This window comes from Hordeum vulgare, chromosome 2H (assembly GCF_904849725.1).
Source record: "Hordeum vulgare subsp. vulgare chromosome 2H, MorexV3_pseudomolecules_assembly, whole genome shotgun sequence".
NCBI classification, from domain to species: Eukaryota; Viridiplantae; Streptophyta; class Magnoliopsida; order Poales; family Poaceae; genus Hordeum; species Hordeum vulgare.
The window spans coordinates 482512770-482584858 of NC_058519.1; the positions used below are offsets into that span (position 1 = coordinate 482512770).

A 72089-nucleotide genomic window follows, 5' to 3' on the forward strand; every position below is an offset into this window, starting at 1 on the left:
GGCTCCGCCCGAGCTCCGCAGAAACGCGATCTAGAGGTAAAACCGTGGAGATATGTGGTCGGGCTGCCGTGGCAAAGTTCGTCTCAAATCAGCCCTAAAACCCCACTATATATAGGAGGAGGAGGGGGAGACTTGCCTTGGGGTCCAAGGACTCCCAAGGGAGTCGGCCGAGCCAAGGGGGAAGGTCTCCCCCTCCCAAACCGAAATCCACTTGGTTTGGAAGGTGGAGTCCTTCTTCCCTTTCCCACCTCCTTCTTTTTTTTCCTTTCCTCTTTGATTTTCTTTCCTATGCGCATAGGCCTCTCTTGGGCTGTCTCACCAGCCCACTAAGGGCTGGTGCGGCACCCCAAACACCCATGGGCTTCACCGGGGTGGGTGCCCCCCCCCCGGTGAACTCCCGGAACCCATTCGTCATTCCCGGTAACTCCGAAAACCTTCCGGTAATCAAATGAGGTCATCCTATATATCAATCTTCGTTTCCGGACCATTCCGGAAACCCTCGTGACGTCCGTGATCTCATCCGGGACTCCGAACAACATTCGGTAACCAACCATATAACTCAAATACGCATAAAACAACGTCGAACCTTAAGTGTGCAGACCCTGCGGGTTCGAGAACTATGTAGACATGACCCGAGAGACTCCTCGGTCAATATCCAATAGCGGGACCTGGATGCCCATATTGGATCCTACATATTCTACGAAGATCTTATCGTTTGAACCTCAGTGCCAAGGATTCATATAATCCCGTATGTCATTCCCTTTGTCCTTCGGTATGTTACTTGCCCGAGATTCGATCGTCAGTATCCGCATACCTATTTCAATCTCGTTTACCGGCAAGTCTCTTTACTCGTTCCGTAATACAAGATCCCGTAACTTACACTAAGTCACATTGCTTGCAAGGCTTGTGTGTGATGTTGTATTACCGAGTGGGCCCCAAGATACCTCTCCATCACACGGAGTGACAAATCCCAGTCTCGATCCATACTAACTCAACGAACACCTTCGGAGATACCTGTAGAGCATCTTTATAGTCACCCAGTTATGTTGCGACGTTTGATACACACAAAGCATTCCTCCGGTGTCCGTGAGTTATATGATCTCATGGTCATAGGAACAAATACTTGACACGCAGAAAACAGTAGCAACAAAATGACACGATCAACATGCTACGTCTATTAGTTTGGGTCTAGTCCATCACATGATTCTCCTAATGATGTGATCCCGTTATCAAGTGACAACACTTGCCTATGGCCAGGAAACCTTGACCATCTTTGATCAACGAGCTAGTCAACTAGAGGCTTGCTAGGGACAGTGTTTTGTCTATGTATCCACACAAGTATTGTGTTTCCAATCAATACAATTATAGCATGGATAATAAACGATTATCATGAACTAAGAAATATAATAATAACTAATTTATTATTGCCTCTAGGGCATATTTCCAACATATTTCCAACACGCCCCTCATAGTCGACGCCCTCCACGCGTCAAAACGATCCATGGCATGCTCGAGCCACGTCGTTACCCGGCTCTCAGGAAGCCCCTCTGCCTATTGGGGCCAAAGGGCCTGAACAACGCTCTGGCCCGCCCTCAGGAGCCGATACCAAATGGCTCGAAGGTAGTCCACCCGGATCTCGCATGCATGTGCGATCTCCTCCGTCGACCAGTCGGCATCCTGAACCGCCTCGCAGCTGGCTCGGCGCTTCTCTTCCTGGTGGGCCTCCACAGCGCGCTCCGCCTGCGCGTGTGTTCCTAGGAAGCGAGCTGGCCCACAGAAAGAAGATAATAAAAAAGGGGGAGGCCGACAAGGCACGACAAGCAAAGGCAATGATGCTTACCAGCAAAGGCAATGTCAAACCCGCGAAGAAGGCCAAGTGTGTTGGCCACCTCCCGATCTGCTCTCTCATTGAGCTCCAGGGCTCGACAGATCTCTTCCCCAAGCCAAGCCACCTCGGCCCGGAGGGTCGCCGCCGCCTAGTCACTGGTAACCGACGCCTGTTGTGCCGCCTCCTTTGCAGCCTTCTCCGCATGGAGCGCACCAGCAAGACGCTCCAGCTCTGTCCTCAGCGTTGTTGTGGTCGCCCGTTCGGCCCTCAGGTCCTTCTCCAACCGGACACGCTCCCCAGCGACCTCGTCGCGCTTGCCACGGACATCAGAGAGTGACTGACGCAGCTCCTCCACCTCGGCCGTGGGAATGGGCGCCGCTGCACAGGAGTCAAGTAAGAAGCCGACTAGACTACAACAACATGAAGCAAATAAGATTTGGCTCAACTACAACAAAGCCGTGCAGCTCGCCCGAATCTCGGGGAGTACACCCAGTGGGTGCGCTTGCACGCACCCACCAATGCAAAAAAGCTTACCCTGGGCCGCCTCCAGCTCCGTCCTCCAAGTCGCAAGGTCCACATAGGCCTTGAAGTAGCAGCTCTTGGTGTAGCAGCACAAATCCACCACGTCATGGAAGATCAACTCATGTTTCGCCTGCTCGGTCTGAAAAAAGAAGATTGAAAGAAGATAAGATTTGGCTCGGCTTCCACTAAGCCGTGCAGCCGGCCCTAATCTCGGGGACTACTGATGTCTACTACGCAACCTTCTCCTTGTAGACGTTGTTGGGCCTCCAAGTGGAGAGGTTTGTAGGACAGTAGCAATTTTCCCTCAAGTAGGTGACCTAATGTTTATGAATCCGCGGGAGGCGTAGGATGAAGATGGTCTCTCTCAAGCAACCCTGCAACCAAATAACAAAGAGTCTCTTGTGTCCCCAACACACCCAGTACAATGGTAAGTTGTATAGGTGCACTAGTTCGGCGAAGAGATGGTGATACAAGTGCAATATGGATAGTAGATATAGGTTTTTGTAATCTGAAAATATAAAAACAGCAAGGTAATTAATAATAAAAGTGAGCATGAACGGTATTGCAATGCGTGGAAACAAGGCCTACGGTTCATACTTTCACTAGTGAAGTTCTCTCAACAATGATAACATAATTGGATCATATAACTGGCCCTCAACATGCAACAAAGAGTAACTCCAAACTCACTAATAGCGGAGAACAAACGAAGAGATTATTGTCGGGTACGAAACCACCACAAATTTATTCTTTCTGGTCGATCTATTCAAGAGTCCGTAGTAAAATAACACGAAGCTATTATTTCCGTTCAATCTATCCTAGAGTTCGTACTACAATAACACCTTAAGACACACATCAACCAAGACCCTAATGTCACCTAGATACTCCATTGTCACCTCAAGTATCCGTGGGCATGATTATATGATATGTATCACACAATCTCAGAATCATCTATTCAACCAACACATAGAACTTCAAAGAGTGCCCCAAAGTTTCTACCGGAGAGTCAAAACGTGTGCCAACCCATATGCATAGGTTCCCGATGTCACGAAACCCGCAAGTTGATCACCAAAACATACATCAAGTACTCACATGAATATCCCATTGTCACCACAGACACGTGCAAGACATACATCAAGTGTTCTTAAAGACTCAATCCGGTAAGATAACTTCAAAGGGGAAACTTAATTCATTACAAGAAGGGAGAGGGGGAAGAACATCATAGGATCCAACTATAGTAGCAAAGCCCGCGGTACATCAAGATCATGACATCTCAAGAACACGAGAGAGAGAGATCAAACACATAGCTACTGGTACATACCCTCAACCCCGAGGGAGAACTACTCCCTCCTCGTCATGGAGATCGCCGGGATGATGAAGAAGGCCACGGAAGATGGATTCCCCCTCCGGTAGGGTGCCGGAACGGGCTCCCGATTGGTTTTTGGTGGCTACAAAGGCTTGCGGCGGTAGAACTCCCGATCTAGGTTTATTTCTAGAGGTGTGTGTATTTATAAGACCAGATGGCATCAAGAACAAGTCAGGGGCCCCACAAGGGAGTCACGAGCCCCCCAGGCGCGCCAGGGGGTGGGCACGCCTCCCTGGCTCGTGGCTTCATCGGGACTCCTCTCCGGTATCTTTTTCTTCTGGTATTTTTGATATTTTCCATAAAAAATCACGGCGAAAGTTTTATTCCATTTTGGACTCCGTTTGATATTCCTATCTGAAAAAGGTCAAAAACAAGGAAAAAACAGGAACTGGCACTGGGCTCTAGGTCAATAGGTTAGTCCCAAAAACAATATAAAATAGCATATTCACGCATATAAACATCCAAAGTTGATAATATAATAGCACGGAACGATAAAAAATTATAGATGCGTTGGAGACGTATCAAGCATCCCCAAGCTTAATTTCTGCTCGTCCTCGAGCAGGTAAATGATAAAAACAGAATTTTTGATGTGGAATGCTACCTAACATATATTGTAACATGAATATTCAGATCCTTATGATTCAAGACAAAAAGTTTAATATTGACATAGCATACTAACAAAGCAATCATGTCTTCTCGAAATAACATGGCCAAAGAAAGTTATCCCTACAATATCATATAGTCTGGCTATGCTCCATCTTCCCCACACAACGTATTTAAATCATGAACAACCCCGGTCTTAGTCAAGCACTTGTATTCACACTTTTACTTTCTCAAACCTTTTCAACTCTTACGCAATACATGAGCGTGAGCCATGGACATAGCATTATAGGTGGAATAGAATATGGTGGAGGTTGTGAGGCCAAAAGGAGGAGATGGTCACATCAACTAGGCGTATCAACGGGCTATGGAGATGCCCATCAATAGATATCAATGTGAGTGAGTAGGGATTGCCATGCAACGGATGCACTAGAGCTATAAGTGTATGAAAGCTCAAAAATAAACTAAGTGGGTGTGCATCCAGCTTGCTTGCTCATGAAGACCTATGGCAATTTGAGCAAGCCCATCATTGGAATATACAAGCCAAGTTTTATAATGAAATTCCCACTAGTATATGAAAGTGACAATATATGAGACTCCCTGTCATGAAGATCATGGTGCTACTTTGAAGCACAAGTGTGGTAAAGGATAGTAGCATTGTCCCTTCTCTCTTTTTCTCTCTTTTTTTGTTTGGGCTCTTTGGCGTATTTTTCTTTTTTTCATTTTCATTTTTTTGTGGGCTCTTTGGCCTCTTTTATTTTATTTTTGTTGTTTGGAGTCTCATCCCAACTTGTGAGGGAATCATAGCTTCCTTACTTTCCTCACATGGGACAATGCTCTAATAATGATGATCACCACACTTTTATTTACTTACAACTCGATTCTTAGAACAAAAGATATGACTCTATATGAATGCCTTCGGCGGTGTACCGGGATGTGCAATGCCTCATGTGTGACATGTATGAAAGATATGAACGTGGCTTTGCCACAAATACGATGTTAACTACATGATCATGCAAAGCAATATGGCAATGATGGTGCGCGTCATAATAAACGAAACGGTGGAAGTTGCATGGAAATATATCTTGGAATGGCTATAAAAATGCCATGATGGGTAGGTATGGTGGCTGTTTTGAGGAAGGATATATGGTGGGTGTAATGCACCGGCAAAAGTTGTGCGGTACTAGAGAGGCTAGGAATGGTGGAAGGGTGAGAGTGCGTATAATCCATGGACTCAACATTAGTCATAAAGAACTCACATACTTATTGCAAAAGTTTTATTAGTAATCGAAACAAAGTATTAGACGCATGCTCCTAGGGGAAGGATTGGTAGGAGTTAACCATCGCGTGATCCCGACCTCCACACAAAGGATGAAACTCAATAAAAACATCATGCTCTGACTTCCTAACATAGCGGTTCACCTATGTGCATGCTACGGGAATCACAAACTCTAACACAAGTATTTCTACCAATCCATAATTACTAACTAGCATGACTCTAATATCACCATCCTTATGTCTCAAAACTATATGCAAAGAATCAAACTCCTCATAGTAATCGATGCACTCCATATGAAAGTTTTTATTATATACCTCTTGGATTCCCATCATATTAGGACTAGATTCATAACCTAAGCAAATTACCATGTTGTTTAAGACTCTCAAAATAATATAAGTGAAGCATGAGAGTAAAAGAAAAACTACTCCAAAAGATATAAGTGAAAATCAATGAGTAGTTGAATAATTATTTGGCTATTTGAAGACTCTCCCATCTAAGAATTTCAGATCCTAAGTACCTTATTCAAACAAAATAAAATGACACTCCAAAGATAGCACGAATCATGTGAAGAAGCAAAAACTTAGGTTCAACCGATACTAACCGATAATTGTTGAAGAAGAAAGTTGGGATGCCAACCGGGGCATCCCCAAGCTTAGGTGCTTGAGACTTCTTGAAATGTGTATTGGGGATGACATGGGCATCACCAAGCTTGATATTTTGTGTCTCCTTAATTCCTCTCATATGATGGTCTCCAAAATCTTAAAAACTTCATCCACACAAAACTCAACAAAAACTCGTGAGATAGGTTAGTATAAATAAATGCAAAACTTTATCATCCTCTACTGTAGTAAATCACTAAGATTATTATTTAACATTGCATACTAAATTCCTCTGCATATTTAAAACTCCCATCATCAAATGGAATCATTAAACAAGCAAACATATGCAAACAATACAAACAAAACAGCAATCTGCCTAAACAGAATAGTCTGTAAGGAATGTAGCAAGATCCATACTTAATTAACTCCAAAAAATCTGAAAACATTCCATTCTGTAGGGAATTTATAAGAGCATACTGTGTCCAAATTTCAAGCTATTCCGACGTACAGAAAATTCTAGGGAATTTGTGCACTACAAGCAAACTTTCTGTTTTTGAACAGCAACTCGTATACTTGCAAATTAAGCATGGTAAAGGCTATCCTTGACATTTTTATTGAACTAAATGATGCAAAACATTAATATAAATAAAATAAAGCAAGTATCAATAAAAAAATGACGCTCCAAGCAAAACACATATCATGTGGTGAATAAAAATATAGCCCCAAGTAAAGTTACCGATGGATTGAAGACGAAAGAGGGGATGCCTTCCCGGGGCATCCCCAAGCTTAGGCTCTTTGGTGTCCTTGAATATGGTTTTGGGGTGCCTTGGGCATCCCCAATCTTAGGCTCTTGCCACTCCTTGTTCCATAGTCCATCGAAACTCTACCCAAAACTTGAAAACTTCACAACACAAAACTTAAGGAACTTCGTGAGATGGGTTAGTATGATAACGAGCAAATCAATCACTTGGGTACTGTCAAAACAAGACTCATAATTATTTTCACACAATGCCTACTGTATCTTACTATTTCCACAATTTATATTACTCAATATAATCTATGGAAACACCAAAACAAGCAAACTATGCATTGAAAACAGTATCTGTCAAAAACAGAACAGTCTGTAATGATCTGCATGATAACCATACTTCTGCACTTCCAAAATTCTTAAACAATTATGAAAATTAAGGAAATTTGTATATCAATCATCAGCAAAAAATAATCAACCTAAAAGCGCTCTCTGGATAGAAATTAGAAATGATTTCGCGAGTGCAAAGTTTTTGTCTTTTTCAGCATGATCAAACAACTATCACCCAAACTAATCATAAAGGCTTTACTTGGCACTTTATTGAAACTAAGGAAATAAAACATGATTAATATAGTAGCTTAATCATGTGAACACACAAAAACATTAAGGATGCATATTGGGTTGTCTCCCAACAAGCACTTTTCTTTAATGCCTTTCAAGCTAGGCATGATGATTTCAATGATGCTCACATAAAAGATAAGGATTGAAACATAATGGAAGTATCATGGAGCATATGACTAGCACATTTAAGTCTAACCCACTTCCTATGCATAGGGATTTTTTGATCAAACAATTTATTGGAGCAAGAATCAACTAGCATAGGAAGATAAAACAAGCATGACTTCAAAAGTTTCAACACATGGAGAGGAAGCTTGATATTATTGCAATATGTAGAACCATATGATCCCCTCTCATAATAATTTTCAGTAGCATCATGAATGAATTCAACAATGTAACCAGCACCTAAAGCATTCTTTTCATGATCTACAAGCATAGAAATTTTACTACTCTCCACATAAGGAAATTTATTGTCATCAATAGTAGTGGGAGTATCGTAAAAGACTTGAACACTACGAATAATTTCCACATTAAAAGAGTAATGTTCAGTAAGAGGGTACTCATAATTGTGACAAGTTTTATTATCATTCTTATTTATAGCATAAGTATCATCACAATAATCATCATATATAGGGGGTATGCTTTGATCATAATAATTTTGATCAATCAAAGTGGGGGAACTAAAAAGATCATCTTCATCAAACATAGCATCCCCAAGCTTGTGGCTTTGCATATCATTAGCATCATGGGTATTCAAAGAATTCATACTAACAACATTGCAATCATGCTCATCATTCACATATTTTATGCCAAGCATTCTATGTAATTCTTCTTTTAGCACTTGAGCACAATTTTCATTTCCATCATTTTCACAAAACACAATAAAAAGATGAAGCATATGAGGCAACCTTAATTACATTTTTTTAGTTTGTAGTTTTATTTTAATAAACTAAAGTAGTGATAAAACACGAAACTAAAAGATTCGACTGCAAGATCTAAAGATATACTTTCAAGCAGTAACCTCCCCGACAATGGCGCCAGAAAAGAGCTTGATGTCTACTACGCAACCTTCTCCTTGTAGACGTTGTTGGGCCTCCAAGTGCAGAGGTTTGTAGGACAGTAGCAATTTTCCCTCAAGTAGGTGACCTAAGGTTTATCAATCCGCGGGAGGCGTAGGATGAAGATGGTCTCTCTCAAGCAACCCTGCAACCAAATAACAAAGAGTCTCTTGTGTCCCCAACACATCCAATACAATGGTAAGTTGTATAGGTGCACTAGTTCGGCGAAGAGATGGTGATACAACTGCAATATGAATAGTAGATATAGGTTTTTGTAATTTTAAAATATAAAAACAGCAAGGTACTTAATAATAAAAGCGAGCACGAACGGTATTGCAATGTGTGGAAACAAGGCCTGGGGTTCATACTTTCACTAGTGAAGTTCTCTCAACAATGATAACATAATTGGATCATATAACTAGCCCTCAAAATGCAACAAAGAGTCACTCCAAAGTCACTAATAGGTGAGAACAAACGAAGAGATTATTGTCGGATACGAAACCACCACAAAGTTAATCTTTCTGATCGATCTATTCAAGAGTCCGTAGTAAAATAACATGAAACTATTCTTTCCGTTCAATCTATCCTAGAGTTCGTACTAGAATAACACCTTAAGAAACACATCAACCAAGACCCTAATGTCACCTAGATACTCCATTGTCACCTCAAGTATCCGTGCACAAGATTATACGATATGCATCACACAATCTCAGAATCGTCTATTCAACCAACACATAGAACTTCAAAGAGTGCCCCAAAGTTTCTACCGGAGAGTCAAAACGTGTGCCAACCCATATGCATAGGTTCCCGAAGTCACGAAACCCGCAAGTTGATCACCAAAACATACATCAAGTACTCACATGAATATCCCATTGTCACCACAAATAGACACGTGCAAGACATACATCAAGTGTTCTTAAAGAATCAGTCCAATAAGATAACTTCAAAGGGGAAACTCAATTCATTACAAGAACGGAGAAGGGGAAGAACATCATAGGATCCAACTATAGTAGCAAAGCCCGCGGTACATCGAGATCATGACATCTCAAGAATACGAGAGAGACAGATCAAACACATAGCTACTAGTACATACCCTCAGCCCCGAGGGAGAACTACTCCCTCCTCGTCATGGAGATCGCCGAGATGATGAAGAAGGCCACCGGAGATGGATTCCCCCACCGGCAGGGTGCCGGAACGAGCTCCCGATTAGTTTTTGGTGGCTACAGAGGCTTGCGACAGCGGAACTCCCGATCTAGGTTTATTTCTAGAGGTTTCTGTATTTATAAGATCAGATGGCATCAAGAACAAGTCAGGTGGACCCATGAGGGATTCATGAGCCCCCCAAGCGCGCCCAGGGGGTGGGCAGGCCTCCCTCGCTCGTGGATTCCTCGGGACTCCTCTCCGGTATATTTTTCTTCTCGTATTTTTTATATTTTCCATAAAAAATCACGGCGAAAGTTTTATTCCGCTTGGACTCCGTTTGATATTCCTATCTGAAAAAGGTCAAAAACAAGGAAAAAACAAGAACTGGCACTGGGCTCTAGGTCAATAGGTTAGTCCCAAAAATAATATAAAATAGCATATTCATGCATATAAAACATCCAAAATTGATAATATAATAACATGGAATGATCAAATATTATAGATACGTTGGAGACGTATCAACTACACCCAGTGGGTGCACTGGTGCGTACCCACCATAGAGCAAACAAAAAGAATAAACTAGGCGAAAGGCTTACCTGGAATGCCTTCCCCAGCATTATGAGGTTGGCCACCGCCAATTGGGCGAAGGCAACCAGCCCGCCCTTGTATCGGGTCATCACATCCGCGGCCTTCGGCATCGCCACGACCTGTCTGGCGATCGAGGAGCTCCCCTTGGTCGTAGGCGGAGCGCCGTGCAGCTACGCCCACTCCACCGTCACCCGCGACACTGATCGGATACGGCTACCACTGATGTCGCCCGCCGCGAGTGTTGTCGAGGTCGCGTGCACCGCTGAAGTGATGATGGCTCGGCCATCACCACCAGTAGCATTGGCATCGGGCCTAGTCCGCTGCCCTGGGTCGGATGCCGAACGGGCCACCTCCTGGGGGCTGCTGCAGGTGCGTCTCCACATGCGTACGCGAGGCCCCCACGGCGGGAGCCTCGGGGGCCGTCCGCGCCACGGCATCACTTGTCGCCTCGGCCGAGGGGCCACGAGCGCCAGCTGTCACAGTCGGCATGGCCTTACCCTTCGCACGGTGTTCCCTCTCGAGCCGCGTCGTTGTTCAGCCTTGAGGGCCGATGCCACCGCCTCTGGCAACAGAATGGCATCACTGCAAAGACAGAATTAACACGCACGAGCTCAAATGCCATCATGTGTGTTCCGCCGAACAAAGAGTTGATGAGCGTCACAACCACGCGTCAAGTGCTACCAATAAAAAGGAATAACAGGGGGAACAACCCTAGTTGGCCAAGGACTTACCACTGATGCCCTATTGCCGCGGTGGAACGGCTCGAGGCCAAAGCTTCACTCTTCCTTGTCCAGCTGAAAGTTGGTGATATTGTTCGCTCGGGTGTCCATCTTGTGGAGCGGCAACTCCACCATCAATAGCTGGCTCGGGTCGTTATGGCCGCTCATGTCGAACATCCAGTGCGGCCTCGCCTGCAGCGACAGCACTCGGCGAGAGATGAAGGCTGCCACCAGGTCCGGGGCCACCAGTCCCATCGAAGCCGTGAGCTGCTGCATCTGGCCGGCGATCACCGCTAGCTCGTGGGAGCGCATGTCGAGGTCCTAGTGCTCTCTAGTCAGTGGCTTGTCTGAGAAGGGTGGGAGGTTGACCAAATCCCGCCCCAAGCCAATGTTGCGGACATAGAAGAAGGTGTGCTGCCACTTTTTGAAGGACTCCTTCCACTTCATCTTCAGAAGCGGCTGGCCGACTCGTCTATACACCACCGCGTCGTCGCAGGAGTACGACACGTCGAGGTGCATCTAGGAGCATAAATGGAACAGGTGACGGAAGAAGGACGGAAAGGGGCACAAGGCCAGGTACAACTCGCACAGCGTGATGAAGCACGCGAGATGGCCCCATATGATGCATCTGCAGCCCGTAAAACTCGAGGAACTGCCAGAGAAAGATGCTCCCCGACAGCCCGAAGCCAACGAGAAAGTGGATACCAAAGACGGCGGGCACGCCGGGGCGGGGCTCCGGCACACGCTCCTCTCCGGGTGCGCGAGCCTCGACGAGTTCCTTGGACGGAAGCTTCTGCGTCCGCCGGAGGTACTCGATGTGCCACTCGGTGTTGACAGATCCCCCCACGAGTCGGCGGGAAGCGAGATCATCTCGTCAGCCACCGCTGGTGAGCTGAAGGAGAGAAGGCGAGAGAGACGGTCCCCCAACGGATCGACCGCGGGGAAGTGTTGCGGGCACGAGGAGGAAGGAAGGAGGCGGAGAGCGACGACGCAAGAACTCAAAGGATGCGGGAGTAGGGGAGGCAATGGCAAAACCGGCCTCCCCCTTCCCCTTTTAAAGCCCTAGGGAGATGGGGGTGTGGGATCAGTTGCCTCCACGACCCCCCACTTACCCACGATCCCCGCGCATTAAACGGCACGGGGAACCCCAACCGACGGCCCGCGACTGCAGTAAATCCGCGCGTTGGCCGAGGCGCGCCAGGCTGGGCGTGTAGCAATGTCCCATCGCGTGGGTAGTGGCGGGCCCGCTGACTGCTGCCAGCCTACATGTGGCACACCCTAGCCAGCGCCAGAACCAAGGCGTCGCGGCGGCTGGCTAAGTCGCGGTTGGCTGCGGCCTTGGCCGGCTGCCGCTCCAACCGACCAGAAGACACCTCGCGCCTGTCGGCCCCGGCCGACCAACCTTGACAACTCCTCCACGTGCGGGAGAAAAACCACTCCCCCCTCGTCCGGAGGCCTTCGGACCCCAACGGTTTTGGGGGCTACTGATGGGGATATTACCCCTGGTTATACCAAGAGCGGAGATTAGTCGTCTCCAAGACATTTGGGGCCGCCTCGCTCCCCTTGGCCGGTTGGCGATAGCTGGCCCACTTGGCCAACGCGCGCCTAGATGGCTCGCGATAGCCGGCCCACCTGGCCAACGCGCGCCCAGGTCGGCTGGTGATAGCCAGCCCAACTGGCCAACGCATGTTGGGACGACTCACGGAATTCAGCCTGCCGGCTGGCCCGCTGCCAGCCGGACACGGCTGACTCCCATCCCATCTGGTCGTACCTCCGTACAAAGACAAGACAACACGAATGATGCACATGCTATCACGGTAGCAGTACGTGCTGACATACACGGCGTGGCCGCGGCGTGATGATGGAAGGGTCAGCGAGGCTACAGGGCCCCCGTGAACGATGACACTGACCGGGCGAGACAGCCGTGTAGCCACGTCCCCCCACCCCTTGCATTGCCTGCGTCCTGATGACTCGACGTGTCAGCCCCTAATGCGCAAGGCCCGCAGGCCCCGCGCTAGACAAGACCCGACAACCGGCAGGCCCCATGGCCATCCAGAGAGGCTGGCAGCCGGCCACCACCTCATGTCCTACCCTCACCACTATACACCTCTAGCTATACTATAAAGCCTCACCCCAGCCCTCAAAGAGGGGCACGCATGCACGAACCCACAGATACACCTACTCATAAAACACTACTGAGGCAGCGAGACCGGCAACCAGAGCTCCGTATCCCTCCTCACGAACAGCTCAAGGAGCAGCATTTATATTGTGATTCTCATATAGTCACACATGCAGGACTAAGGGTTTTACCTCATCGGAGGGCCCTGGACCTGAGTAGATTGGCGTCATGTGTGTTGCACCTACACCCGTTCCCAGACGCCGTCGGTGCCCATCGTCCGCAAACCACGAACTAAGCCACCCCCTGGCATCTGTCATGGAAATACCACGACAAACACTCAATCTAAAGGGATGATAGTAAGATGAACTTGGATAACAGATCCTACTGTGTCAACGAAGGCTCTGATACCAGATTATAGGTGCAAACCCTTTGAACGAGTTCATACCCAAGGTTGGTCTGGTCTTCATGTCGTAGGGTCGAAACGAGAGTGATGACTAGCTTTATACGTGCCAAGGTTGGATGCAACACGTACATTGGGAATGGTTGACCCGAACTCCAAGTACTCCAACCGCTGCCCGGACAATCATAGAACCACAAACCGGGACTACTCCACACAAAACGTCCGAAATCGTAGAACATGAATTAGGGAGAACCAGAGGCTCCTTTTCGTGAATTTGGATGAACTCACAAGAGCAAAGACAGTAAGGATCTCTCGGATCTCTAGCAGTCTTGCTGCATAAGCTTGTGGGCGAATGATTTAACAAAAAGTTTCTAAAAGGATGGGGGAGATGGGGTTTTATAGAAGGGACAACCCTCCTTAGCTAGGTGTGAAAAGGTTTCAAAAGCAATCCTTCTTTGCATGGCTTCCTTGGGAGAATAAGGAGTCAACTTTGGAAGTTGTTGGAGAGCTCCACAAAAATTCACGAAGCTTTGACACAACGGACACCTTCCACGAGAATGGCTAGAACTTTTGACTCACAACGGACACCTTCCACGAGAAAGTAAATTTGATGTAGCTTCTGATGATGTACCCCTATGGCCCCGTCTCTACTCCAAAATGGTGTGGAACAATACAACATCATAAATAAAATTGGTAGCATCAGATTCACTTGAAACTTGTTTTCTTCAAACTTGTTTCTCCAAACCGATTGCTTCAAGATCACATAGGATGTTGGATTTATTGCATGTGATACCTAAGTTCAACCAACAACAATGGAGATGATAGCATAGTTGTGTCATCAAGATTATAAGGTAAAATTAAGTTAGCGTTCACCTGGTCACTTATAAGTTTAGCTCGACTTCTAGTGATCGGACCTATAATTGTTGAAGACTTGTTGATGTTGTGGTGCCCTCGTCATCCCCCCCCCCTCTTGAAAACGAGTCGTCCTCGACTATAAGGGTCAATGATTTTTGTGTCCTCATCATCTTCTCCGTCTTGAAAATGAGTCGTCCTCGACTCTATCTGGTCATCACACAAAACAAAATAGGTCAGTATAAACAAGCAACAAAAATAATCTATGCAATCCATAAGTTTAGCTTTCACCTTTGAAAACTTCAAATGTTTAGTTCAACTCAGTAATTCCTTCCAACTAACATTTTCACGGAGTACGCACATTTAATTAACCATGTCCATATCATATTCCCTTCATTTTCCTGTCATACGATGGATATCTCATATCATATGAATTTATCCATATATATGTTTAGTTTTTGTGCTACACGAGGCTAAAAGGAATAGGAAGGAGCACTTAAGAATAATAGGGATGAGAGGCATCACGAAATACCAAAATGAATTTCCACCTCAACACAAGAGGTGAAGAATCAATAGGTTAGGCTTTCCTCTTTGTTCTCATTCCCATTGCTCTTAGGCCCTCTCTTTCTTCCTCTTCTTAGTTTACTTTTCAAATCTCTGACTGAATATGTGCACACATGTACTTGGTTTCTAAACTAAAGCAATCCATCAAAGGAAGAAGAAGGAGTGCTTTATAATAATAGGAATGGGAGGCATAGGGAAACACCTAACTGAATTCTCACCTCCAACACTAGAGGTGAAAACCGAGAAAGTTAGGCTTTCCTCCATGTTCCCATTCCCACTACTCTAAGGCCCTCTATTTTTCCTCTCCCCGACTTGCCTTCTGTACCTCAAATTATCTCAAGTGTACACACATATATCCTTAATTCTCTGTTATTCTAGCATGCCAAAATGAAGAGGAAGGAGTCCTCGAGAACCATAGGAATGGGAGGCATCGAAAAATACCAAACATAATATTTTCACCTCTCGAACGGGTGAAAAGAAATACATTTGGCTTTTCTCCATGTTCCCATTCCTAGCGCTCTTAAGGTCTCTATTTCTTCCTCTTCACGGCTTACTCTTAGTGCGTACGAAAAATCGCAAATAAGTAAACACAAAGCTTGAATTGTTGTACAATGTGTTTCAGTTTTGCGCTATATATAGATTGTAGGCCGCTTTGTAGGGAACTTTAGGGAGAGCAAGAAATAAAGACCTTGGTGCATGGGGAACCATTCTATTCTCAATGACAATGGGCCACACAACCACTGGCTTGGTCTTATTGCTATGTATTGTCAATTTAAAGCACATGTGTGGAGATCTTCTCCCTACCAACATCCGAAATGTGGTATATCATATCATTATCGAATTGTGCATTTGTACCGAACTAAATATTATGATATTAAAATAATGATAATATGAAGCCAAAAAGTTAGGTAGAAAGCAGAAGTTATGAGCTAAAAATAAAAATAATAAGAACTTTGATAAATTAAATGTAGAAAAAACACAAAAGAATGGAAAAGAGCCTTGCAATTACAACTGGTACACATGGACACCATATATTAGCTACACTATAACATATGATAATGTTATTTTCCCATGATTAAACAAATTTCATCACATCAAAACTAGAATAGATGTACATTTCATTTTCTAGAGGAAAATTAATACATGCTTATTATTTTGTAAGTAATTTATCATTCAACTTATGTTGGTTGTGTAGAAATACATGGAAGGAAAATTATAGGAAAACAGGAATCCTCAATCACAATCTCTTGTAGGAAGCATACTACTCACATACTCGTCTGGACTCATTGTACACATCGATTCAACATGGGTTAGCAACCATATAGTTTTTGTGAAACAAGGTTCTGGCACACATGAAGAACAAGTGTGAAGGACAAGATCCTGAAGAGAGCTTGGTACTTCTTCCGACCGCAGAGTACTTCATAGTTACAACCTTGTGGATCCACTACCATCCCTCGGATGAAATCACCTATTGAGGTTCAAGAGTGGGGTAAATAAGTCATACGTCTAAACAATATGTCAAAAACATTATTTTGTGATCAAGTGTATAAAATCCATTGGAATTTGGAGTTTGTGAAGCTGCAAATAAATTGTTCCACGTTGTTTCTTGCTATTAAGTGTTATGCTAAAATTGATCTTCAATGTGTATAATGTCATATGTTATGTTTGCTTCTTAATGATAGGGTTAGGATGCATCTTGAATCTCCAAACCAAATTTCCACCTCTATGCTTTCAGTATATTAGGCCCTCTCTCTCTATCTATCTATCTGTCTGTCTATCTATCTATGTCTTCATTTCTCACTTTTGAAATCTCACATAGAGTATGTATGCATATATATTTGGTTTCTACGCTAAAGATACAAAGCAAGCCAAGAGGAAAAGGAATGAGTGCTTAATAATAATAGGAACGGGAGACATCGGGAAACACAAAACTGAATTCTCGCCTCCGGCGCTAGATGTTAAATCCAAGAAGTTAGGATTCCCTCCATGTTTCCATCCATTCCCACTACTCTAAGGTCCTCTCACTTTGTTTTTTGCACCTATTCTTAGATTCACTAGTCAGCAGTGGTACAGTGGTATGTCATAGATATAATTCATGTACTTGTGTGTATCAACTTACTAAATTAAAAATGTGCTAGTGTGTATTTTTATGACTACATGGATTGTTTTCCCAAATATATATATGTATATATCAGATATAAAAAAAACTTGGCATGATATAGACTCATATGCAGAATAACTTTAAGCAACATATGTTTGGTTCAGCTGGTAGAATATCAAACATAAAATATAATAATAGATTATAACTAAAACCCATCTAGGGAGTCGTTATCTTATCTTACCATGAATTCAGGCATGCTAAAAACACAAAAAATAACCCTCAAACTATGTAGGGTGTACGAACTTCACAAAAGTCATGTTAACCATGAAATACTTTTATGTTGTGACATCCATAAGAACAAGAAGGAGTGCCAAAAAACAATAGGCATGGGATACATCGGGAAAACTCAAACCAAAGCCTCCTCGAGTGTTAGATAAGGAGCGACTGCTTTAGCCTTTCATCATGTGCTCATGACCACTACTCTTATCTCATATTCTGATAGATGCAAACCCGTTGAACGAGTTCATGCCCGAGGGTGGCCCGATCTTCACATCATAGGATCGAATCGGGAGGGACAAATAGCTTTATACCTGTCAAGGTTGCATGCAACCTGTATGTTGAGGGTGGTTGATCGGAGATACAAGGACTTCAACCCGTTGTCCAAAAAATAGCAGAACCGCAAACCGGGACTAACCCACACAAACATCCGAAGCGTAGAGCACGAATTAGGTGGAACCAGAGGCTCCTTCTCATGAATCCCGATGAACTCACGAGAACAAAGGTAGTAAGGATCTCCCGATCTCTAGCAGTCTTGCCGCATAAGCTTGTAGTTGAATGATTTGACAAAAGGTTTTCTAAACGATGTAGGAGATGGGGTTTTATATCAGGAACACCCCCCCCCCCTAGGTAGGTGTGAGAAGATTTGAGAAGTAACCAGATTTGCATGTCTGCCCTGGAAGAATAAGCAGTCAACTTAGGGAGTTGTTGGACAGCTTATCAAAAAATCATGAAGCTTTGACAGCATGGAAACCTTTCACGAGAATGACTAGAATTTTTGACTCGCAACTCTAAATGATGTGAGGTTTTTGCATTGGAAAGTAAATTTGATGTAGCTTCTGGTGATGTACCCCTATGGCCCCGTCTGTCCCCCAAAAGGGTGTGAAACAATGAAACATCAGAGTTAAAAACTGGCAGCATCAGCTTTACTTGAAACTTGTTTTCTTCAAACTTGTTTCTCCAAACCGGTTGCTTTACGAGTCATAGGATGTTGGATTTATTGTGTGTGATACCTAAGTTCAACCAACAACAATGGGGAGGAAAGCATAGTTGTGTCATCAACGTTACAAGGTAAACTTAAGTTAGCGTTCACCTGGTCACTTATAAGTCTAGCTAGACTTCTTATGATCAGGCCTATAATTGTTGAAGACTTGTCGATGGATGTGGTGTCCTCGTCATCCCCCCCTCTAGAAAAGGAGTCTTCCTCGGCTCTAAGGGTTCAATGATTTTCATGTCCTCCTCATCTTCTCCGTCTTGAAAAGGAGTCGTCCTCGACTCTATCTGGTAATTCACGAAACAAAATAGGACACTACAAACAAGCAACGCAAATAGTCTATGGAATGCATAAGTTTAGCTTTCATGTTTGAAAACTTCGAATGTTTAGTTCGACTCCATAATTCCTTCGAATTAACATTTCTATGGAGTACGGACCTATAATTAACCATGTCCATATCATCCTCCCTCTCTTGGAGAAAAGTCGTCATCGACTTCATCCGCTCTACAAAATTATAGCACAAGGACAATACAAAATAACTAGAGAAATTTGAACAATTATGTGTGGATCTTAGTTTGCCAACTCATTTGTTTTGTCTTCAATGTTGAAAAAAATATTGATGAATAGATGGCATGCTAAAATATGTACCCAAATTTTTTTCTCTTATTTTGTTTTGCCAATGTTTCAAGAGTTCATATGTGCATACCTCGGGGTGCATAATAATGGAAGATCCTTTTTGTTTTACCTCATTGAGTACTTGGATCCTTTTGTGAAAATAAATCTTCACAGATGCACCTTGTGTAGTACTACTCCATGTCCTCCATATTTGTTCTTGGATCTCATCCTTCCATCTTTGAAAGAGGGAAGCAAGGTATGATTTTTGCATCTCTTCTTATCACTCTCAAGTTGTGGGATATTTGGAAGTGGATACTCCTCCTCAATTCTCGCGGAGTCACTCGGCTTTCTTTTCTTATCACTCTCAAGTTGTGGGGTTTTGGATTGTGGATTATCTTCCTCACATGGAATTGTAGCAAGTATTTCTTGGATGTTGGGACAATAGTGGTGGTCGAGATGGCAACATTAGGAATGAGCTTCTCATGTGAACAAGGGGTAAGAGTCACCGGAGCTTGTCCATCAACCACGGTCATGCTTGGCAATGGGTCGACGTTGTGTCGATGTCTACCACAACTTCGCCCTCGTGCATGATGTCCTTGGTGTAATTCAGGAGCATCAGCTACATGCCCATAGGAAACAATGGAACCTTTCCCTCAAGCATGTCCTCCTTGCTGCACTTTTTGAGTGGTAGTAACATGCCCAGGAGCAGCAACATCATGCCCTCTAGCATGTATTCTTTGCTACACTTCATGAGCAATAGGTTATTGTCGGTGTCGAAATCCGTCGCCACTTCCTCAAAGACGCTTGTTAAGCCTCCTTCAAAATTCTTGCACCATGTTTTGTAATTCCCGAAACTCAGCACATGTGACGGGCGCCTTCTTCCCCTTGACTTTCTTCTCAAACACTCGATCTGGATCCTGTCATGTTAGTGGGGCTACAAGTGGAAAAGAATAATTATTTGGAATCACACAACCTCACCTTTTACTCACCAAAGTTCTTATGAATTCACATCAAATAGTGCTTCTCCCGGGTGTGTTAAAGCAATTGAAAGATATGGATCACAGAACGAGCTTCGGATTTTTTGGTGGAGCTTGGTGGGGTAACAAAAAGGGCCTTGTGTTAAAATCAAGTTGATGCAAACCAAGAAAATATGTGGATAGATCTACTGCACCTTTGCACCAAGATTGAACAAACACATAACACATAAGCTTCTAATTTTTTTCTACCAAGCTGAAACTTTTGGATCTTACACAACACTTTCCTTTTCTCTCTTGACTTTTTTTTCATCCACTCTTTTCTTTCTTTCTTTGATTTTTTCCATTTTTTTCTCTCCTTTTCCAAAGCACAACAAACAAATGTGAAAGCAACTACAAAGATGAGCTTGGTGCAACATGCAAGGCATGCAACAACAAGATCTCAACACCAACAAGGCTAGGAATTATTTTTGGTGGGGCTTTGGACTTCTAGGATACAAAATATAGCATGAAAAACACTCAATCTAAAAGGATGATAGTAAGATGAACTTGGATAACAGATCCTACTGTGTCAACGAAGGCTGTGATACCAGATGATAGGTGCAAACCCGTTGAACGAGTTCATGATCGAGGGTGGCCCGATCTTCATGTCGTAGGATCGAATCGAGAGGGATAACTAGCTTTACACCTGCCAAGGTTGGATGCAACACGTACATTGAGGATGGCTGACCCGAGCTACAAGTACTCCAACCGCTGCCCGAACAATCATAGAACAACAAACCGGGACTAATCAACACAAAACGTCCGAAATCGTAGAGCGTGAATTAGCGAGAACCAGAGGCTCCTTATCGTGAATCTGGATGAACTCCCAAGAGCAAATACAGTAAGGATCTCTCGGGTCTCTAGCAGTCTTGCTGCATAAGCTTGTAGGTGAATGATTTAACAAAAGGTTTCTAAAAGGATGGGGGAGATGGGGTTTTGTAGCAGGGACAACACTCCTTAGCTAGGTGTGAAAAGATTTCAAAAGTGATCCAGCTTTGCATGCCTTCCTTGGAAGAATAAGCACTCAACTTTGGAAGTTGTTGGAGAGCCCCATGAAAATTCGCGAAGCTTTGACACAACGGACACCTTCCACGAGAATGGCTAGAACTTTTGACTCACAACTCCAAATAATGTGAGGTTTTTTGCATTGGAAAGTAAATTTGATGTAGCTTCTCATAACGTACCCCTATGGCCCCGTCTCTCCTTCAAAATGGTGTGGAACAACAAAACATCAGAAGTAAAATTGATAGCATCAGATTCACTTGAAACTTGTTTTCTTCAAACTTGTTTCGCCAAACCGATTGCTTTAAGAGCCCATAAGATGTTGGATTTATTGCATGTGATACCTAAGTTCAACCAACAACAATAGGGATGAAAGCATAGTTGTGTCATCAAGGTTACAAGGTAAACTTAAGTTAGTGTTCAACTAGTCACTTATAAGTGTAGCTCGACTTCTTCTGATCGGACCTATAATTGTTGAAGACTTGTAGATGTTGTGGTGTCCTCCTCATCCTCCCCCTCTTGAAAAGGAGTCGTCCTCGACTATAAGGGTCAATGATTTTCGTGTCCTCATCATCTTCTCCGTCATGAAAAGGAGTCGTCCTTGACTCTATCTGGTCATCACACAAAACAAATTAGGCCAGTATAAAAAAAGCAACGAAAACAATCTATGGAATGCACAAGTTTAGATTTCAGCCTTGAAAACTTCAAATGTTTAGTTCGACTCAGTAATTCCTTCCAACAAACATTTTCATGGAGTACGAACTTTTAATTAACCATGTTCATATCATATTCCCTTCATCTTCCTGTCATACGATGGATATCTCATATCATATGAATTTATCCATATATATGTTTAGTTTTTCTGCTACACGAGGCTAAAAGGAAGAGGAAGGAGCACTTAAGAATAATAGGGATGAGAGGCATCAGGAAATACCAAAATGAATTTCCACCTCAACACAAGAGGTGAAGAATCAATAGATTAGGCTTTCCTCTTTGTTCTCATTCCCATTGCTCTTAGGCCCTCTCTTTCTTCCCCTTCTTAGTTTGCTTTTCAAATCTCCAACTGAATATGTGCACACATGTACTTGGTTTCTAAACTAAAGCAAGCCAACAAAGGAAGAGGAAGGATTGATTTAGAATAATAGGAATGGGAGGCATAGGGAAACACATAACTGAATTCTCACCTCCAACACTAGAGGTGGAAAACGAGAAAGTTAGGCTTTCCTCCATGTTCCCATTCCCACTACTCTAAGGCCCTCTATTTTTCCCCTCCCCGACTTGCCTTCTGTACCTCAAATTATATCAAGTGTACGCACATATATCCATAATTATCTGTTATGCTAGCATGCCAAAATGAAGAGGAAGGAGTCCTCGAGAACCATAGGAATGGGAGGCATCGGAAAATACCAAACATAATATTTTCACCTCTGGCACGGGTGAAAAGAAATACATTTGGCTTTTCTCCATGTTCCCATTCCTAGCGCTCTTAAGGTCTCGATTTATTCCTCTTCACGGCTTACTCTTAGTGCGTACAAAAATTCGCAAATAAGTAAACACCAAGCTTGAATTGTTGGACAATGTGCTTCAATTTGGCGCTATGTATAGATTGTAGGCCGCTTTGTAGAGAACTTTAGGGAGAGCAAGCAATAAAGACCTTGTTGCATGGGGAACCATTCTATAGTCAATGACAAAGGGGCCACACAACCATTGGCTTTGTCTTATTGCTATGTATTGTCAATTTAAAGCACATGTGTGGAGATCTTTTCCTTACCAACATCCGAAATCTGGTATATCATATCATTATCGAATTGTGCATTTCTACCAAACTAAATGTTATGATATAAAAATAATAATAATATGAAGCCAAAAAATTAGTTAGCAAGCGGACGTTATGAGCTAAAAATAAAAATAATAAGAACTTGGATAAATTAAACGTAGGAAAAACACAAAAGAATGGAAAAGATCATTGCAATTACAATTGGTACACGTGGACACCATATATTAGCTACAATATAACATATGATAATGTTATTAGCCCATGATTAAACAAATTTCATAACATCAAAACTAGAATGGATGTACATTTCATTTTCTAGAGGAAAATTATGTTGGTTGTATACAAATACATGGAAGGAAAGTTATAGGAAAACAGGAATCCTCAGTCACAATCTCTTGGTGGAAGCATACTACTCACATACTCGTCTGGACTCATTGTACACATCGATTCAACATGGGTTAGCAACCATCTATTATTTTTGAAACAAGGTTCAGACACACATGAAGAACAAGTGTGAAGGACAAGATCGTGAAGAGAGCTTGGTACTTCTTCCAACTGCAGATTAGTTCATAGTTACAACCTTGTGTCTCGGCTACAATCCCTCGGATCAAATCACCTATTAAGGCTCGTGAGTGGGGTAAATAAGTCATACGTCTAAACAATATGTCAAAAAACATAATTTTTTGATCAAGTGTATAAAATCCATTGGAATTTGGAGTTTGCGAAGCTGCAAATAAATTGTTCCATGTTGTTTCTTGTTATTAAGTGTTATGCTAAAATTGATCTTCAATGCGTATAATGTCATTGTACTTCATATGCTACCATCTTTCTCACTCTGACTTCTGCTCCTATTCTTAGCTTCAGTGGTCAGGAGGGTGTGTCATTGATTCGGTTCATGTATTGAGTTCAACTGAATGGAACTAGTAGAGAATTTGTATGATTGTATGTGTTGAAGTTGTGTGTATCATCTTGAAAATTTGAAATGTGCTAATATATGTTTGTATGGCAACATTGACTTTTTTCACATATAGATGCATACTTGATATATATATATATATATATATATATATATATATATATATATAGGGTCGCGCTATTCGTCACCCTGGGTGAGGAATAGTTATTCTTCATCCCCTCTATTTTTACATCAATACACTGTAATTTTACGTTTCGGAAATTTTAATCTTATCTCATACGTAAAAAGAGACCGTAAAAAAATACATGGTCACTGTAAAAAATATTTTATTTCACGTAAAATTAAAAACATAAAAAGGTAGTGCAAATTATATATAAAATGTGATTTTTCTTGTCTTATGACCTATATTTTTGTTTATTATGTCAAATTTTTCGTAATGAATCAATATAAACGTATCTATCTGCATTTCAAGTTTAATTTATTTATGAAATGGTCGTAAAATTACCTCGGGTGAGGAATAATTTAATCTGCACCCTAGCTGATGAATAGAGTTTCTATATATATATATATATATATATATATATATATAGGAGCAAAAGTCTGGGGATGATGTGTAGTCATCTCAAAATAATATGGGGCTAAACATGTGTTTGGTTATGCTAATAGAATCTGAAACATGAATCGTGATACTACATTATAAACTATAAAGGAGTTAACAATCAAGCATCTTATCTTACCGACGGATCAAGGCATGCCAATAAACATGGAAATTAACCCTCCTGCTATGTAGGGTGTATGAACTTGACCAAATCATGTTATACAATGAATCATTTTTATGTTGTGTGATCCAAAAGGAAGAAGAATTGGCATCAAAGAACAATCGGCATGGAAGGCATCACGAAAAATCAAACCAAAGCCTCCTCAGGTGTTAGGCAAGGAACGAGAGCATTAGCCTTCCATCATGTTCCCATGCCCACTGCTCTTATGTCTTCTTTTCTTCATCTTCATGTCTCATAATGGACATCTCATACCATTTGAATATATCCACATATATATTCGGTTTTTCTGCTAAAAGATTTAGAAAACAAAAAGGAAGAGGAAGGGACGCTTAAGAATGATAGGAATGAGAGGCATCGGGAAATGCCAAATGGGATTTCCACCTCAACGCAAGAAGTGAAGACCTGGTAACTTAGGCTTTCCTCCATATTCTCATCCCCATTGCTCTTAAGCCCTCTCTTTCTTCCTCTTCCTAACTCGCTTTTGAGATTTCACATCGAATATGAGCAAACACAACGGTGTAGCCAGTATTGTGCGAAGTCCTGGGCCAAACACTAGCTATAATGCTAAAGTTCAAATTGCAATAGTAAACAATGTGATATAGCTTCACGACCCAGGCCATGGCCATGAGTGCATTGGCCTTGTCTACACCCCTGAGCAAACATATAGTTCGTTTCTAAGCTAAAACAACCAAGCAAGCCCAAAGGGGAAGAGGAAAGAGTGCTTTAGAAGAACAGAAATGGGAGGCATTGGAAACCACCAATATAAATTCTCACATCCAATTCTAGAGGTGAAAACTTAGGCTTTTGGCCATGCTCCCATTCCCACTACTCTAAGGCCCTCTATTCTTCCTCTTCCGGGCTCGCCTTGGAGGTCTCGTGTTATCTAAATATGTGGACACATGTCTTGGTTTCTCCATTAGAGCTATTGTGTAAGTCAAAAGGAAGAGGAAGAGGTGCACAAGAACGGTAGGAATGGGAGGCATCAAGAAAGGATCCATGCAAAACATTTGCACCTCAAACACTAGAGGTGCGAACAAACAAGCAGGGGTTTCCTCCATGTTCCCTTTCCTAGTGCTCTTGAGTTCTCTCTTTCTTCCTCTTCTCAACTTAATTTTAGTGCCTACAAATGTAATGAAACAAAACCTCTCAAAGAACAGAGCTTGAAATGTTGGACAAAGTGTTTCACCTTTGAGGTATAAATAATGGGTGGTGCGACATATGCGGAACCTTAGAGGAGAAAGCAATGAAGACATATGGTGCATGAGGACATCATTCTACAGTCAATGATAGTGATGCTACATAGTCACCGACTGTCCTATTGTCCTCTGCTCTTAATTTAGGGCACACACATAAATATCTCTTCTACTTACCTTTATTACCCATATCCTGGAACTGGTACATAATATCCGTACCAACCTTTTTTTAGAAAAATATTACTATCAACATGTGCATTTATAGTGGAAAAATATGTGACACTAAGAAGTTATGAGCAAAAAATGAAAATAAAAAAATTATACTCTCTTAAGTATAAGTAAATTTAGAACAAAACAGTGGCAAAGAACAACCTTAGTGATAATTAGTTGGATCATAAGGTACCTCAGACATGAGTTGCATTATTACACATGGCAGAATGTGATTAAAACATGATTAGACAACACCCAAATCAGAAAATCAGAAATTTATAGATCATTTTATCAATAAAAAATGTGTATGGTCCTATTGTCATTTAACTAATTTAGTATCCAAATTTTGCGGGTTGTACACAACTACATGGCACGAAGAGACATATGGGGAAAACATGTCTCCAAAGAAACCATCACCTCTATCCCTAGGAGGAAAACACATGAAGGTATAGTGATCACATATTCGGTGTAAAGTCTAAACTATAAACATATTAGTTTAGAACAAGGTTCAGAAACAAAGGAAAAAAAAACAAGATCCTCAAGAGAGAATGGTACTTCCACCCATTGAAGTACTTTCCCCTTCAACCTTATTGCTCGGCCACCATGCCTCCAAGGATTAAAGCACCCAAGTTGAGATGGAAACAACCAGCAAAGTTCAAGAGTGGGGAAATAAGTCTTATCCCACACACCTAAAAATATTTGAAAAACAACACCATTTTTTATGATCAAGTGTACAAATTTCATTGGAGTTTACATTTTTCGAAGCTTCGGATATATCTTGTCGCGGTCACGGTTGTTTCCTGCTAGCCTGTGTATATATATCCATTAGTTTGATATCCCATGTGTGAACACTTAGGGAATTGATGATAAAAATAATCTGCAATGCACATATTGTTGTTACATGTTTTGTGTGCCAATTACCATCTTTCGCATCCCGATTTCTGTTGTACTCTTAGCTACAGTGTTCAGAAGTGGTGTGTCATTGATGTGATTTTGTCTTCAGCATGAGTTCAACATAAGGAACTAGTGAAGAATTTGTACCATTATATGTGTTAAAGTTGTGTCTCATCTTGTTAAGTATGAAAATGTGCTTGTTTATGTTTCTAAGAATGCCCTTTTTCAGATATAGAGATGTATACTTCGTACACATAATACCTAAATGGTAAATTGATAATCTCGGTATGATAAGGACTCATGTCTAGAATGATCTAGAGCTGAACATATGTGTTTGCTAACATAGAAAATTGTAATCCAACTATGTAGGGGGAATGAACTTGAACCAAATCATGAATCCTTTTCATATGTGCGACCCAAAAGGAAGAGGTAGGAGCACCAAAAAACAATAGGCATGGGAGACATGGGCAAAACTCAACCAAAGTATGTTTCAGTGTTGCACGAGGAACTAAGAGAGCTTTAGTATTCCATCAAGTTCCCATGCCCACTACTCTTAGGCCCTCTTTTATTCATCTTCCTGCGTCAGAATGGACATACAATTGGCATCTCATATCATCTGAATATATGCACATGTATGTTTGATTTAGCAAACAAAAAGGGAGAGGAAGGAGCGCCTAAGAACGATAGGAATGAGAGGCATCCAGAAATACCAAACTGCATTCCCACCTCAAGACAAGAAGTGAAGAACCAGTAAGTTAGGCTTTCCTCTATGTTCTCATTCCCACGGCTCTTACGCACTCTCTTTATTCCTCTTCCTAGCTTGCTTTCAAGAACCCACACTGAACATGTGCACACATATATTTGGTTTCTATTTTAAGCTAAAGCAAGCAAGCCAAAAAAGAAGAGGAAGGAGTGCTTGAGAACAACAGGAATGGGAGGCATCAGAAAACACCAAGCAAGTTCTCACCTCCAACGCTAGAGATGAAACAAAGCAAGGCTTTTCTCCATGTCCCCACTCCCACTGCTCTTATGCCCTCTTTCTTCCACTTCCCGGCTCACCTTCAAGCTCTCAAGATATATAAATATGTGGACACATGTCTATTGTTTCTCCATCAAATCTACTAATGCAATCTAAGGGAAGAGGAAGGAGTACACAAGAACGGTAGGAATGGGAGGCATCAGGAAAGGATCCATGCCAAATATTTGCATCCCTAACACTAGAGGTGCAAACAAACAAGCTGGGCTTTCCTCCATGTTCCCATTCCTAGTGCTCTTGAGCTCTCTTTCTTCCTCTTCCCAGCTTACTTTCAGTGCCTATAAATCTAAAAAAATAAGATCTCTGGAAGAACAAGCTTGAATTGTTAGACAGTGTTTCACCTTTGAGGTATAAATAATGGGTGGTGCGCCATATGCAGAACCTTAGAGGAGAAAGCATTGAAGACATCCGTGCATGGGGGCACCATTCTAAAGTTAGTGATAATGGGGCCACACAATCACCAGTTGTGTCCTATTGTCCTCTACTCTTAATTTAGGGCATGTGTGATCTTCTTACATTTATTACCCATATCTAAAACAGGTACAAATTGTTTGTATCATCCTGTGCATTTATGAAGTGTGAAAACGTGTAGCATTAAGATATGAGACAAAAATAGTATGAATTTGGACAAATTAAATCCTCTAAGTAAACATGAAAAGATTACAGAACAATGGGGAAAGAACCTTGAAGTGACAACAAATTGGTACATTAGGTACTTCAGAGGTGAGCTGGACTACTACAGATGACAAAATTTGATTATCCCATGATCCTAGAGATCTCATAACAGCAAAACCAAATGTATATTTGCCATTTTATCAATAAAAAATTGTGTGAAGGGTTGGGCCTATTGTTCTGTAAGTAATTTAATATCCAAATTCTAAAGGTTGTACAGAACTACATACATGGCAAGAGAGAAATATAGGAAAACATATATCCAAGAAAACCATCAGCCACAACCCATACGAGGACAATACATGAAGGTATTATGACCATATATTCAGTCTAAACTCACTGTACACATCGGTTCAGCATGAATCACCAAACCAACAAGATGAACCACCTAGTATTTTTGGGACAAGGTTCAAACACAAAGAACAAAGGCCTGAAGAGATTTTGGTACTTCTTCCACCCATTGAAGTACTTCGTAATTACAAACTTGTAGCTCGGCCATCATCACTAGAAGGATTAAATCACCCCGGTTGCAACGCAAACACCCACAAAGGTTCAAGAGTGGATAAAATAAGCCTTATCCCGCACGTCTAAACAATCTATAAAAAACATCTTTCTATTATCCTGTAGAAATTCCATTGGAGTTTAGAGTTTTCAAAGTGATTGTTTCTTGCTAGCCTGCATATATTTCCATTAGCTTGCTATATGCATGTTAGGTGATGGATCAGCAAAGTAGGTAATAAACAGAACGGCGGGCTTGGCATGGTCTTGAATGAGCCAGATTAAGAATGCCATATGCAAGTTTATTCCTATGATGGCATATGCTTACTTGTTGAATCATGCCTTCTGCAATTTGTTTTAGTTTTCTACTCTATTCGATTTGAAGAAAGGAGGATAGAAAGAGGCATAAGAGGATAAAACAAATCTAGTATACCTCATTAAGTTAATTGCATACAAATATTTTGCAGAATCAGTACCAGCACAATGCCTCCAAAGATACCAAGTAGCAAAGTAACCAACTTGCTGAGGTACCAGTGTACCATGACAATTTATCACTCAAGTTACATGGTTTCAGTTTTAATTAATAATTATCCCATAGATATCGGTGCCGAAAAAATCACTATAGCTTATTTGAAAACATATAATATCACTAGAGGGGAAAAAGACAATCCTTGCAAGGACTGTGAATTATTTCCAGCAAATCTAACAGTGAGTTACCTTTTTCTCAGTGCATCACCAATAAATGGTATTTTGGAGAAACTAGGACAAAAGGAAGGAGGTACAGCAATGACACTTGATCAGATAACACGAGTTCTGGAAGATTTACAATGTACTACTTCCAGTGAGGATCCGAAAGCATTCACTTTTGGTAAATACTGTTGATATTTTTACTCTGCATAAGTACGATACGTCAAAGTTCTGCCGGTAAAATGCTTGGCATGGAGTCCAGGTCTAGCTTGCAAGAAATGAACTATTATGGTTCAGAAGTCAAACCTTGCCACTAGGCGATGGGCGCCACAAGGAAACTGGTTCCAGCCCAGTCAGTTATAATTGAATTGTGGTACCTTAATGTATCAGTTATATTTGAACTTTGGATATGACCATGTGAACCAGTCCACACTCCGCACTTCAGATAACAAGACATGTTAATTGGACTATACATGAAACTATAACTATGGCATCTTCCCTTGTTTTCATAATTACTTCGAGCCTAGTTACCATTAGGTTCCTGGTACTGATGGCCTGCTATTTCGTGAATTCTGCTAGATGCAGTGACAACAAAATATTCAACCTAAGCGTGAAAAAAATCTCTAAAAAATAGCTGGACATTATGTTGTAGAAACTTATTTTACTGGTTACTTCTCTTCCGTTCCAAACTCTGATGTTCAAATTTATATGCCAATCTTGAGTTAACATCATAAGTTCTTTTTTGTAAGATTCAGAAACACTTCATGTTCAATTTTAGTTTGTCAAGCTTTGAGTGTACATCATAAGTTCTTTTTTGTAAGATTCTCATGACAGTGATACTGTTTTTCTGTAGATTTATGCAAAATGGTTGAAGCATGTAGAAATGAGGAGGTACCAAATTGTGTTACTGTTTCACAGTTTATTTGACTTAAAAGACACTCTCCTGTCCTTTACGTACTAAAAGTTCACATGCACATATCTTTTTATGTGTGCATTCTAGATAAAGTTGCTTGTGAAAAAGAAATATGGGCAAAAAGCTTTTACAATCTTTAGGCCATTGGTCACACAAGGATGTGCAGTTGAGACAGATCAACTAAGTACTCTTTGTTGGCTTTTGAACATGCGTATGCAGCCGTACAGGCGTGCCTACGTGATTCTTGCTTCGGTCGGCTACTTGACGGAACTTGCGTAACTAGCGACACGAATAAAACTGATCGATGGATTTGATGGCAAAGGCTCGTGTCGAGCATTTGCTTTGTATTGCTTTTCGTTTTTCTTGGTGTTACAATCAGCACCCCAAGGGTGTCTTTTATACACGTCCATAAGGGACTATGGAAATAGACTAGGACTAGGTATCCTAATACTACTAGGACTAGGTTTGGCTTTCTTTCCTAATCCTATGTGTACAGGGCAACGTGATTAACTCACATTCACCCCCTAATCACGATGTCCTTACTTCCGACCTGGGTCCCAAACACGATTGCTGCTTCTCATAACTGTTATCATCGGCATGGCCTTTGCCGCCCCTTGCAGCATTTTATGGACCATCTTTACTGTCGTCGGCTCGTTCGTAGCTTGATGACAACACTTCTTTTTGGTCGTGTCTTCAATCTTCACCTCTTCTTCGGTGCTTTTTAGAATGTCCTTCAGATCATCGAGGGCACATCTTTTGAACCTGAGCGTGACCATACTTTGGTCTAACTTTGAATCCCAAGCTCTTGGCGCTTGCATCAGCCCGTAAAATGCCTTCTTGAGCTTGTCAACTTCCGATTGTTCGTCTTTCTTCTCATAGCTGAGGGGTTGTTCTACGTACACTTCTTCTGTGAGATCGTCGTTGAGGAAAACAGATTTAACATTCATATGATGAACCTTCCAATCCTCTTGTGTTGCCAAAGCTAGGAGCACTCTCACCGTCTCGAGTCGAGCAACCGGTGCAAACACCTCATCATAGTCAACTCCTTGATGTTGTACGTAGCCCTATGCAACGAGTCTTGCTTTGTACTTCACAGTGGCACCCTCCGTGTCCCTCTTTAACTTGTAAACCCACTTCAAACCTATCGCCTTTTAGTTTGGAGGTCGGGTTACCAAAGTACACGTGCCATTGCTCTCAATCGCCTTCATCTCCTCATCCATGGCGTGCGTCCAGCTAGGACTTTTGCTCGCCTCTACGAAGTTCGTCGGCTCCTCAACTCCGAACAAACATAGTCCGGAGTACTCGAGCGTAACTGGCTTTGTGTACTTGTAGACTTTCTTGAGGGTATTGTAGCGACGAGGCCCTGAGGAGTCTGTTGTGGCTTGCGAAGGAGGCGACACAAATTGTGTCGATGTTGATGCACTTGAGGAAGATGGCTGAGTCTCGGGCGTGTCATCGACATCCGCCTCGTCGGCGTAGTCGTCGTGATCATGACCATCATCTTGATTGTCATCGTCACTATGCGCCTCGTTGTCGATGTTGTCATCGAGATCTCCACCCGTGTCGTGCGCTTCGTTGTCGCTATCTCCTTGCGACCTATGCACATCGTCGTCGGTGTCGGCACCATGATGATCACTACCATTGTGGTCACCTTGGTTGGGCGTCTTGCCAACCACCTGGACATCCTCCCCTGCATCATCATCAGTTGAAAATTCAACCGTGAATATGTTACCGTTTGGAGCATCGTCGGCTGCGGCGCTCCAATACCACGCTTGGTTTTCTTCAAACACGACGTCGCGTCAAATCCGTAGACGCTTGGTTTGTGGATCGTAGAAGCGGTATGCCTTGGTGCTGGAACTCCTCTCGTATCCGATGAACACCATCTTGGTGCTACGATCGGCAAGCTTTGAGAGGTGTGGCTCCACCGTCTTCACATGTGCCACGCACCCGAACGTCCGTAGATGAGATACATTCGGCTTACGTCCGTAAATTGCTTCATACGGAGTCTTGTCGATCACCGCCTTCGTTGGCGCCCGGTTGAGAAGATAGACCGCCGTCGAGACAACTTCTCCCCAAAAAGTCCCCGACAGGTTTGAATGTATCCATATGGTTGACTAAAGGGGGGGTGAATAGGCAACGACCATTTTTTAATTAATCTTAGCAAGTTAGGGTAAACAACATACGGGTTCACAAATATAACAACAATGGGGTGAACCGTAATGAAGCTAACAACGAGAGCTACTAAGAGAAGTAAGAGATAGACAACAACATAAGCATACACAAAGTAAAGGTTAGAGATAACCACAAGTGGAACCAATGAAGACGATGATGTGTTACCGAAGTTCCTTCCCTTTGACAGGAAGTACGTCTCCGTTGGAGCGGTGTGGAGGCACAATGCTCCCCAATAAGCCACTAAGGCCACCGTATTCTCCTCACACCCTCGCACGATGCAAGGTACCGTGATTCCACTATAGGTGCCCTTGAAGGCGGCGACCGAACCTTTACAAACAAGGTTGGGGCAAACTCCACACAAAGCTTGGAGGCTCCCAACAAGACCACGAAGCTTCACTACAATGGAATGTGGCTTCGAGGTGACCTCAACCGTCTAGGATTCTCAAACACCCAAGAGTAACAAGATCTGCAGAGTATTGCTGGGGGAATCAACTTTTATCTTGGTGGAAGTGTAGATCTAGGCCTTCTCAACCAATCCCTAAAGAATCAACAAGTTTGATTGGCTAGGGAGAGAGATCGGGCACTTTTGAGCTTAGGGAGCAACAATGGAGCTTGGGAGGGTAAGAGATAAGGTTCCACAGCTAGAAGAACCCTTTATATAGTGGGGGGGATCCAACCGTTTTCCCACTCAGAGCTCGTGCCTAGCGGTACTACCGCTGGATGCAGCGGTACTACCGCTAGCACTCCAGCGGTAGTACCGCTCGCTGCAGCGGTACTACCGCTAGCCCATGGTAGTGCATACGCACTACCACCACCAAGAAAGTCTTCGCAAAAAGGTCCGTCCAAGTACTACCGCTAGGAAGGCGGTACTAAGCACCTGGAGCGGTACTACCGCTGACCAGGGGCGGTACTACCGCCAGCTAGCGGTACTACCGCCAGCTAGCGGTACTACCGCTGGCTGCAGCGGTACTACCGCTAGCACTCCAGCGGTACTATCGCTAGGGCTAGCGGTACTATCGCTAGGCACAGCGGTACTACCGCTGAGGAACCATTTGCTAAGAGGAAAGAAACACAAAGGCGGGAGCCACTCCAAAGTTGCCGGTAAGGGGGAAAAGAGGTGTAGTGTGCGCGTGCAAGATTGAATCCACCCAAACCTTTCCACTACGGTTCCCCTCTTAATAGTACGGCTTTCCTATGACTCAAATAAAGAGAATCGTAGAGAACACCGTGCTTCTGTTCCATGAAAGAGGGGGCGAGTCATCTTGTGCCGTTGACGTGTGTTATCTGAAATCTTAACACACACGGTTAGTCCTTTGCGGTACTGTCATCAATCACCAAAATTACTTAGGCATAAACTATGCCCCAACAATATCCCCCTTTTTGGTGGATTGATGACAATACCGGATTTGCACAGTGAATAACATGTGAACAAAAAGATAGAGATATATGAAAATACGGAGCATATGACTCACAGCATATGATGGAAATAAATCTCACACTAGATCATGTCTCACGTCACACAAAGCAAAGATAGCAAAATAGAAGCAAACCAAGTTCGAAGCAAACACGAAAGATAAGCAAAGCTAAGCAAAGTTCAACTCTCAAAGCAAATCCAGCTCCTAGACTCTCTCCCCCTTTGGCACAAGACACCAAAAAGGGGCACACCTAACGCCACAGGTGGTCACTCCTCATCCTCATCATCCCCAGACTCGTCCGTAGCATCCGGATCGTCCTGCTCCTCTTCATTGTCCTCCTCCTCCTCTGCATCAGACCACTCGTAACCTTGAGCCCGCATCCAAGCAGACTCTGGAGTGATGTCGTCCTCTGATCCGCTGGAGATGTCAACGTCAAGTGTCCTCAGGACACGCTTGTGCCTCTGACGGTTCTCCTTCTAGGCCACGTGCGTCTGATACTGTCCCTTAGCCTGCATACAGAAGAGAGTCTTCATCTTATCCTGCAGTTTCACGGCCCAAGATGGCATGGCAGAAGAGCGGGACTGAGAAGCGGTTCCTCTGTCAACAGTAGTCTCTGTGTCAGTGTCCATCTGCTGGGATGAAGTTGATGGGTTGGCCCATTTGTCCTTGACGCGAAGCTTGATAGGATCATGCACAAAGTAGTCAGCCTGAATGTCGAACTCCTCAAGCGGATATGTGTCGTGCCACTTCTGACGGATATGAGCAAACAAGTAGGGCCCGTAGATGGGAACCTTGCGCATCATGATGCAGTTCCAGAGCTAAGTGAACATCACATCCAAAATATCGAGAGGGGCAGACTCCTTAGTCATAGCCTCCTCACAGAGCAGAAGCATCTCAGCCAGAGAGCCGTGTACCTCGTCGAAGTTGCCAATGCGAGGAAAGAGGGTGTTGCGGAAGATCCGATGCATGATATCCAGATGCCTGGGGAGCACACCTTTCTTCACATAGAGTTGCTGCAACCTGTCCTTGGCGGGGGCCCTATCAGTGGGAGCTGCAGCATGAGGACGCGACCCAAGTGGAGTGTCAGCTCCCTGAAAATCAACCTTGAGAAATGCCATGAATTCACGCCAGGACCCTGTCATCTTCTGAGTCCCAGTCATCCAAACCAGGGAGCGCTCGTCATCAGGCGAGAAGTGAACCGTGACATAGAACTGGGCAACAACATTTGGGTTAAAGTCTTTCTTGAAGGTGATGATCTCCTTAGTGCCCAGCTTGTCAATCAGAGAGAGAGCGTCACCAAAGTAATCCAGGTTCCGCTGAAGGTGAGCCAACTCGATTCACTAAACTGGAACAAAACTCTTCTTGAAATGCTTGATGATGTCACGATAGATCCTACAGTGATCCGTTGCCCAAACATGCTCGACATTCCTGATCACAGCCCTCTCTTGGAGATAGTGGTTTTGGTTGCGGAACCGCAGAAAATCCTTGGGGGCATGGTGCGAACGTTGACCCCCTTGTCCTTGTGAGCGGCCTTCTTGAAGGCCTTCTTTTTGGGTTGCAGATCTGAAGTGGCGGAGCCCTCTGGAGCCTCTGGATTGCGATAATGCTTTGACTGTGTGTCCCGTGGGGGTTCGAGCGGAGAGCACCACCTGTGACACAAAACACACACCGAAAAAGAGCGACAAAAAGAGTCAAGGCAATGAACAAGAAAAGGCAGAAAAGTAAACACTCATTGCCAAGAAAATGAAAAGAATAAACAGAGAATCCTCCTGGCGGTAGTACCGCTACCCCTGGCGGTAGTACCGCTGGGGTCAGAGCGGTAGTACCGCTACCCCTGGCGATAGTACCGTTGGGGTCAGAGCGGTAGTACTGCTACCCCTGGCAGTAGTACCGTTGGGGTTTGATTTTCAGATCTGAATAAGAAAAGAACCCATAGAGATGGCTACATGGAATTTACGAGGGCCATGGGCTGTGTATAATCACTAAGAACTCCACCACAGCCCTAACCACATGAGGATCACAAGTACCATCTAAATAAGGACATGTCTGGTCAAGAGAATGCAAGTTTTAGATCTAATCCAAACATAGAAGAAGTGCTTGATCTAAAACATGTAAAACCTAGGGCATGGCAATATAAAATCAAAGATTCATAGGACCTACACTCCCCTCGAATATCTCCTTCATGCCATCCAAGAACAAGGCACAATATCAAAAACATGGATCCAAACCACCAATGCTCCTAACCCTAGAACACGAAAACATCAAGCAAGAGAAGGAAGGGAGGAGCTTTACCGGGGTCCATGGCACTTGGAGGAGGAAGGAGAAGTGGAGCAAATCCTCCAACTCAACGGAGAGAAGGGGCTCCACGGATAGAGATCCAAATAGGGGGATTTCGGGGTTGGGGAGGGAGGAGCCACGAGGAAGAAGAAAGAGGCAGGAAAAACGGGCCCCCCCTCCTTTATATAGCCCAAGGGATACGGGCCAGCGGTAGTACCGCTGAGGTCCTCGCGGTAGTACCGCTACCTGGCGGTAGTACCGCTGGTTGTAGCGGTAGTACCGCTGGGGTCCTAGCGCTAGTACCGCTCCCCCTGAGACAGCCCTAAAAATGTCCTAGTTAGGTCGTGGTAGATTGGGGTCCTGGCGGTAGTACCGCTGGGGTCCTGGCGGTAGTACCGCTATCCTTGGCGGTAGTATCACTGCAAATGTCACAACGGGACCTAGGAGAAGAGAAGAACGTGGGCAAATGACAAGTTAGTGAAAATAAGAAGATAGCACCAGCAAGATATACTGACTTGTCATTTTGTATCCTTTCTTCCATATGAGAGAAAGGTGGGGGGGGCGGTGGCCGAGGCCACCTATGTTTGAGACAAAGGTATGACACCGCGAAGAATTATCCTTGGGTTCATGACCAACGCTCGTCTTTGAAGCACAAGTGCCATTTGGCAATGGCTAAAGTGAAAGACTAGATCGATTTATGCATAATGGGGGGAGGAAAAGTTCATTGAGAGAACAACACTCCCCCTATGTCCATGCCTACATCTAGAACAAGATAGAATGCATAGTAAGGTGCAACGTGCCTAGCTTCAATCCACATTACTTGAATCAATGATATTTAGCTCATGCCTTAACTCCCGGAACCTTGCTTCATCTAGGGGCTTAGTGAAGATATCTGCAAGTTGCTCTTCAGTGTGGATGAAGTGGACCTCAATATCACCTAGCTTGATATGTTCACGAATGAAGTGATGGCGAATATCAATATGCTTGGTTTTGCTATGTTGCACTGGGTTGAGGGAAATCTTGATAGCACTTTGATTGTCACGTAGAAGAGGCACTTTGTCACAAGTGACACCGTAATCCTTTAAAGTTTGCCTCATCCATAGCAATTGTGCACAACAACTTGCAGCTGCAACATACTCAGCATCGGTGGATGATAGAGAGACGCAATTCTGCTTCTTTGAAGACCAACTTACCAGTGAGCGACCAAGGAATTGGCATCCTCCAGAAGTTGACTTCCTCTCCACACAATCTCCTGCCCAATCTGAGTCAGAATAGCCAACTAGGTTGAAGTTTGATCCTTTGGGATACCATAGGCCAAAGTTTGGGGTATGAGCCAAATATCGAAAGATTTGCTTAACAGCCATATAATGACTTTCTTTTGGTGCGGATTGAAACCGTGCACATATCCCTACACTCAACATAATATCTGGTCTAGATGCACAAAGGTAAAGGAGGGATCCAATCATGGAGCGATATACCTTTTGATCCACTGCTTTACCATTGGGATCACTGTCAAGCTTGCATCTTGTTGGCATGGGGAACTTGACCGGTTTGACATCTTCAAGCTCGAACCGTTTGAGCATGTCTTGAGTGTACTTGGCTTGTTTGATGAAGGTCCCTTCTAGGCCTTGTTTAATCTCGAACCTGAGGAAGAACTTCAACTCTCCCATCATGGACATCTCAAATTTCTCAGTCATTAGTGCAGCAAATTCTTCATTGAAGGAAATGTTAGGAGAGCCAAAGATAATATCATCAACATATAGTTGGTATATGAACAAAACCCCTTTAACCCTCTTAGTAAAAAGAGTGGTATCTATCTTCCCAATTTCAAACACACGATCTTGTAACAACTCAGATACTCATAACACGCACGTGGGGCTTGTTTAAGGCCATAGAGTGCCTTATTAAGTTTGTACACATGATTGGGGAGCTTGGGATGTTCGAATCCCCGGGTTGTTTGACATAGACCAACTCATTTAAAGGACCATTAAGAAAGGCACTTTTCACATCCATTTGTTGTAATTTGAAGTTATGATGAGAAGCAAATGCAAGCAACATGCGAATAGATTCTAGACGAGCAACAGGGGCAAAGGTTTCACCGTAGTCGATACCCTCGACTTGGGAGTAGCCTTGAGCCACCAATCTTGCCTTGTTTCGAATCACAATCCCATTGGCATCTTGTTTGTTCTTCAATATCCATTTGGTCCCGATGACATTATGTTCCTCCGTTGGCCTTGGCACTAAATCCCAGACTTGGTTACGCTCGAAGTTGTTAAGTTCTTCATGCATGGCCATAAGCCAATCCTTATCATCGAGCGCTTCCTGTACCTGTTGAGGTTCACAATACGAAACAAACGCGTGATGCTCATAATAATTCCAAATCTGTTGACGGGTGGATACTCCCCTTTTTAAACTGCCAAGTACATTCTTCATAAGATGTGACTTGACTCTCAGCTTGTTCGCAACCTTGGCTGCTCGACGCTCCAAGTGTTCTTCATTGGATAACTGGGGAGCATCGACTTGTTTACTTTGCTTGCCCTTGCGTCTTGAGCCTCCCTTGGCACCGACTGTTGGTGCTGCAGAAGGGAATTGTGAGACAGTATCCTGATCATCTTGACTTTCGACTTGAGCAGGTTCACTTGTTTGTTCTTGTATAAGTGGTTGCTCTTGATCTTGATCTGGTGCTTCTACTTGGTCTGGATCTCACGGTTGCACTTGATCTTGATCATAAACAGGTTCGGAGCCTTGGGTGAGTGCTTGAATATCATGGGACACATCATCATTGTTTGACAATTTATCTTGACCTTGAGCTTGTTCATTTTGTTGAGAGTCTTCTCTTTGTTCATCGGAAGCGTGTGGGGCTTGTGAAGGTGATGGCTCCATTTGAGTAGAGCATTGTCCTTCTCCTTCGGCCACAAGGTATACCTCAATGGGGAGTATTTGACCAATCCCCATTCTTCTTATGGCTTGGGGAGGAATTTCATCACCTATATCACAAAGACCACTTTGCTCCACTTGGGAGCCATTATTTTCATCAAACTCCACGTTACACGTCTCCTCAATGAGTCCGGTGGACTTGTTGAGGACACGGTAAGCATGAGAGTTTGTAGCATAACCAACAAAGATGCCCTCATGTGCTCTAGAATCAAATTTAGCTAAACGTGCACCTTTCTTGAGAATGAAACACTTATAACCGAATACCCGGAAGTACTTGAGATTGGGTTTGTTTACAGTTAGAATCTCATATGGAGTCTTGTTCAAGAATTTGCGGATATAGAGCCGATTGGACGCATGACATGCTGTGTTGATGGCCTCTTTCCAAAAGTTATATGGAGATTTGAATTCCGCCATCATTGTTCTTGCAGCGTCTATCAAGGTCCGGTTCTTCCTTTCTGCCATGCCGTTTTGTTGAGGGGTATATGGTGCTGAATATTGATGTTTTATTCCATCATCACCTAGAAACTCATCCAAGGTCTAGTTCTTGAACTCGGTGCCGTTGTCACTTCTAATCATCAAGATCTTTGCTTCATGTTGACGTTGAGCTTCATTAGCAAAGTTGATGACAGTTTGTTGAGTTTAACTCTTCCTTTTGAAGAAATATACCCAGGTGTATCTTGAGTAGTCGTCAACAATCACCAAGCAGTACTTTCCGCCTCCAAGACTATCAAATGATGGAGGGCCAAACAGATCCATATGGAGGAGCTCCAATGGCCTCTTAGTGTAGATGAGAGTCGTTGGACGATGAGCAGTTTCATGAATCTTTCCTTCAATGCAGGCACTGCAAACACGATCTTTAGCAAAGCTCACATTTGTTAGTCCACGAATATGGTCCCCTGTTAGAAGACTTTGCAAAGATCTCATATTGACATGAGCTAATCGGCGATGCCAAAGCCAGCCCACATCAACTTTAGCCATTAAACACGTCGCGGTCTTAGTGGGTCGCTTTGAGAAGTTCACCACATAAAGACCATTTTTGACATATCCAACATAGGCTACTTTAAGAGTCTTGCTCCACAGGAGGACCACAGTATCAAGATTAAAGAATGTGGAAAAACCCATAATTGCAAGTTGACGAACCGAAAGTAAATTATAGGCAAGTGACTCAACAAGCATGACCTTCTCAATAGATAACTCTTGAGAGACGACCACCTTACCAAATCCCAATACCTTTGACGAGGATGCATCGGCGAATTGGACATGGGTGGGCATAGATGGAGAAGTATGCACATCCATCACTAAGTCCTTGCTTCCGGTCATATGATTTGTTGCTCCACTATCGAGCAACAATGACACCCCACCGGAAGCAAACTCCTACAATAGATCAAGGCTTGGTTTTAGGTACCCATTTTTTAATGGGTCCTTTCATGTTAGAGACAAGGGTCTTAGGAACCCAGATAGCCCATTCAATGTACTCATCGTAGGAACCAACAAATCTGGCATAAACATGCCCATCACTAGCACGACATAAGACATAAGAAGAATCGAGTTTGTCGGCTGTGTTAGTAGGAATGGTTTTGCCCTTCTTGAGGTTTCCATAGTCCACCTTGTTCCTGTTCACCTTCTGAGTCCCCTCACACTCTTTGACAAAGATGTCCATGAGGGTAGGAGATCGTTTGTTCCTGTTCCTCCTTTTACCTTTTGACTTGGAGGTAAGTCCAAGTCCCTCCTTTCCTACAACACCTTTTTGAGTGCTCAAGAGGTCGTTCAGGCTCTTCTCACCTTGTATGCATGCCACAAGGCCCTTCTCAAGTTTCTCCTTTAACTTGGCATTTTTCTTCACAAGATGTACATGCTCACAATAGGGATTAGTTGCACAAGCATTATCAATTAACACAAAGGGAGGACAAGTAGAGATCTCCTTGGTAAGCTTTGCTTGGAGTTGATCATGAGACTCTTTCAGAGAGAAATGAACACCTTTCAAGACCTTGTGGGCCTTGTCAAGTGTGTCAAACTCCACTTTGAGTCTGTCATAGCCAACCCCAGGAGCATACTTTTCAGACTTAAGCATACGAGTAAGAACAACATCATGATCTAGTTTCTTTTGCATTTTAGCGCAGTCATCGTTGTATGACTCCCCAAGGGCCAAACGTAGAGTGCGCTCCTTTTATAGAGCAATAGATAATTCAGCAATTTCATCGGCATAGTCACGACTGTGTCCCTGAAGCTCGAAGATGGTCTCCTCATGAGACTCAATGAGGTCATTGGCCTCACCCAGTTGTTCCAAGAGAGCAACAAAGTGCTTCTTGGATTCTACCTTAATAGTGCACAGAAACTTGTCAAGATCATGCTCATTAAGTTCCCCAACATCACTATCATCAACACAATTTAACAATGAAGGAGCAGTAGAGATGTTGGTCTTAATGATGGGGGTTACCTGATTGATACCTTTTGTCATGAGGCACTTGGTGATGTGGTTTTCGTTGGGGGCGTTGAAGAGAGACACCTTCTGGGGAGAGGTAGTGGCAATAGCAACAACTGCCGTTGCCACTGTATCATCATCATCATCATCATCGGAAGGGTACTCTTCAAGGGCCACCATCCCTTTTGGGTGGGGTTTCTTCACAAAGTTGTTCTTGATTGTAAATGATTTGGTTTTGTCTTTGCGAATGAGCTTGCCCCCGTTGTCTTCCCTTTTCTCATAGGGACATTCGGCCACGAAGTGGCTCACGTTACCACAGTTATAACATGTCCTCACTCGTTGTTTGGGTTTGAATCCACTCGAGTTGTTCTTGGTGAAGGTGGGTCTTGAGTTCCTCTTGTTGCCCCACAATTGCCTTGACGCAAGAGCCATGTGCTCATGATAGGCATACTTTGTGTCTTCAGGGCAGCTCTCCTCTTCCTCATCCTCTTCTTCTTCTTCAAACATTGCTTTTGCTTTTAACGCAAGGTTGGGTGAAGTTGTCTTTGAGCGAACACGAGCAAGTGCATTGTCGGCTGTTTCGTTCATGATTGACATTGCAATAAATTCATCCAACACCTCACTGGAAGACAAGGAGTGGAAGTCTGGCCGCTGACGAATGACAGATGACATGGCTTTGTTGAAAGGCATGATGGCTTTGAGAAACTTGCGCTTGACCCATGTATCATCCACATCCTTGCTCCCATGATCCTTGAGTGCCACAGCAATAGCAGTCACCCTCCGATAGAGATCACGAGGGTCCTCGTCTTCCTTCATCACAAACTCATCGGCCTTATCAAGTATCACTTCATAGTTGGATCGTTGAATGCTTGAGCTTCCCTTGTACAACACCATAATATGCTCCCAACAATCCTTGGCCAAAGTGAAGGGACGCAGGTGAGGAAGATCTTCAGGTGGCACTACGGACTGGAGAATGAACAAAGCGGAGTGATTGTATTGATTGTCTGCATCATCTCTTGGAGTGAGGTTGCTTGGATCATGGGGATAATATCCTTGCTCGATGATTCTCCACAAATTTGTTGAACTGTGATTCAAATGAGACTTAATAGAAAATACCCAGTTAGCAAAGTCACCTTTCACAAGCTTAGGAGGAGGACCAACAGGGTTAAGACGCGGTGTGGGAACGGATCCTCCATAGACCATGAGGGTGGAACTGAGGCATAGGTTCCAGTCCCATCCTTTTCGTGAGATGAGGAAGGTCGCATACCTTTAGCCGCTTCCTTAGAGGAATTGGCCTCCGAATCGGTGATGGTGGGTTTAACCACTAACGCCGGTTCGGATGGACTTTTAAATCCCTCAATTAACTCTTTAAGCATGGTCTTGACTTCGTTCGTCAAGGACGTCTTGAGGGCGGCCATAGCCGTATTCAAGTCGTCCCTTGTGACCGAAGTCAAGTCCATGGCCTCGGGTTTCCCATGGTTAATTCCCTCTTCGCCTTCCATACTCTTCGGGTGGTGAAACCCTTAATAAAGAGACGCGGCTCTGATACCAATTGAAAGGATCGATATGGTTGACTAGAGGGGGGGTGAATAGGCAACTACCACTTTTTAATTAATCTTAGCAAGTTAGGGTAAACAACATACGGGTTCACAAATATAACAACAATGGGGTGAACCGTAATGAAGCTAACAACGAGAGCTACTAAGACAAGTAAGAGATAGACAACAACATAAGCATACACAAAGTAAAGGTTAGAGATAACCACAAGTGGAACCAATGAAGACGAGGATGTGTTACCGAAGTTCCTTCCCTTTGACAGGAAGTACGTCTCCGTTGGAGCGGTGTGGAGGCAAAATGCTCCCCAATAAGCCACTAAGGCCACCGTATTCTCCTCACGCCCTCGCACGATGCAAGATACCGTGATTCCAATATATGTGCCCTTGAAGGCGGCGACCGAACCTTTACAAACGAGGTTGGGGCAAACTCCACACAAAGCTTGGAGGCTCCCAACAAGACCACGAAGCTTCACCACAATGGAATGTGGCTTCGAGGTGACCTCAACCGTCTAGGATGCTCAAACACCCAAGAGTAACAAGATCCGCAAGGGATTGATGGGGGAATCAACTTTTCTCTTGGTGGACGTGTAGATCTAGGCCTTCTCAACCAATCCCTAAAGAATCAACAAGTTTGATTGGCTAGGGAGAGAGATCGGACACTTTTGAGCTTAGGGAGCAACAATGGAGCTTGGGAGGGTAAGAGATAAGGTTCCACAGCTAGAAGAACCCTTTATATAGTGGGGGGGGGAATCCAACCGTTTTCCCACTCACAGCCCGTGCCTAGCGGTACTACAGCTGGATGCAGCGGTACTACCGCTGGCACTCCAGCGGTACTAACGCTGGCTGCAGCGGTACTACCTCTGGGCCCATGGTAGTGCATAGGCACTACCACCGCCAAGAAAGTCTTCGCAAAAAGGTCCGTCCAAGTACTACCGCTAGGAAGGCGGTACTAAGCACCTGGAGCGGTACTACCGCTGACCAGGGGCGGTACTACCGCTAGGGCTAGCGGTACTACCGCTGGCTGCAGCGGTACTACCGCTAGCACTCCAGCGGTACTACCGCTAGGCACAGCAGTACTACCGCTGAGGGACCATTTTCTAAGAGGAAAGAAACACAAAGGAAGGAGCCACTCCAAAGTTGCCGGTAAGTGGGAAAAGAGGTGTAGTGTGCACGTGCAAGATTGATTCCACCCAAACCTTTCCACTACGGTTCCCCTCTTAATAGTACGGCTTTCCTATGACTCAAATAAAGAGAATCGTAGAGAACACCGTGCTTCTGTTCCATGAAAGAGGGGGCGAGTCGTCTTGTGCCGTTGACGTGTGTTATCTGAAATCTTAACACACACGGTTAGTCCTTTGCGGTACTGTCATCAATCATCAAAATTACTTAGGCATAAACTATGCCCCAACAAGGTTCTTGCTCTTGAGTAAACTCCTTGAGATGCCAACGACGGTTCGATTGCGCCTTTCAACGACCCCGTTCTGCTGCGGCGTGTAAGGTGGCGTGAGGAACCTCTTTATGCCAATCTTCTTGCAGTAGTCGTTGAACTCATTCGACGTAAACTCTCCGCCGCGATCTGTCCGTAGAGCGCGAACATTCAGCTTGTGTTCCATCTCCGTTGCAGCCTTCAGCTTCTTGAACGCTTCAAACGCCTCATCTTTAGATCGTAGGAGAATGACCCACATATATCTCGAGTAGTCGTCCACCACAAGGAAGAAATACTTCTTTCCCGCGTGAGTTGCCGGGGTGATAGGGCCACATAGATCACCATGGAGCAGCTCGAGTGCATCACTTGTACGATAGGTAGACTGAGCAGGGAACGGCCTGTGGTGCTGTTTTCCAACCAAGCACCCATCACATACTCGATCAACATGGTCGATAACTGGCATCCCGGATACCATCTCCATCTTTGAGATCTTCTTCAAGGCGTAGAAGTTAATGTGTCCAAATCTAGCATGCCATAACCACGAATCATCATCACTCTTGGCAAGCCAACACTCCGGTTAAGATTGATCAAGGTTGAGGATATAGAGTCTATTCCGTGTGCGATTAACACGAGCTAGCACGTTTCGGAGGTTGTCGAAGATCATCATCACTCCGTTCTCGATATTCACCTTGCATCCATTCTCGTCAAGCTTCCCAATAGAGATGATGTTGTTGCGCAGCCGTGGGATGTAGTACACTCCCGTGAGTATGCGATGTTCGCCTGTGAGACCCTCGAAGAGGACAGATCCTTGCCCGCAAATCTCCACAGCTAAACCATCACCGAACTTGACCGAGCCTTCAACATCGTATTCCAGCTCGAGGAATTTCTCCTTGCACCCCGTCATGTGGTTACTGGCACCCGTGTCGAGATACCACGACACGTTCTGTCACCGGATAACTTCGGCGTCACTTTCTTCTCATGAAGTAGCACCTTCCAGCTTGGTTTCACAACCACCGTTTCAATAAGATCACAAACTTCGGCCATCAGAAGACCTGAACCTTCGTCTTCCTGCTTTGCCAAATTTGCCTTGATCTCCCGCTTGTTAGGCTTTGGACAATCCTTTGCAAAGTGACCCATCTCATTGCAGTTATAGCACTTAACCTCGGATAAATCCAAGTTCCGTGGCTTCCGCCCTTTAGATTGGTCCGCCTTACCACGACCTTGTGGCTTGCCTTTTCCGGTTTGTCCGTCGCGCTTCACGTTGCTTGACCCTTCGCCACCATCACGCCTTCCTTTGCTACTTGGGGCCTCTCAATCTGCGCGCGAGTACATGAGTTGGTCACTACCTCCTCCTTTGCCTTTCCGACAGCCACGAGCATTCTCTTCCCATGTCCGCAGGCGTCCGATCGCCTCCGTTATGGTCATGTCGTCGATGTCGTAAAGCTACTCAAGTGTGCCGATGATGTATGTGAATTTATCAGTCACCGAACTGAAAAATTTCTCCACAATCTCGGTCTCCTTGAGCTTTGCACCAAGCGCGCGGATCTCTCCCACCAAAGTAGTAAGACGCATAGCATAGTCGTTCACCGATTCAGTTTCCTCCATCTGCAACTTGTGAAATTGGCGCTTCAGCACTTGTGCCCGAGCCTTGGTGACGCGATCTTCTCCGATCCTCATCTCCTTGAGTGTGTTCCACGCCTCTCTTGCCGTCTCAAACTCCGCCAATGTCATTAGCACGGAATCCGGCACGGACTGGGCTATGGCGGCCATGGCACCTTCGTCGGACTCATCATCGACGTCGTTGTCCGTGATTGCCTGCCACACTCGAAGGGTTCGGAGAATAATCTTCATCTTCACCGCCCACACGCCGTAGTTGACGTCGGTGAGCATCGGGTACTGGATGTGGATGTTGTGATGCGCCTGGACGTTGGCGCCGCTCGTTCCTCCACCATTGGTTGCTGACTTGACGCCCTTCTTCACCTTGTCGCCGTTCTTGTTCGCCTTGGCACCGTCCTTGCCGGACTTGACCGACTCAGCGTCGCTGTCCGCCATCGTAGATCGTAGATCGTCGAGGCTCTAGATACCAATTGTTGGCTTTTGAACGTGCGTATGCAGCCGTACAGGCGTGCCTACGCGATTCTTGCTTCGGTCGGCTACTTGACGGAACTTGCCTAACTAGCGACACGAATAAAACTGATCGATGGATTTGATGACTAAAGGCCCGTGTCGAGCCTTTGCTTTGTATTGCTTTTCGTTTTTCTTGGTGTTACAATCAACACCCCTAGGGTGCCTTTTATACACGTCCATAAGGGACTATGGAAATAGACTAGGACTAGGTATCCTAATACTACTAGGACTAGGTTTGGCTTTCTTTCCTAATCCTATGTGTACAGGGCAACGTGATTAACTCACACTCTTGTACATTAAGGAGATTCTAGAACTATGCTCTGTTATTGCTGTCAATCTCTTTGGGTTAAGAAAGCTTCTGTTATGCAGTAAATTTAGTTGTGTGATCCTGTTTTATGATTGTTCATTTGACGACATGGCTTCCTGTTGCAAATTGCAGTGCACAATACTAAACTTTGGTTGCAAATTTGCAGATTATTGACGCAACAATTCTTGACAAGCAGATTGTTCATTCAACTTTGTACAAACTATGGAATGACGGGCACATAGATACAGAGGTCTGTCTCCTAGTTCCATCAGAAAAGGAGTATTTTTGTTTGGAGGGCCGAGAGAATGACACGCTTTAAATGTTAGCTGTGTGGTTTATCTAAAAGACAATTTCACTGCTTCGATGATCTACTATTTTACTATACCATGCAGGTGGCCCATGTTAGCCTTACAAATGCATCATGGATTTATGATATATTGCGCTACTTTCATCATAAATCTGCATACATGTATAGGCATTAAACATTAATGCTATTTTGAAATGCTATTTGAGCATTTGGGACAAAGCTTGTAAACAAACTTGATAAATTAGTTAATACAGAAGTAAGTGTCTAAAGGTTTGGTTTCTTGACACGTTACGTACTTAAATGCAAATAATATCCAGTTATATGTGCTAGAGGATTTCCTAGTGTAAATAATACCTGACAGGTAAATGAAATGTCTTGGTGTGTTTCGTGGTGCGAGTAGAATCTAAAAAATGAATTATAGTACTACTAAATTATGAAATATAAGCCAGTAGCCCTGTTAAGCCGACATCTTATCTTATCTTATGAATGGATTAAGGCATGCCAAAGAGACAAACAAACACAGAAAATAGCAAATCTGGTACGCAGGGTTATTAACTTGAACGAAATCATATTATACCATGAATCCTTTTTATGTTGTGTGATCTAGAAGGAAGGGGGGAGACTAGTATAAAAACAGAGTTTACGGTGTTAGACGAGGAAGAGGAAGGAACACCAAAGAACAATAGGCATGCGAGGCATCAGGAACTGAGCTCTTTAGCCTTTACAGTGTTAGACGAGGAACTGAGCTCTTTAGCCTTGCATCATGTCCCATGCCCACCGCTCTTAGGCCCTCTTTTCTTCCTCTTCCCGTCTCATAGTGGACATTTCATATCACTTGAATGTATGCACATATATGTTCTGTTTTTCTGCGGAAGTGATTTAGCAAACAAAAAAGGAAGAGGAAGGAGCGCATAAGGACGATAGGAATGAGAAGCATTGGGAAATATCTCCACCTCAACACAAGAGGTGGAGAAACAGATAAGTTAGTAAGAGTTAGTAAGATAGGCTTTCTTCTATGTTCTCATTTGAGATCTCACGTCAAATATATGTGCATATATTTTGTTTCTACGCTAAAGCAGCCAAGCAAGCCAAAAAGAAAAGGAAGGAGTGCTTGAGAACAATAGGAATAGGAGGCATCGGGAAATACCAAACTGAATTCTCACCTCCAACACTAGAGGCGAAAACAAAGTAAGTTAGGCTTTCCTCCATGTTCCCATTCCTACTGCTCTCAGGCTCTCTTTTCTTCCTTTTCTCGACTAGCCTTCTAGATCTCAGATAATCTAAGTATGTGCACACATATGTGCACACATATTTAAGGTTTATGCATTAATCTAATGCGCAAGCGAAAGGGGAGAGGAGGGAAAGCTCAAGAACCATAAGAATGGGAGACATCAGGAAAGCACAAAACTAAATGTTTGCACCTCCAACACTAGAGGTGGAAACAAAAAAGTTAAGCTTTCCTTCATGTTCCCATTCCTAGCGCTCTTATGCTCTCTCTTTCTTCCTCTTCCCTGCTTACTCTCGGAGCCTACAAAATCTGAAAGAAAAAAGTATCAGACAACAAGCTTGAATTGCTGGATGAAGTGTTTCAGCTATGGTGTATAAATAGACGTGCTGTGCACTATGTCGACAACCACAGGGGGGTCAAGTAATAAAGACACCTAGTGCATCTAGTATTACTATAGAGTCAATGATAATGGGGCCCATTCTTGTGTACTGTACATGTAAAGCATGTGCATGGAGATCTTCTGCTTACATATCTGGGAAGCTCTGCACTCATACAGTAGGAAAATAGTTCATTGCTATTTGAGTTTTTAAAAATATGAACATGAAAAAATTAAACTATGAAAAAAATATTGTTTTTTAACACGAGGCAAAAGTTTTGCCCGTTTTATTGATTAAGAAGAAGATTGTTGCCCAGCTAATTACAGAAAACCCAGGAGAAAACCGAAACAAGAAGGGCTGAGCACACTTCCAACATCAAAAAACACAGGGCCAAGCCCACGCACGCTGACATCAGAAAAATTAACTTATGAGAAAAATATGAGTAAACAAATTTTAATTCATAATTTAATTTGCAATTAGAAGCTATGAGCTAGAAACAATATGAAATTGAAAAAACTAGTCTCTCTAACAAACTTGGAAAACATATAATCAAATAGAAAAGAAGATTGCAGTGACAACTGGTACATAAGATACCTTAGACATGAGGAGCGCTAAAACAGATGATAGAAATAATATTTGTCCATGAACAGAGACACATCGTATCAGAAAATCCAAACTGTGTATATAGGCCTATTATTCTGCAAATAATTCAACATCTAGATTCTGTAGGCTCTAAACAGCGACATTGGAGCAGACAGGTGTATAGAAAACAAAACTCTCAGGAACCATCAGCCTGGCCTTGGAGGAAAAACACATGATGGTATACTGGTCATATATTCAGCCTAAACTTTACTGTACACATTGGTTCAGCGTGTATCGGGTATGCAACACGCTGAACCACCTAGTATTTTCGGAACAAGGTTCGAACACAAAGGAAGAACGAGGTCCTAAAGAGAGTACGGTACTTCTTCCACCCGTTGAAGTACTTCCCAATTACAACCTTGTAGCTTGGCCTCTGCTTGACCAATGTGTGGTACTCCAGGACCCTGGGCCGGCTACTGATGTATTCCTCATGCAGATCAAGAAGGGCTATTCGTGCAAGAATGGGAATGAACATCGAATCAGCTGGTGAGAATTCATCGCCAGCGAGATATTTGGTCTTGTTGAGCTGGGCCTCAACATCATCAAGGAGTTTGCTCAGCTCCTCCTCACTTTGCCGCATAGTCTCAGGGTCCTTCAGTCTGTCTTCGGTCTCATATGCATCACGGAGCTTGACATGGTACATGCTAGCTAAATCTGGGGCTTCAGCCATTCGAGCAATCAGCACTCGACGAATGAACTTGGAGACAAATGAACGGTACTTTAGTGGGGTGTGAGTTAGTGTGAACATCTTAGGATTCCAACCATCAACTTTCTGCATCCATTGGAGAACCTCGGTATTCACAGGCTGTATTTCACCACTTAAGTGCACTGCGAGTCTGTCTATGTACCTATGAAAATATAGAGGAGATAAATGAATATTGCTGTTTGATCAGCAGTATCGAATGCGTCTAAGTTTGAGCCATTCCAAGGGTGAATGAAAGAACGTACTGGATGATATCGATGGCGCGGAAAATGACATGAGCGCCATTTTGGAAGACAGGGAGCTTCGCTGAAGGGTTCATTCGGAAGAAGGCCACATTCATGTTTTTCCCCGTTAGCGGATTGACATGATATGATGTGTAGTCAATACCCTTCTCTTCCAGGGCTATCCGCACCTTCTGACTGTCCAGTGAATACGGATGGTGATACAGCTGCATTGCTACATTAGCAGCAAAAAAAAAACATGTGATTAGTATCCCTGATCGGTCTTGCAGTGTGAATGGACTATGATGGGAGATGGACAGTTCGCTCAAACTAAGTTGCAGTGTGAGTAAGAGACTGTTATGAGAAAATAGGCAGTTGGTTCAAACGAAGTAGTCTCGGGGGATAGATGGAAGCAAGGTGGGTGGTTAGTGTGCGTATATTCAGATAGTTGCATATGGAAAAGGCGAAAACTATGAGAGTAATTGAAGACACGCAATATTCAGAGTCAAAAAACAACGGATTGATCATTTCATCTGTACATGTTTAATGTTATAATTTATTCATCAGACGATACTACTAATACATATACTGATCATAACATCTGCATCTCACTACAAATTCTAAGCACAAGGACCAATCGCGTTTGCCTCAGTTAGATGTTAGCCGGAACCAATCGCGTTGCAGTGTGAAATATAGACCTCTAATCTCCCGGGGTCATGAATTCAGGATCAACACACTCTTACAAGTGCTTTTAAATTGGGGGAAAAGGCGGCTTTGTCCAGAATCTCGCCTTTAGCCCAAAAGTACTTGTACGCAACCACAAAAATAGACAACCAAATCTAATGCACCCAGTCCGGCGAGTTCCACTCAGAAGTCAATCGGCGCCCGCGCCCGCGGCTGATCTCACACATACGCCCAACCGAAAGGGGCAGCAGAAAAAGAACCAACAAACGGCGAAGCAGAGAGAAGGGCCTTACCTGGCGAGGAGTCGCGGGCGGAGGCGAGGGCGACGGCGGGGGGCGGAGGATGGGAGACCGGAGAGGCTTCGCGAAAGATCCTTCTCGGCGAGGAGACGGTTGGGGGGGAAGTGGGGATGTTGTTGGTTCTCGTCCTCGCCGGAACTCCTGAAGTGAACTGTATTTCAGGCTGTCCTCACAACTTTGTTTGTCCCTCTGTCACTCTCCTTTCCTTTGCCTGCCCAGTCGACGCGCTCTTGCCACCGTGTTCTGGTCGGTCGGTTACTCGGGTTTGATTATCTCCAGAGATCCCTGCTGCGTGCACCCGGGTGTGATGCCCCACGAATCAATGCATGTGTCTAGTTGTGCAAGTATATGCTTGCTTGTGTGGGAAGCAGGAAGTATCATGTACACTATACTTCAAAAGTATTGCATGTCTTCTCCATTAAAAATGAGAAGAAAAAACAAGTACCATCACATGTGAAGGATAGTCATACGCGATATCTACGCTCCACCCCCACGCATGTCAAGCTATGATATATGCGATGCATTCCCACCTATGTGCAGGGACAAAGTCACGATCCATGAAGAAGGGCGGAGGGGTGGGGGGAAGGGGGGGGGCAAACACTAGTTTGAAGAGTGTTTATGCATTTTTTCGGAAATTTGAAGTGTGTATTGGCAAAAAGACAGTCAACCATGGGGGCCATGGCTCCCCCTTGCCCCTTTGGATCCGTCGTTGCCTTTGTGTGTCGCCTTTTGAAAGCGTAAGCTCTACAAAAAAAAGGACACAACTTGGCTTGTGTGCGACTAGACATGATCAAGCACACGGCTATTGCGCTCAATCCACATGGAGCGCAGTCTCTTGGTGACGATAGAGCTCATCTCCGTATGAAGATGACGGGGTGCAATTGAGCATACCATTGGCCACCAGCCAACAAGGTCCTCCAATCCATTTGGTATAAAACCGTGTCGCTTATATGGCAAGAGTGCATGATACCAAAGTTCTTGAGAAAAGGGAAACCTCAAAAGCATGTGTTGGGTATCTCCTAAACATGGCGGCAAAGCAAGTGGCAGGGAGGGTGCTGGAGCGCACGTCCTACCAACCTATCCACGGTCTAGATGTTGTTTTGACGATGAGCCACATGTAAATATCTACCTCCAAAGGCGCCCAAGAATCCCACAACTACCTAGAGTATAGGCGAATTCACAGTTGAAGATGAATGCAGCGTAAATCTCTCTCAAAGAATACATATTGTTGACTGAGAGGCACCTGGAGAAGGAGGTTTGGCATGTCATCAATGCTCCGATCCTGCAACAAGACCAAAACTCGAGGAACTCAATGATTGTCGACACAGATGGCGTTCCATTGATATCATCGACCCACCTCGCTCTGGGAAAAGAATAGGCCACAACACTATTTGCATCACCGACCGCACAAAGCTAAGCAGGTGGGGAGAAATTTGTGTGATACTATGACCATTGATCCACCGATTCGTCCATAACCTCATATGATTACCATCCCCTAGCAAGCAATGCATCCCACATGCGCAAGCTCCTTCGGACTCAGTGCAATCTGCATGCCTATCCACGGTTTTCCCAAAATAGTTTTCTCCCGCCATCGCCACCTGATGTAAAGGGACCGATTCAACAAGCCAAGGTTCAGCACCGCAAGCCCGCATAGAGGCTTGGGCGTACACACAATATGTCATGCCACCAGACAACATCCTCAGGCGTCCTCAAAGCTCCTCTAGAAGAACCCTTGCATAAGCTTGTCTATGCACTTAAAGAACTATGGCGGAAGATCAAGCGCCATCATGTGGAAGATAGGCATGGCTAAGAGCTTGGAGTGGAAAAACAAATACGAGTCAACCAAGGAGTTGCACGGTAATGTTGTCGACGAGCGATTGGTGCTCTGCTCTAGATAGAGCCTTGATTGAAAGTGTCAATCCAAATACTTAACGGGGAAGGGTTGTATCAGGCAATAGAGGGCACTCATGATGCCCTACAAGTCCAAAACAATACAAAGAGTTGGCAACACTTAGCTTTTTGAGAAATTGCATACCATACGCAACGTCGCTAGAAAAGAACGGAGTAGATCCCTCTGTGCGATGGCCTCCTGGGCGTTGGCTTCATCGAAAGCAGAACATCGTCGATATAAAAGTGACAACCGGTGGTGAGACTCCAACGGTGAAGCGGCTCAAACACATCTGCTGCCCGACCTTAGTGAAGATGGTCGCCAACACATCCATGGCAATGATGAACAGTAACGGGAGGACCCCCCCCCCATCCGATAGTCCACGGTCGTGTTGGAAATATGCCCTAAGGCAATAATGAATATATTATAACGTCTTATATTTTTCATTCATAATTAAAAGTTATATTTGTGTATTATACTCCCTCCGTTCCTAAATATAAGTCTTTAAAGAAGTTTCATTAAAGGACTATATACGGATGTATATAGACATACTTTAGAGTGTAGATTCACTCATTTTACTCCGTATGTAGACTACTAGTGAAATATCTTAAAAGACTTATATTTAGGAACGGAGGGAGTAGTTTGCGTTGGTTCTTAAGTATGAGATATAGAGGAAAACTCATCGCATGTATGAAAACATAAACACCAAATGGACCCCTGGTCATGCATCTAGGACTAGTTCATGTATTGAAGATGATCGTATCTTTTCTGATCATGAGCATTGTTAAAGTAACATGCCATAATAATAAGAACACATTTTTATCAAAATAATGGTGTTGGGTAGACCCAACTTATGAATTACTACGACCTTCGGCGATTTTGACCACTATAGCCACGGGAGAGAAGACGAGGGGAGGGGCGCAGGGCTGTTAGCGGATGGGGTTGCTGAATATGACTTCGACGGCCACGACACGGGTCGGATGGACAAGCGTTGATGAGAGTGTATTTTGCATGCATATATTTTTAGCAGGAAGTATGTATTTAAGGAGCTTGTTCCTGAATTTTTGAGCTATAAAAGGTCTTCAGAAAAAAGACTAGATTGCACTTACTAAACCGGATATCTTTAGGGGATTGTAATTTTTTTAAGAGGAAAGTAGAGATGCTTTCACTAACCAAACGCCCCGTTCAGTAAAGCGTTGGTTGTGGATCAATTTTGCATGGGCGAGCGGCACGCAAGCCTGTAGTGCAGCCGATATGTGTGTGATCCAAGTATTTTTGCTTGGCGGGGCCAATGGGTGCGGCGATGACGTAGGAGAGGTCAGCGTCAACAACAACGTGACGGTTACCTCACGCCGTATGCCCATCGCGTCCAACTCCGTTCTCCTCTGCCGACCATCCGATCCGACATGAACTCGGCGACAATTCAAGGAAAAAGTTTTCAACCTTGAATTTATATTGGTCGAACGAAATAAACCCTCAACTCGAAATCCCGATCCATTGCACCCTCAATATGCAATCTCGGTCTAAATCAAATTCTCGCACCATGTCAACTGGGATTCATTTTTTGGACCGGCCTGTTTTAAAACCACTATTTAATATTTTTATAAACATATTTCGAAACGGACAACACATTTCCAAACAAATATTTTTTCCCTGAAACACGAACATTTTTTATAATATGCGAACCATTTTATAAAATCTCTCAAAAATAGAAAACGTGAATTTTTTTCAAAATCAGAACATTTTTCAAATTCGAAAATACTTTTTGGATGCGCGAACATTTTTTCTTGTAGTTGTGGAGTGATGCATGCATTTGTTCTTGTAGTTGTGAGTATATTAAGACTGTAGCTTAAGCTTTACCTGGTCAGCATTTTTTTAAATTTGTTAATCTTTTTCAAAAATGACGAACCTTTTTTCAAATATTTCTTATAGTGTGTTGGGACAAATCCGGTCCGACGAGGAACGCCGAATAGCCTACAGGTATGCATAATACACACCATGACAACCCACACATACACGTACATGCACACGTAATATACAATAAATATTTTAACGACACACAATGAACTCTATATAATATAAAAGAAAATAAATAGTAACAAAAAAAGAAATTGAAAAGTATAAAAGTATAAAATATAAACTGAAATAGAAAATAAAAATAAAATAAAAACGAAAGGAAAAAAAGAACCAGAAAACAAAAATATAAAAAACAAATAACAAACGAAAACCTGAAGCAAAACAATGCGTAGCACTCGTTGCCGTGAAAAGGGAGCTTCATTGTTCGAAACTAATATGTGAGGAATGTACACGGTCATTAATTGATGACTGTAAAATAATGTTAGAGCCAACGACCTAGCTGAGGTTCAAAATATATTTCAAAATTATAAAAATATACATGTGTGTAATTTTAAAATTATTGCATTTGGAAAATGTTCATACATTTCAAAAAAATGTTGGGGACAATTAAAAAAATGTATATGATGTATTATTATTTTTAACATGTATTCTAAAAAAATGTTAATCATATGTTAAAAACCATTTTAAGGTGCTTCCTACGTACTATAAAATAACCTGTGGACTTCACAATGTTTTTGAAAATCCCTGAATTTTAATTTTAAAAATTCATCTATTTGTTTTCAAAATCGTTGAACTTTTTTTATATCCATGGTTATTTCTTCAAAATTCGTGAACTTTTTTTCTCACTTTTTTTTAATTTCCTAAATATTGTGATGTCCGATAGCGAGATGGGTCTGACTGGTCTGGCCCAGTCTTTTTCGCGCGTGCACAGCCCAATCCCGGTTAAGTCAGCAATCCCCGTTTGCCAAACGAATGCAGGGTTTTTTTTAGACCAGGATTACATAGTTCAGGGTGCAATCGACAGGGATTTCGAGTTGGAGGTTCGTTTCGTCGAACCTCTACAAATTCAGGGTTCAAAATGGACTTTTTCCACAATTCAACTCGCATGACCGTCCATCAGATCGAAGCACGTGTATGCTAAAAGGGGTAGTAAGAGATTGGTGAAATTGATGTCTATTGCTTGTGCCTCGTGGCATATATATATTTAATTTTTTAAGATAATACACACAACTTCGCATTAGCTTCATTCAGTTGAGCGCAATACATGAACCGAATCAATGATATACCCTCTAACCACTAAAGCTAAGAATAGGAGCAGAATGAGAAAGATGGTAATTAGCAAACATAACATATAACGTTATACGCATTGAAGATCAATTTTAGCATAACACTTAATAGCAAGAAACAACATGGAACAATTAATTTGCAGCTTCGCAAACTCCAAATTGCAATGAATTTTATACACTTGATCAAAAATGAAGTTTTTTGACATATTGCTTAGACATACGACTTATTTACCCCAAGTCTCGAACCTCAATAGGTGATTTGATCCGAGGGATGGTAGCCGAGCCACAAGGTTATAACTATGAAGTACTCTGCGCTTGGAAGAAGTACCACTACGGGACTGAAGGGATATGCCGACGGCCATATCGCGTCGGCATAGGGGTATGTCGACAGCCACCGTCGGCGTACCCGCCCGGGTTCATCGACATAGGTACCTACATCAACGCCTGTCGTATAGCCGTCGGCGTAGAAGACTGTTGCCAACCTTTGCCACATGACGACAGATGACGGCGCCGGCGCTCGACACCTAACCGGAGTCTGCCACGTGGCACCCCTATGCCGACGGCACCAGAGCTGAGCCGAGGGGGAGGCCGATGGCGTAGATCTGCCACATGGCGGTCCCTGGCGTGCTCTGGCGTGAGGCTACGCCGACGGTTTAGCCATCAGCGTAGATCTACCATGTGGCGGTTTCTGGTGCTTCTTGGCGCATGGCTACGCCGACGGCATAGCCATCAACGTATCTCTACAATGTGGCAGCTTCTCGTGCTTTGTGGCGCATGGCTACGTCGACGGCATAGCCGGCGACATATTTCCTATTTTTCCTGCTCATGTTCAATTCAAATACAGAACACACATATATCACAGATCATATACACGATACATATATATCACAGATCCACACCATTATCGCCACAAGATAAGTATTACCATCACAACATAAGTCGAATCAACACAAGATAAGTTGAATCAACACAACATAAGTCAAACAACACAACATAAGTCGAACAACACAACATAAGTCCATAATAGAGAAGCATGAAAGATAGAAGTCACCGCCACCACCACCACCTAGAGGCTTAAGAGCGAGGACATCCACCACCAAGTTTGTCACCGCCAAGACCGCCAAAGCCGAGGTTGTCACTGCTATCGCCACCGCTACCGTCAAGACCGCCACTGCCACCTCCTCGGTGGATTGGAGCGATCGGGCTCCGTGACTCGAGAGTGATGCCATAATTGGCACCACCACCAAGGGATGATCCACCGGTTCCCTGCATGTTTGAAAAGAGACGTTGAAGAGATATATGATTGTGTTGAATAAACAATAAGTAATGGTTGAATAGTTTGGGGATGTACAAACCGGAGTTGGACAGTGTTGTGCCAGAAATTCTTCAAATGTAGCCAACACTGGTTGTGGTCCAGCAGGTGGCGGTGGTGGTTCCGTTAGAGGAGTCGTGCCGGACGCCCAGGAGTCAAAACGTGTTGCATGTTAATTGACCAAGCAAACACGAAGGTCAGAAGAAATGAAAATGCAAATATGAAAGTCAAATGAAAGGGGCTAATCTAACCTTCATCATGCGACTACCATGGTCCACGACTGCTGCAGCTCTCGTGTTCCACGCCATGGTCTCCTGACATGTGTACTCCATGTAGGCCTACAATATGACATGATGAAACTCATAAAACATCTCAATGTGGAAAATAAAGGAAGATAAGAGGGAAAATTCTTACAATGTGTTTCTGGGTTAGGAGGGACTGTGAGGGTGCACTGGTCGTGCTTGGGTGTGGGCTCAGGCTCGGGTGGTAACTTGAAGCTGTGTGTAGAAGATAGAAGGAGTGACCACAACATTTAGAACTGCATGCCGACCATGACTCTTCGGCCCTATGCCGACCACCACCCTGTCGTCCGTAGCCTCTTTTATGGGGTCAGGTGTGTTAGGATTGAACCCAGATACACCTCCTTGTAGGCCTGAAGGTGCTGGTAGTTCTTGCCGTAGTACTTGCCCTTTTCATCCTTGGGCTTAGTCCGCACATTGGCTAGTTCCCACGCCTCCATGTGTGAGAGCGGTCGCTTCAATTTCTCCTCCTGCACCACCAAACACCACCAAACAGAGGTTAGTCATGCATAAAAGAAGAAGAATGTTTCATGTACATAGATATACCTGAACTTTCTTGTGCCTAGAGTGCTTTCAGTTTCCCTGACCATGTGTTCCGTCAGTCCCTCGATTAGCCCGGTTTTGGATTCTTTTAACAACCCACTTTTCATCATCACCGAGCCAAAGATCAACCAATGCCGCTCATGATTGCTTTTTTCATAACACCAACCAGGACACGCCTACATAATGAAAGCATAATGGCATGTCGAGACGAAAAATGAAATTTACCACAAACATCGGAATGAAAAGTGTGTTATACTTACCAACAGGTATTGCTCCCTAGTCAAGGTAATATGCTCCTTCTACGCGTATTCCTTGGGCATCTCCATGTCAAGATAGTCGTAATAATATTGCAAGATGGACACCCAACGCACCTCATACTGCATGTGGTGGGCCTACTTCCTCACAGCTCTCAGAAATAACTTGTCGGCAATGGGCGTTTTATCCCCAACAACTCGATAGTATTTCTACAGCTATTCATAACACCAAAATGGAAGAAGCCATGAGTTAAACCATTTGATGATAAACTATGAACGAAACTCAAGACTCATGCTTTTGAAGATAACTTACCCAAAAAGTTGTTATCACGACCTTAGCATGTGTCACATAGTCCACGCGGGGAGCCGCTTCATAGTGGTCCAAGTTCGTGGCCAAAACCCGACGCTCCGGGTGCTTGTATTTGTCCGGAGCGAACAACCCCGACCAATATTTATTCAGCAAGATAATGATGATATCGTTTGGAACACAGACATTTCTAGGAACTGTCCAACCCCTACAAAAGATAGATAATATGAGCATGTTTACAAGCAAAATAATTAAAATATGATTAAGGGGCACTTACTCTTTCCCGCTGGCTCAGTGGGCCACTTCTGCTCCTCGTTAGCAGGAAGGGGGGGAGTTTTGCACCACCACGCAGCCACCCCTTGTTGTTGTCAACCCGCTCCCTACCACCACCAACCTCCTCCCCCCTCCCCAAACTCCTCCTCCGCCCTACCCAAACTCCTCCTTCTCCTCAACCTCCTCGCGAACCTCCTCCTCCTCCTTAATCTCCTTGCGAACCTCCTCCTCCTCTGCAACCTCCTCGCGAACCTCCTCCTCCTCAGTAGAGGGTACCTCACTAGAGGAGGGCCTTTTAAATGACATCCCTAAGCCGGTGAGGGAGCGTTGTTTCTGGTCCTGACCCCACCCTCCTCTAGGGGCTCTCCCCGCACACCCTCCATGTCTCCTCGACGTGGCCGTTTCCACCCTTCGTGTGACGACGACAACGCGTCCGTGAGGGGATCATACTACGGAGCCGCGTGCTGGGTGCTTGCACATTACACCACACTTCCAGATGTGTAAGAGGGCCTAGTGCAAGACCTGGCGGCATTGCTACCCCCAAGTACCTCGTCCCGTCTAACCCTGTCACTATTGACCGGACGGATCTAGGCCTTTGACTTCCATCGTATGGGGTTTGACGCATGGACGTTTTCACCTGGTTGTGATAGGCTATCTCATAGGTACACTTCGGATCAAGGTCCGGGCCCAACCCACCGCAAGACTCCCTCTATGTCTCCCTGACGTGTCCGTTTTCCACCCCTAGTGTGACGATGACAGCGATGTCCATGAGGAGGGTCACACTACGGAGCCGCGTGCCGGGTGCTTGCACCTGCCAACACACTTTCGTATTTGTAAGAGGGCCCAGCGTAAGACTTGGCGGCATTGCTACATTCCCAAGTACCCCGTCCCGTCTAACCGTGACACTATTGGTCGGACGAATCTAAGCCTTTGAATTTCACCGTACGGGGTTTGACCCATGGACATTTTCACCTGGCTGTGATAGGCTAGCCCATAGGTACACTTTAAATCAAGGTCCGGGCCGAACCCGCCGCAAGATCCCCTCCATGTCTCCTCGACGTTGCTGTTTCCATCCTCCGTGCACGATGTCAGCGACGTCCATGAGCGGGGTCACATTATGGAGCCGCGTGTCGGGTACTTGCACGTGCCACCACACTTCCAGATGTGTAAGATGGCCTAGTGAAAGACCTAGGGGCATTGCTACCCCAAGTACCCCGTCTCGTCTAACCCTGGCACTGTTGACCGAATGGATCTAGGCCTTTGACTTTCGCCAGACGGGGTTTGACCCATGGACATTTTCACCTGGCTGTGATAGGCCAGCCCATAGGTACACTTCGGATCAAGGTCCGGGCCCAACCCACCGCAAGATTTCCTCCGTGTCTCCCGACGAGGCCGTTTCCACCCTCCATGTGACGACGGTAGCGACGTCCGTGAGGAGGTCACACTATGTAGTCGTGTGTCGGGTGCTTAGAGACGTCCATCCTCCTGTTGTACGACGTATAGTTTTTCCATCCAGGATTAGTCTAACCACCCCATGATTTAGTGCTTATACACACATCTAAATAGAGGATGCACAATAAAAACTTTCTATAGTACATAACTAAATAGATTTTTATATTACATGGACATGGGCTATAGACTGAAGCTATCTAGACTGTTGTACATGCACTAAGAAAATCAAATTTAAATTTAGGGATAAAGATTAAAAAAATGATAATACATAGCTATGCAGACGGCATGGCCGTGGGCATAGCTATGCCCCGGATCGGTACACGCTTCGGATCAATGACGTGGCACCTTTCGCGGATCGATGACGTGGAAAAAATAAGCTATGCCGACGGGGGCCGTTAGGGTCGTCGACATATGTTTGACGGCGTCAAACGACCGTGAACCACCGGGTGGCCATGCCCACATATATGTCGACGGTGCAGCTATGCCGACGACCATCGTAGGCGTAGATCCGTCTATGCCGACGACCTGCGTACACCGACGACTGCCGTAGGCAAATAAGGAGGTATGCTGACGGCCTTTGTACGCCGACGGTTTCCTCTGAATCGTCGGCATGCGTACATATATGCCGACGTGGGCCATAGGCATACCATAGGCCGTTGGCAGCGAGCCTGATTCCGGTAGTGTACCAAGCTCTTTTCAGGATCTTGTCCTTCACACTTGTTCTTCATGTGAGCGTGAACCTTGTTTCAAAAATACTAGATGATTGCTCACCCATGTTGAAGATGTCTACAATGAGTCCACACGAGTATGTGAGTAGTAAGCTTCCACCAAGAGATTGTGACTGATGATTCCTATTTTCCTATAGTTTTCCTTTCATGTATTTGTATACAACCAACATAATTTGGATGCTAAATTACTTACAAAACAATAAGCATGTATTAATTTTCCTCTAGAAAATGAAATGTACATCCATTCTAGTTTTGATGCTATGAAATTTGTTTAAACGTGGGCTAATAACATTATCATATGTCCTAGTGTAGCTAATATATGGTGTCCACGTGTACCAATTATAATTGCAAGGCTCTTTCCATTCTTTTGTATTTTTCCTATGTTTAATTTATCCAAGTTCTTATTATTTTTATTTTTAGATCATAACTTACACTTGCTACCTAATTTTTTTGCTTCACATTATTATTATTTTCATATCATAACATTTAGTTCGGTACAAACACATAATTTGATAATGATATGATATACTCCCTTCATTGTATATACAAGGCCACAAACTAATAATACATGTACAAAGGTAAAAGTTAATACATGCCGTCAAAACTTGCTTTTGTTTTTCGTTTACTAGGATCATTAATACACCGCATACATGCAAAAAAGAGTGGAGGAGGTAAGTGATTGTCATTATGACTGCATGCATGAAGAATTAAATAGTTTGCTAGTACCAGACAATATAATTAATGTTTATCTCGATTATTGTTGGTGGCCTTGTATAGATGCAAAATGTATATTTTATAGTGACCTTGTATAAGTAAATGGAGGGAGTACCAGGTTTCAGATGTTGGTAAGGAGATGATCTCCGCACATGTGCTTTAAATTGACAATACATAGCAATAAGACAAAGCTAGTGATTGTGTGGCCCCATTATCATTGACTATAGAATGGTTCTCCATGCATCAAGGTCTTTATTGCTTGCTCTCCCTAAAGTTCTCTACAAAGCGGCCTACAATCTATATATAGTGAAAAACTGAAACACATTGTCCAACAATTCAAGCTTGGTGTTTACTTATTTGCGAATTTTTGTACGCACTAAGAGTAAGCCGTGAAGAGGAAGAAAGAGAGACCTTAAGAGCGCTAGGAATGGGAACATGGAGAAAAGCCAAATGTATTTCTTTTCACCCGTGCCAGAGGTGAAAATATTATGTTTGGTATTTTCTGATGCCCCCCATTCCTATGGTTCTTGAGGACTCCTTTCTCTTCATTTTGGCATGCTAGCATAACAGAGAATTATGGATATATGTGTGTACACTTGAGATAATTTGAGATAGAGAAGGCAAGTTGGGGAGAGGAAAAATAGAGGGCCTTAGAGTAGTGGGAATGGGAACATGGAGAAAATCCTAACTTTCTCGGTTTTCATCTCTAGTGTTGGAGGTGAGAATCCAGTTAGGTGTTTCCCGATGCCTCCCATTCCTATTATTCTAAAGCACTCCTTCCTCTTCCTTTGTTGGCTTGCTTTAGTTTAGAAACCAAGTACATGTGTGCACATATTCAGTCTGAGATTTGGAAAGCGAACTAAGAAGAGGAAGAAAGAGAGGGCCTATAAGAGCAACTAGATCATGAAAGGCGCGCGTTGCTGCGCCCCTCTATTATGAATTTAGGATGAAATTATTATTGATATATTTGTATAACAGTAATTATTTTATTGTGGTTTGCTATGTCTATTTTGTTGCATTTTTTTGTTTCTTTTTTGAAAAATTTGTGGTGTTATGGGCTACATAATAGTAAATTTCTTATTTGTGTGTAATATTTAAATTAGGCTGATAGGGCCTGCATAGGTATTAATACTTTTGCAGCAGCAGTTTTTGTGTATTGATGTGTATGTTGAACGTTTTTAGCGAGGGTTTAATTATGTATATTGATGTAGGATCGTAATTGCTTAAGATATATTTGTATTACACTAATTATTTTCTTGTGGTTTGCGATCTTTATTTTGATGCAATTTTTTTGTTTTATTTTTTGGAAAATTTGGGGTGTTATGGGCCACATAATAGTAATTTCGTAATTTGTGTGTATTATTGTAATTGGGCTGATATGGGCCTGTTTAGCTATTAATACTTTTGCGTGAGCATTTTTTGTGTATTGATGTGTATGTTGAACGTTTTTAGTGAGGCATTAATTTGGTATTGATCTAGGATAGGAATGGCTGTAGGTTTTGCATTAGCATTTGTAACTTTGTTGACCTTTGTATTTATGAATAGTAGTTATAAGTAGAGGGACGTTAGTAGCTTACTTGCTCTATATATATACCATCCTTTGTGTTTGTTTGGATGTTGGTGTATGCAGTTCTTAGTTTGTGAGCTGGACTTAATTCTTTTTCAGTTGTGTTGGTTGTAGGTACGATTATATTTGTTAACTTTGTTGTCTTTAATTCTTTATTTTTTTGAATAATGAGTAATAGTTGTATGTTAAATTTGTTGAAATTTATTGTGTATTGTTGTAGGTATGATTATATTTGTTAAACTTTGTTGTCTTTATTTTTTTATTTTTTTGAATAATGAGTAATAGTTGTATGTTAAATTTGTTGAAATTTATTGTGTATTGTAGGTTTGTTGTTCGAATAAATTTAGCGTGAATGGATGGTGTTGAAACAGGTAATATAAATTTATTTGTTTAATTATGTATGTTTCATTTGTGTAGTTGCATATATTTTATAGATAACGTATGAAAAATATGAATTTTTGTGACCCTGGATGGGCTGAGAAAATAGGTCCATTTTACCAGATAACACGGTTTCGGCCACCGGAGCAGCGGCCCATTAGGACAGTCGGGCCGATGATGAAAAAGTGTGCTGGAGGTGACGGTATACATCACATCCGACGGCTAGAAATGACCCGATCATCAAAATGGACGGCTAAAAAAGCAAAACGCTGAGAGGGCTCGCTTTAGGTTCAGTTTTACTGTCCTAAATGGGAATGAGAACATAGAGGAAAGCCTAACTAATTGATTTTTCACCTCTTGTGTTGAGGTGGAAATTCAGTTTAGTATTTCCTGATGCCTCTCATCCCTATTATTCTTAAGTGCTCCTTCCTCTTCCTTTTAGCATACTAAATCGTGTAGCAAAAAACTAAACATATATATGGATAAATTCATATGATATGAGATGTCCATCGTATGAGAGGAAGATGAAGGGAATATGATATGGCCATGGTTAATTAAAAGTTCGTACTCCTTGGAAATGTTAGTTGGAAGGAATTACTGAGTCGCACTAAACATTTGAAGTTTTCAAAGGTGAAAGCTAAACTTGTGCATTCCATAGACTATTTTTTTTACTTATTTATACTGGCCTATTTTGTTTTGTGTGATGACCAGATAGAGTCGAGGACAATTCCTTTTAAAGATGGAGAAGATGACGAGGACATGAAAATCATTGAACCCTCAGTGTCGAGGATGATCCTTTTCAAGAGGGGGGTGGTGACGAGGATACGACAACATCAACAAGTCTTCAACAATTATTGGTCCGATCATAAGAAGTTGAGCTAAACTTATAAGTGACCAGGTGAACGCTAACTTAAGTTGACCTTGTAACCTTGATGACACAACTATGCTTTCATCCCCATTGTTGTTGGTTGAACTTAGGTATCACATGCAATAAATCCAACATCATATGGGCTCTTAAAGAAATCGGTTTGGAGAAACCAATTTGTAGAAAACAAGTTTCAAGTGAAACTGATGCTATCAATTTTTTACTTCTAATGTTTTGTTGTTTAACACCCTTTTGGAGGAGAGATGGTGCCATAAGGATACATCACCAGATTTCGGATGTTGGTAAGGAGAAGGTCTCCACACACGTGCTTTAAATTGACAATATCTAGCAACAAGACAAAGCCAGTGATTGTGTGACCCCATTGTCATTGACTATAGAATGGTTCCCCATGCACCGAGGTCTTTATTGCTTGCTCTCCCTAAAGTTATCTACAAAGTGGTCTACAATCTATATATAGCGCAAAATTGAAACACATTGTCCAACAATTCAAGCTTGGTGTATACTTATTTGTGAATTTTTTTACGCACTAAGAGTAAGTCGCGAAGAGGAAGAAAGAGAGACCTAGGTGTCCCAAACGGTCGTCATACACCTTCGATGCATTTTCGACCTATACATCATATGTGAGTATATTGATTTTGGGATACATCACATGTGAGTATATTTATTATGGGTATATAATTTTAGAGTATTTCACATTTTAATTATATTCGCGGGGTATATCCTTTTTGGGTATGTCTATCATATCATTTACGGGTATGATTCGAACGAGTGTACATGTATATACATACCTAAAATTACAAAAAGTGATAAATATAAAGGATACATTGGGATATATACATACATGCAGGCATGACATACACTTGGGTATATTGATATGCAACGATGGTCAAAATGTGATAAATATAAAGGAGACATGTTGTTTGATATTAGTTTTGGAAAGCAATCATTGACTGTTCAGAGTGGTAGTGCATGCAAACAAAACATGGAAACCCATTATTTCATGGATTGTATTACATGCAGTAATGAATATGACTTGTCATAATGGGCCTAGGTGCCTAGGCACCTAGGTGGCCCATATATATATATATAGGAGTACATAATTAATTTGAAGTAGAAGACAAGACAGAATAATTCCTAGTCTATTTTATGTTTCCTAACTGATCACGATACTCAACATCCCTTCGCAGTCATAACGGTAGTGATGCATACATTGAGACTAGAGAAAAATCTGAAGGTAAGCCGACGGATATCCCCTCACAATCATAACGACCGATACATCGCGGAAGTTGTGACTATAGTAAAAACCGACGAGGTTGCTTAAGCAAGATGGTAGCCCTTTGTGTCAATGTCAAGGTAGACGAGAGCATAGGGTGGTATAGCCGTGGTTGAGGTAGTCGTGCGAAGAATGCCGTGGTCGATATCGGGTTGGCCGGTGCCGTGGAAGTCGCCATGGAGACGTGGGCGCAAGGAGGCGCCGAGTTAGCATGGGCATTGTGGTGTCGAAGTAGTGGTGCACCGAGAAGAAGATATTGTCTATGATGTGTCGCGCCGGGTTTGCTAAACCTGGGGACACTTCATGGACGAAGGCACGCGTTGGTGTTGCCAGCAATGGACATGCGTAGATGGATGAAGGCGATGTTGACGATGTGCCGGTCCAGGTTTGCTACGCCTGGGAACACATCGGGGACGAAGGCACGTGTCGGTGTTGCCAGCACCTGATCCAGGGCCACAGACGTGCTATCCAGGGCCCACCTAGGGCTCCATACAGTCACTCAAGTCCTAGGGCTATCGGTGCATTCTAAGTCTCATCGGACATACAGAGTCACTCGAACCATCTCCAGTCAGTCGGATGTTCTCCAACACTCGGACTAAGAGAAGGCGCGCACAACGAAAGGACTATAGCTGGGGACTTAATCTCTCACATAAAGCGTCATTAAACCATATGTTACGCATAATGATGTAGTTAGAGCTGCAGTTTTAGGTAACTTTTGTAGTTATTATCATTCAATGCCCTTGAAATGGAGGCCGCGGGTCCATGCACACTCTATATAAGCTTGCCTTGAGCTCCGAGATAGGGGTTAAGCATTTTGTGTATTTACACCCCCCATGAGCAACACAAAGCCTCCGGGTTCGAGACATAAGGTCTTTACCACTCTCGAGTGGGGCCTGAACTCGTACATCCGAGTGTTACAACTGTGCCATATCTAGGCTCCACCCTTTGTTCGTACACTGGTACTATTGTTAGGTTCATCCTCTCGATAGTTAGCACCCACCTTGGGGATGCGCGTCTAGCAAATTCCGGCGTAGTTGAAGTTTCAATCCTTTTCTGTCATCATGATGACACTCGGCGACGAGAGCCTTTTCGGTTCCCTCATCTTCACCATCGACGATTCAGCATGTCTGCACAATGCACCGTTGGATACAGATGTTTTGGCCGCCCGTGGTGCATCACACTTCTGCAAGGTGGCACACGGAGTCCTGATTTGGCAGCCATCAATGTCGTACCTCTTGGAACGCCCTCCTCCTGCCGTGGTTCATTGCAAGTGCTCTGGGCCCTCGCGGCGCAGCGCTGGATCAAGCATGTGGTGGCTCTTCAAGACACTTAGGGACAGATGGCCCTTCTCGACTCAGACAATCCCACTCTTAGCCTGTTCCCGTCCTCGGGGCATGACTCATTCGGCGAATCCGATTGCAAGAGAAGCAGGGACGCAACGAAGATCCTGATGGCTGCTACCTATTGAGCTTGTGTTGGTTTTCCCTTGAAGGGAAAGGGTGATGCAGCGAAGTAGATAAGTATTTCCCTCAGTTTGTTGAGAACCAAGGTATCAATCCAGTAGGAGGAACAATCAAAGCTCCAATAGTAGTACCTACACAAATAATCAAACACTTGCACCCAACGCTATAAAGGGGTTGTCAATCCCTTCAGAGTTATTTGCAAGGATGAGATGTGATAGAGATAGATATAAAAATTGGTAGATATGAAAGTAAAACTAAAGTAAATAAATTACAGTAGAGTATTTTTGGTATTTTGGTTTATAGATCTGAAAATATAATATGGAAAATAGACCCGGGGGCCATAGGTTTCACTAGAGGCTTCTCTCGTAAGGGAAAATAATACGATGGATGAATAAATTATTGTTGAGTAATTGATAGAAAAGCAAATAATTATGAAGATATCCATCGCAATGATTATGCATATAGGCATCACGTCCATATCAAGTAGACCAAAACGATTCTGCATCTACTACTATTACTCCACACATCGACCAACACTTGCTTGCATCTAGAGTATTAAGTTCATGAAGAACAGAGTAACGCATTAAGTAAGATGACATGATGTAGAGGGATAAACTCAAGCAATATTATGAAAACTCCATCTTTTTACCCTTGATGGCAACAATACAGTACGTGTCTCGCTACCCCTACCGTCCCTGGGTGAGGACATCGCAAGATCGAACCCAAAACTAAGCACTTCTCCCGTTGCAAAAATTACCAATCTAGTTGGCCAAACAAAACCAATAATTCGAAGGGACTTGCAAAGATATGAAATCATGCATATAAGAATTCAGGAAAGACTCAAATAATATTCATAGATAATCTAAACATAAACTCACAATTCATCGGATCTCGACAAACACACCGCAAAAGAGTATTGCATCTGATCGATCCCCATGAAGATCGTGAAGAACATGGTATTGAAGATCAAAGAGAGAGATGAAGCCATCTAGCTACTAGCTATGGACCCATAGGTCTGTGGTCAACTACTCACACATCATCGGAGGGGCAATGGGGTTGATGTGGATGCCCTCCGTGATCAATTCCCTCTCTGGCAGATTACTGGAAAAGGTGTTGGAATTATGCCCTAGAGGCAATAATAAATGTATAGTTATTATTATAATTCCTGTATCAAGATAATAGTTTATTATCCATGCTATAATTGTATTGAATGAAGGCTCATTTACATGTGTGGATACATAGACAAAAACACCGTCCCTAGCATGCCTCTAGTTGGCTAGCCAGTTGATCAATGATAGTCAGTGTCTTCTGATTATGAACAAGGTGTTGTTGCTTGATAACTGGATCACGTCATTGGGAGAATCACGTGATGGACTAGACCCAAACTAATAGACGTAGCATGTTGATCGTGTCATTTTGTTGCTACTGTTTTCTGCGTGTCAAGTATTTATTCCTATGACCATGAGATCATATAACTCACTGACACCGGAGGAATGCTTTGTGTGTATCAAACGTCGCAACGTAACTGGGTGACTATAAAGATGCTCTACAGGTATCTCCGAAGGTGTTAGTTGAGTTAGTATGGATCAAGACTGGGATTTGTCACTCCGTGTGACGGAGAGGTATCTCGGGGCCCACTCGGTAATACAACATCACACACAAGCCTTGCAAGCAATGTAACTTAGTGTAAGTTGCGGGATCTTGTATTACGGAACGAGTAAAGAGACTTGCCGGTAAACGAGATTGAAATAGGTATGCGGATACTGACGATCGAATCTCGGGCAAGTAACATACCGAAGGACAAAGGGAATGACATACGGGATTATACGAATCCTTGGCACTAAGGTTCAAACGATAAGATCTTCGTAGAATATGTAGGATCCAATATGGGCATCCAGGTCCCGCTATTGGATATTGACCGAGGAGTCTCTCGGGTCATGTCTACATAGTTCTCGAACCCGCAGGGTCTGCACACTTAAGGTTCGACGTTGTTTTATGCGTATTTGAGTTATATGGTTGGTTACCGAATGTTGTTCGGAGTCCCGGATGAGATCACGGACGTCACGAGGGTTTCCGGAATGGTCCGGAAACGAAGATTGATATATAGGATGACCTCATTTGATTACCGGAAGGTTTTCGGAGTTACCGGGAATGTACCGGGAATGACGAATGGGTTCCGGGGGTTCACCGGAGGGGGGCAACCCACTCCGGGGAAGCCCATAGGTATTTGGGGGGGGGTCACACCAGCCCTTAGTGGGCTGGTGGGACAGCCCACCAAATCCTATGCGCCAAGGAAGAAAAAATCAAAGAAAGAAAAAAAAGGAGGGGAAGTGGGAAGGGGGAAGGACTCCCTCCCACCAAACCAAGTAGGACTCGGTTTGGGGGGGGAGAGTCCTCCCCCCTGGCTCGGCCGACCCCCTTGGGGTCCCTTGGACCCCAAGGCAAGGTCTCCCTCCCTCCTCCTATATATATGGGGCTTTTAGGGCAGATTTGAGACGACTTTCTCACGGCTGCCCGACCACATACCTCCATAGTTTTTCCTCTAGATCGTGTGTCTGCGGAGCTCGGGCGGAGCCCTGCTGAGACAAGATCATCACCAACCTCCGGAGCGCCGTCACGCTGCCGGAGAACTCTTCTACCTCTCCGTCTCTCTTGCTGGATCAAGAAGGCCGAGATCATCGTCGAGCTGTACGTGTGCTGAACGCGGAGGTGCCGTCCGTTCGGTACTAGATCGTGGGACTGATCGCGGGATTGTTCGCGGGGCGGATCGAGGGACGTGAGGACATTCCACTACATCAACCGCGATCTCACATCGCTTCTGCTGTACGATCTACAAGGGTACGTAGATCACTCATCCCCTCTCGTAGATGGACATCACCATGATAGGTCTTCGTGCGCGTAGGAATTTTTTTGTTTCCCATGCGACGTTCCCCAACAAAAGGCTCCCAGATTGAATCTCTCGAGAATAGAGGCTCCCGACGGCGTAAAAGTATTTTTGTTGCTCTTTCTGGAGATACGGGAATATTTGGGGATTTATAGGCCAAGAATTAGGGTTAGGAGACCCGCAGGGGGCCCAAAAGCCAGGGGGCGCGACCACCCCCCTAGGGCGCGCCCTGCAGGCTTGTGGTGTCCCGACAACTGCCTTGCCCCCTACTCCAAGTGTGTTGCGTGTCTTCTGGTCCAAGAAAAATATTTCCGGAGATTTTATTCCATTTGGACTCCATTTAATATACCTTATCTAGAATATTCAAAAAACGTGGAAAAACAGAAACTCGCACTAGGCTCTAGATTAATAGGTTAGTCCCAAAAATAATATAAACAACATATAAATGCATATAAAACATCCAAAACATATAATATAATAGCATGGAACAAATCAAAAAAATTAGATACTTTCGATAAGTATCAGCATCCCCAAGCTTAATTCCTGCTCGTTCTCGAACCTTTTGAGTTGTAAGTAAATAAAAGTGTGATGATTTGCATTACAAGAGCATTGTCCCGTGTGAGAAAAAGGATGATGGAAGCTATGACTCCCTCACAAATTGGGATGAGTCTCCGGACTTTACAAAAAAGTAAAAGAGGCGAGCAAAGCCCACAAAAAAAAGAGGCCAGAGAAGCCCACCAAAAATAGAAAAAAGAGAAAAAAAGAAAAAAAAATGAGAGAAAGAGAGAAGGGACAATGCTACTATCTTTTTCCACAGTTGTGCTTCAAAGTAGCACCATGTTCTTCATAGAGAGTCTCCTATTTTGTCACTTTCATATAAGTAGTGGTATTACATCTGTTGCACAACCACTTAGTTTTCTTTTGAGCTTTCATACACTTATAGCTCTAGTGCATTTGTTGCATGGCAATCCATACTCACTCACATTGATATCTATTGATGTGCATATCCATAGAACGTTGATATGCCTAGTTGATGTGAGGCTATC

General features: G+C 43.6%; 1 protein-coding gene across 1 annotated transcript; it reads right to left on the minus strand.

Moving 5' to 3' along the window:
• Nucleotides 1-49732: 49732 nt before the first annotated feature.
• On the minus strand, nt 49733-51885 carry LOC123430300 (glutathione S-transferase TCHQD). The gene is made up of 3 exons (XM_045114171.1): nt 51674-51885; nt 50721-50931; nt 49733-50620 (listed from the first exon to the last, which is right to left on the minus strand). Exons 2-3 carry the CDS (start codon nt 50927-50929, stop codon nt 50032-50034), a joined length of 798 nt encoding a protein of 265 aa, XP_044970106.1. The 5' UTR covers nt 50930-50931; nt 51674-51885; the 3' UTR covers nt 49733-50031.
• Nucleotides 51886-72089: the final 20204 nt, after the last annotated feature.

Excerpts from the sequence above, each read along its gene's own strand:
- LOC123430300 (XM_045114171.1), bottom strand. The coding sequence starts at position 50,929 with ATGCAGCTGTATCACCATCCGTATTCACTGGACAGTCAGAAGGTGCGG. Across the intron at positions 50,621-50,720 it reads CGCGCCATCGATATCATCCA|GTACATAGACAGACTCGCAG; the intron begins GTACGTTCTTTC and ends ATATTTTCATAG.